Source organism: Hevea brasiliensis, chromosome 6 (assembly GCF_030052815.1).
Source record: "Hevea brasiliensis isolate MT/VB/25A 57/8 chromosome 6, ASM3005281v1, whole genome shotgun sequence".
In the NCBI taxonomy this organism is placed as follows: domain Eukaryota; kingdom Viridiplantae; phylum Streptophyta; class Magnoliopsida; order Malpighiales; family Euphorbiaceae; genus Hevea; species Hevea brasiliensis.
Window position 1 is genome coordinate 8617514 of NC_079498.1, and position 72089 is coordinate 8689602.

General features: G+C 34.7%; 3 non-coding genes and 2 pseudogenes across 3 annotated transcripts; 1 reads left to right on the forward strand and 4 right to left on the reverse strand.

Annotated features, from left to right (window-relative positions):
- Positions 1-12128: 12128 nt before the first annotated feature.
- On the forward strand, positions 12129-12235 carry LOC131181096 (small nucleolar RNA R71). Its single transcript, XR_009149723.1, has one exon. It is a non-coding gene; the product is annotated as a small nucleolar RNA R71 (small nucleolar RNA).
- Positions 12236-16076: 3841 nt separating this feature from the next.
- On the reverse strand, positions 16077-30680 carry LOC131180571 (probable disease resistance protein RF9; annotated as a pseudogene).
- A 320-nt stretch (positions 30681-31000) lies between these two features.
- LOC131180572 (probable disease resistance RPP8-like protein 2) lies at positions 31001-33744 on the reverse strand (annotated as a pseudogene).
- Positions 33745-39614: 5870 nt separating this feature from the next.
- LOC131181264 (small nucleolar RNA R71) lies at positions 39615-39722 on the reverse strand. The gene has a single exon (XR_009149890.1). It is a non-coding gene; the product is annotated as a small nucleolar RNA R71 (small nucleolar RNA).
- A 21687-nt stretch (positions 39723-61409) lies between these two features.
- On the reverse strand, positions 61410-61516 carry LOC131181050 (small nucleolar RNA R71). The gene has a single exon (XR_009149677.1). It is a non-coding gene; the product is annotated as a small nucleolar RNA R71 (small nucleolar RNA).
- Between the last annotated feature and the right edge of the window lie 10573 nt (positions 61517-72089).

Below are 72089 nucleotides of genomic sequence, written 5' to 3' on the forward strand. Positions count from 1 at the left end.
ATGAGATCCACCAACAGATTTTTGTGCTTGCTTAGCCAAAGTAATGCCAAATCTGAGGAAAGTAGAACAATCATCTCATATACTTGCAAAGCAATAGCAGTAAAAAGTATCACACAAGCTATGATTTTGTCAATTCTCGAATAAGAAGGCTTATCAATTATAAAAAAGGCTATGAGAGCAAAAATGGTAGAAGATAAACTGATAGTAAGCATGTATCACAATTGCCTTGGTATAAAGCAAATCGTACATGAATCCAAGCTCAATCTCTATCACTTTGAAAGCTTTCTCCCAAGTCATGTGCTCATCATGGAAAAAGGACCTGCTACTCTTTAGGTCCTGGTAGCTGAGGAGGAGATCGGCAAATAACCTCTTGAAAGTGTTACAGCAATATGCAGCATCATGCAAGATTGCAGCATCAGGGACAATGAGGTTTTTTACAGCTTTACAAGATTAACCCAGCACAATGGAAGCATTGATGTGGCCCAACTGAAAGTGCACGGGTCGTACAAGTAATATAGAAAAGATATCGTTCCCACAAGGAGTTGTGTTAATGATTGAATTTTTGATATAAAAAATCTGACTAATTTGATCTAATTTTGAAATTAAAGTAATAAATTGATAGATATTGAAGTGTGAATTCTATATGTGTAAAACTAATAATCTATTCAACAATGTAATGATTTAACTAAATTTGCATCAAATTAAAATAAGCAAATTGAAATATGGCAAGATTTAAAATGGCAAGTAATTAAATTCAATTAGAAATTAACAATGATAAAAAAAGCGATTCCGGAGTTCGGGAGTTCATATTCAAGTTATTTTGGGATTTTTAAATTGGTCATCCAATCTCGTGGAACTTACGGGTTTTAAGGAGATTAATTCTTAAATCCTTTGAATAACCTTTCGAGTGGTACAAAGAGTGCCTTAATCAATCTAATCCTACTTTCGTGGAGTTAAAGTTAATCAAGATCCATTAAGTTCCTTAATTAATCTGTAAATCCTCTTAATCCTTAGTCTATTTCTAGATCTAAGTTAATTAAGTCCAATTTCTTGATTATCTATCATAAGGCTTTCTCCTTTTGGTGCCTCAACCATGGATTAAGAACAACACTTAATGGGATCCTACACTAAGCATGTCATTGAGCACACAAGAAATGAATAAAACTCATTAAGACCACAAAATATGGATTGCCCAATCAAAATCCACAAAATATCTCAAATATTACATCCCAACTCCAGAATCTAATGAAAACTACTCACTATCCATAATATTTACAAGAATTTCTGAGTTAATATGGAAATAAATATTTAATCTAAGCTAAGAACTAAGAAACCCAATACAAGAAAGGTAGGAAATATGCAAGAAAGGAAAGAAAACTCCAAATCTGTCTGAAAATGGAGGGGGTGACGTTTTAGCTCCCTTTTTGACTCTTCAGCTGCTGCTCCTTCTTTTTTTGTTTTTCCTCTCCTCTTTCTAAAATGGGATAAGGGCCTATTTATATCTTTTTCTCTGACAAGCAGCCCTAAAATGGTGTGTTTGATGTGTGTTTTTATGAGGGAATCTTCTGCCAGCTCATTATGAAGACTTTATGGGACTGCATAAGTGGACTGCATAAGTTATGCAGTCCTTTATGCGATTCGGTGGTTCTGGCTCTCATGGCTGCATGAGTAGGGTGTAAGACTGCATAAGTTATGTAGTTTTTCGTGAGGTCGCATAAGCAAGGCACGAATCTGCATAAGTTATGCGGCAACTTATGCAGATTTTGGCAGGTTTGGGAAATTGTTTCTTCTCCCTGTGCAGAATTACACAACTTATGCGGTAAGTTATGCGCAATTTAGCCAATGCATACTTCAACTTTGAAACTTGTTTTTGACATCTTTGGCTGTAGAAATCACTCCTCAATGGCAAAATTTCTTTTTAGTCCCTCAAAACACCATTTTACCTACAAAACAAAGTAAAATTACAAATTAATCCAAAAATTGGCAATAATGAGAAACTATCTAAATAACTAATGAAATTAGCTAAAAGTGACTAATAATCAAATAAAATGGCCATGAAATTAAACCTAAATGACTATGCAAAATGCATGTATCAAATACCCCCAAACTCAAGTTTTTGCTTGTCCTCAAGCAAACTTTAAAATATAATGCAATTTTTAGGGGTGCCTTGTCCAAATAGCTATGAAAATCACTTATTAAAGTAACTTAACATACCTTTAGCCATACCAACAATCCATATACCCATCCTTCAAAAATGCAAAGAATTTAATGCTTATCCAAACTTTCACCGCTTAGCCATCAAGTCAAATATCATCCAAAATTCCCAAACCAACCAATCAAAAGAGAGAGTCATGCTCAAAAGGAATTCTAGAACAATCAATAGTCAAAGTGTCTCTATATAGAATGATGGAATTGAATGGATAATTTTCCAATCCCATAGGCAAATTCCCTACTCCTATCTTCACTAATGTAGCAAGTACTATCAAGAGATCAAAGGTCTTTTAGGGATGTAATGGGGCTATGGGGTTCAAAATGAGGCTAAGAAGAAAAAGGGGAAAAGGATTCAAAGCATGAGAATATTTTCAATCTTGAAAACATAAGGTACACTTCTTATTTTATTATTTTTTTTCTTCTTTTTTTTATTTTTATTATATATATATATATATATATATATATATATATATATATATATGGAGGAGAGAAATACACAATGAGAATTATCAAGTTCTAGCATATTTTATAAAATACATAAAAATGGAGGGACACTTTGATACTTTAAACTTGTATCTTGTATTTTCTCTTGATGATTGTCCCTAAAAATGCCACCCCCAAACTCATTTCCTTTAATTACTTTGGGTGGATTTCTTTCAATTTGAATGACAATAGTGAAAAGCACATATACTAGCACTTTTACAAGATGACAAGCATTTATTCTCCCTTTCATTTTTATTTTTTTCTTTTTCCTTTTTTTTGTGTTTTTTTTATAGTGTACCCAATATTATAAATAATTATTCTCTTGAAAAGGTTGGAGTGTTTGGTTCGTTAGCTAGGTAGCAATAAGGGTTTCAAGAAAAATTAGGAATATAAAGGCTCAAAGGGGTTTGCAAGGGTTAATTTTAAGGAAAAAGGCCAAAGGTTTAAAATGAGAAGGTTTAAATCAAAGAATGCCTAATCATCTCTCTTTTCAAGTATAAGCTGGTATTTCATCTTGAAAGGTTTAGAAAATTTATTCTAGGATTGGTGAGACATCATTTGACTACCTTATATCCAATAACTCGCTCTAAACACTCCAATCTCTAAAGGATTAGTTGGGTGGCTTTTTGGCTAAGAAGATATAGGCAAGGGATAAATACTTCAAAACTTTCCACCTCTTAGGAAACTTTCAATCCACAAACCCAACTAAAGGTAAGTCAAATCACTCTCATAGGCAACTTTTCAATACTCAAGGGATTTCGCAAAAGATTTTATTTCATGATGCATGATTCCTAAAAAAGAGCAATGCATTAACTAAATGGAGGAAATCTATTTGTGTGCAATGTGTACAATTTCTAAGTGATGTATAATGTGTGTAAATGTGTTATGTATATGTATGTATGGATGTATATGTAAAATATTTATAATATATATGTAAATGGAATGGGATGAGATGTTCCTATACTCAAAATGTGAAAAATGTAGTAAAAATCAAAATACACACCCCCAAACTCAAAATTGGACATTGTCCTCAATGTCTAAAGCAGTGCAGCATCAAAACTCAAAGCAAAGGGGACTAACCAGGAATAGTTAAATTTAAGAGCAAAAAGAAAGAGTTACCTGGTATAGAGCAGATGTGAATTCAAGAGATGATGGTGATGCATAAGAAAGCTGCACAAGTTAGGCAGAATAAATGCTGTACAGAACAGGTGCATAAGGAGAGTGCATAAGCTGTGCAGTATGGCATGAGTTGCATCAGGGATTGCATAGGCTATGCAGAACATTTGCATAAGGAGTTTCACAGCTTGTGCATTATATTGAAAAGCTGCTGCATAATGATATAACAAGGAAAAAATGTGCAAACACCAGTAGAGGTATGTAAATATATACAGTGTATTGACAAGTATGCACAAAAGGGTAGTAAAGGCAATGAGAATCAATGAAAAACTAATGGAATAGTCATCCAATAGAACTTCAAGAAAACAGAATTCAAGACAAACTAAAATTGTTTCAGCACATCCAAAAAGAAAAACACCTAGAAGTTTGAACAAAAGCAAAATAAAAACTAATCTAATTCTATGGTTTTGCCCTTGTCCAAAGGTGCTGCTAAAGGACTGGATGGAGCTGGCTGCTGTCAAAGGGGTGGTTTTGGAGGAGGTGATGGAGGTGGAGGTGGCATTCCCAGAAAAGCCATGAGTTGCTTCATCATCTCTTTTAACTCTTTCTGTTTATCTCTGGTTTCCATAACAAAATCAAAGAGTTGATCATGATGATCCTTGAGGGTATCAAGACCAGTTTCAAGCTTCCTATCCACAAAATATACATCATCACTAAGCCTCTTAAGATAGGTGAATAAGGCTTTAGTGTTGAAGGGAGGAGGTGCTGTGGATGAAGAGGGTCCAGCTGCAGATGATGTTGGCTGTGCAGATTCTGCTGGGTATCTGTGCGGTGAGTAAGTGGTGCGAGTTGAGAATCTTTGTTGGACTGGTGGAACAGATTGTGCCTCTGGTTGTGCAGTGGGTCCTGTATCTGCTACTGGTTGTGCAGTGTCAGATGGTGGCAAACTGAATCCAGTTTTGGATAAGTGAGTAGCATCAAAATATAGAGTGTCTAAAAGTGCTGGTAGAGGATGCTCTTTCGAATCAAAACCAAAATGCTTAGCTATAATAGTTATGAGCCCACCCATGACTATATCTCCTACAGATTTGGTAGCAATATGTAACACATGCTCACAGAAGAAGTAACCAGGAGATATTATGACTTTGTGAAAAGCACACCATAGCATGAACAAGTCAGATTTTCCAACAGCACCAGAACTAGTCCCTCGGCCTAAGATAGTGCTAGTAATAAGCCTATGGATAAATCTAAGTGCAGGGTCTATTATTTGGGAGATCTTGGATCTGCCAGCATAAAAACTCTGAGTTTGGTTTGTAATACTCCTCCAAAACTGAACAGCATTCCAAACACCTTTATTTGCTACCTCTATGCCTGTATATGGTACCCTAAACAATCCATCAATTGCAAACCCAAAAATACTATGAAATTGATCTAATGATAGCTTTCTATTTTGCCCCAAACACCTAAATTTCATAGTGGGCTTGTAATCTATCTCATGCAATTTCAGGATAGCAGAAAATGAGGAAATAAATTCCAAAACTAGAGCTGGATAAACTAGTTCTTGTTTATGCACAAATTCCATCCAACCTAGACCATCAAGGTAGGCAACAACATTATCAAATAAACCAACTGATTGGAGGGCATCTACAGAAATGTACCTAGTGGGTTGCACTTTTCTGTCCTTTAGCCTCTTAAAGGTTGCCTTATGGGTTGCATCAGGAAAGGGCCAAGGCAGTTTGGATACCTGTGTTGCTGCTGAAGGTTGCTTTTTACTAGAGGAGGGTGATTTGGCTTGTGGGGTAGAGGTAGAAACGCCAACCCCCTGTCGTGTGGAAGCTGAAGTTTTGGGGTTATTGAGTGGAGGCTCTAAAAGTGGAGTAGTAGGTGGGTCTTTGCGTTTTGCGAGAGGTGGTGCAGAGGCCATGGGTCGGGTTGATTTCGACCGGATTCTCCTCTTATAAGTGGAAGTAGGAGGAGGTGGAGGGGTTTGTTGTGGAGGAGAATCGGGATTGGGGGCTTGCATTGCTAAGGGCGTGACTTGGAGAGGAGAGCCTTGAGGGGAAGGGGGAGGTGGTTCCATGGTGGTTCCATGGTGGGAATGGAGGAGGGAAGAAAAGAAATGAAAGAGATAAAGGGAGGTTAGGGCGTCGGTCGGTGAAAATAGGTGTGGGGAGAAGAATGAACAGGGGGGAGGTTATGAACAGGAACGACGGGAAGTGGGAGGTGGGAAAGTGGGGTGCCGAAAATTTTTGATTTGCACAGGACATGTGATTTTCTGCATAAGGGGAGGATGGGTGTGCATAAGTTATGCACTCTCTTATGCAGGTTTCGGCAGAAAATGGGAGTGTGAAAAACTGGTCATGCAAAAGTGCATGACTTATGCACTCCCTTATGCAAGTTTCGGCAGAAAATAAGGGGTCTGAAAAATTGGTCGTGCAAAAGTGCATAACTTATGCACTCCCTTATGCAAGTTTCGACAGAAAATGGAAATTGGCAAAAATGTGGCGGTGCAGAATTGTATAAGCTATGCACACCCTTATGCAGATTTTGGTAAGAAATGAAATGGCAAAAATTTGGTTATGCAGGATTGCATAAGTTATGCAAAGGCTTATGCAGGATTCAGCAGAGATGGAAAATGGCAAAAATTGTGGTCTGAAAGCTGCATAAGTTATGCAGTTACTTATGCACATTTCAATAAGATTAAGAATACAATTGAAAATGTTTTGCAAGTTTGAAAAACACACTAGAATGAAGAAATGTAATCCTATGAAGCATAAATCATGAGAAATTATCACCAAAAACACATCAATATATATACAAAATCCATCACAATTGCGCCATACAAGCTTGTAGAGGTAAGTTCTGCATAAGAGACATTTGTGAATTATGCCATTTCAATTCAAACTCTGCAAATTAACATTTAGCACATTAAAGCTCAATAAAAATTTGCACAAAGTTGCATTTATCCACAAAAGAAAATGGACTCTCCAAGTTATGCCAAGAAAGTGCAGCATGTGCACATTGAATCACACAACCCAAATAAGCTCAAAACTACTAAAATGACCCACTTACCATCATATTAACAAGATAAGCACAAATACTTAAAAGTTACACACCCAACCTCAACAAAGAAGCAAATGCCATGTGCTGCAGACCCCTTTTTGCTGAAAATTTCATTTCTCTGCATAAGCTAAGAAGGAGTCCTGCACAGGTTATGCAATGAAAATAAATCAATCTTGGGAGAGTTAATGGATGAAATATCAGATTAAGAGTTACTCCCCAGCAGTGCAACAACCTTCATCCATTGAAAGGCATTTACAAAGGACAAGATTCAACAATGTCAAAAATTGAATTTGGGAAGATTTAAGATGAAAACAAAAGTAATGCAAATAAAAGTAAATCAATAAAAGCAAAATAAAAGAACTTGGGATGCCTCCCAAGAGTGCTGATTTATAGTCCTTAGCTGGACTCTTCATGCATTTCACTAAAAAGAGGTGAGGGATCAGAGAGCTTGTAACAGCTTGCTCCTTTTATTGAGTCTCCAGTTATGTAATGTTTCAATCTATGCCCATTGACCTTAAAATTCCCAGATTTTTCACACCAAATTTCAATTGCTCCATAAGGGAAAACCTTAGAAACTCTATATGGACCAGTCCACCTTGATTTTAGTTTTTCAGGGAACAATTTAAATCTTGAGTTGAATAACAAAACTGAATCACCTTCTTTAAATTCCTTTTTCCTAAGATGCTTATCATGCCAAACTTTAGTTCTTTCTTTATAAATAAGGGCACTTTCATAGGCATCCATCCTCAATTTTTCAAGCTCATTAAGTTGCAATAGCCTCTTCTCACCAGCTTGCTTGAGATCAAAATTCAAGGTCTGAATGGCCCAATATGCTTTATGTTCTAGCTCTATAGGTAAATGACAAGACTTACCATACACCAACCTAAAGGGAGTAGTTCCTACCAGTCCTATATGCCCATAAAGCATCATCTAGTTTGACAGACCAGTCTTTCCGAGAATTGCTCACTGTTTTCTCCAAGATATGTTTGAGTTCTCTGTTAGAAATTTCAACTTGTCCTGAAGTTTGAGGATGGTATGGGGTAGCTATCTTGTGCACTGCACCATACTTCCTCATTAAGCTCTCAAATTGCTTATTACAAAAATGTGAACCCCCATCACTAATTGCAACCCTTGGAGCTCTAAATCTACTCAAAACAAATTTCTTCAAGAATTTCACTACCACCTTAGCATCATTAGTTGGAGTTGCAATAGCTTCTACCCACTTTGACACATAGTCAACTCCAACTAGAATGTATTTATTACCATATGAAGGAGGAAATGGGCCCATAAAATCTATTCCCCAGACATCGAATAATTCCACTTCAAGAATATCATTTAGGGGCATTTGATCTCTTTTTGATAGATTTCCACTCATTTGACATTTATCGCATTCTAACACAAATTTCCTCACATCCTTAAAAAGGTTTGGCCAAAAGAAACCAGCCTGTAGAATTTTACTAGCTGTTTTAGATATTCCAAAATGTCCTCCATAATCAGAAGCATGGCAATGATGCATAACACTCTGTGTCTCCTCATCAGGAATACATCTTCTTATTAAACCATCACAACATCTCCTAAAGAGTAAAGGATCATCCCATCTATAAAATTTTGCCTCACGCAAAAACTTCTTCTTTTGTTGCCATGTCATTCCTAGAGGTAAAACTCCACAAGATAGATAATTCACTAAGTCTGCATACCAAGGTAGTTTACCAACAAGAGAGAAAAGTTGTTCATCCAAGAAAAACTCATCAATAGGGACTTCATCCATTTCTTCATCATCCAATTTCAACCTACTAAGATTATCCGCAACTACATTTTCAGCTCCCTTCTTATCTTTAATCTCCAAATCAAACTCTTGTAGCATCAGAATCCACCTAATGAGCCTAGGTTTAGCCTCCTTTTTACGGAGTAAATACCTGATAGCAGCATGATCTGAAAATATAACCACCTTTGAGTCAATAATGTAAGGTCTGAACTTTTCCAATGCAAAGACAATTGCTAAGAATTCCTTTTCAGTTGTTGCATAATTTGTTTGAGCCTCATCCAGTGTTCTACTAACATAATAAATAGCATAAGCCCTTTTGTCTTTTCTTTGACCAAGAACAGCTCCAATTGCATAGTTGCTAGCATCACACATAATTTCAAAAGGTAGGCTCCAATCGGGCGGTTGCATGATTGGTGCAGTGATAAGAGCTTGCTTCAACCTATAAAAGGCATCCAAACACTCTTGGTCAAATACAAATGGTATGTCATGACTTAACAAATTAGACAAAGGTTTGGCTATTTTAGAAAAATTCTTGATAAAGCGTCTGTAGAACCCGGCATGCCCTAGAAAACTTCGAATTCCTTTAACATTGGTAGGAGGAGCCATCTTCTCTATCACTTTAACCTTGGCTTTATCAACCGCTATTCCTCTGTTAGACACTAAATGTCCAAGCACTATCTCTTCCTGAACCATGAAATGACACTTTTCCCAGTTTAACACAAGGTCAGTATCTGCACATCGCTGCAAAACTTTAGAAAGGTTAGCCAAGCATATGTCAAATGAAGATCCATAAACAGAAAAGTCATCCATAAAGACCTCCATTATATCTTCAATGAAATCTGAGAAGATTGCCATCATGCACCTTTGAAAAGTGGCTGGTGCATTACACAACCCAAATGGCATCCTCCTATAAGCAAAGGTTCCATATGGACAAGTAAAAGTGGTTTTCTCTTGATCGTTTGGATGGATAGGGATTTGAAAAAATCCTGAATATCCATCTAAATAGCAAAAATAAGAATGCCTAGCCAGTCTTTCTAACATTTGATCAATGAAGGGAAGTGGAAAATGATCTTTTCTAGTGGCAATATTTAATTTTCTATAATCTATGCACATTCGCCAACTAGTCACCGTTCTGGTGGGAATTAATTTGTTATTTTCATTTTAGGCCACTGTCATTCCACCCTTTTTTAGGACAACATGTACTGGACTCACCCAAGTACTGTCTGAGATAGGATATATGATCCCTGCATCAAGCAACTTCAAAATTTCCTTTTTAACAACTTCTTTCATATTTGGATTCAACCTCCTCTGATGTTCAATAGATGGCTTACAATTTTCTTCCAAAATAATTCTATGTATGCAAAAGTGTGGACTTATTCCCTTAAAGTCATCTATGGTATATCTTAAAACTTTCTTAAATTGCCTCAACACTCTTAACAACTTATCAACCTCTAAAGTACTCAAGTTTGCATTTACAATTACTGGATAAGTGTTATTGGTGCCAAGAAATTCATACCTGAGCTGAGAAGGAAGTTGCTTAAGTTTTACCTTAGGTGCATCTTCTTCCTTGAATGATGGTTGCTTAGATTCGACTATTTCCTTCTGTGTGAGTTGAAAAACTGGAGCAGAAATGAATGGTGGACTACCCTCTAAATGTTGAGCATATGCAGCCACATGAGGGTTGTCATAGTCTATGCTTCCTCTATGAACTAAGCAATTTTCAAGTGGATCTTCCGGATATCTCTTTCTGAAGTGTTCTTCAACTAGCACATCAATGATATCAATTCTCAAACAAGTATCAGCTTTAGAATGATGCTTCTTCATAGTGTTATTAATATTGAAAACCAATTGATCTTCACCAACTCTAAGAGTCAATTTTTCTCCTTTAACATCAATCAATGCTCCTGCTGTAGTTAGAAAGGGTCTTCCCAAGATAATTGGGATATTAGAATCCTCTTCCATGTCCAAGATGACAAAGTCAACAGGTATATAGAACTTCCCAACCTTCAGAGGCACATTCTCCAAAATCCCTTCAGGATACTTAATTGATCTGTCAGCTAACTGAAGAGAAATGTGGGTTGGCTTAAGATCTCCCATATTGAGCTTCTCATAAATGGAGAGGGGCATAAGGCTAACACTAGCCCCTAAATCACATAAAGCTTTTATAGAACATGATTCCCCAATGTGGCATGGAATTGAAAAACTCCCTGGATCTTTGAGCTTTGGGGGAAGTTTTCTTTAGAGGATAGCACTGCATTCTTCTGTCAAAGCTACAGTTTCATGGTCTTCAAGTTTCCTCTTGTTTGAGAGAATTTCTTTTAAGAATTTTGCATAAGAGGGCATTTGTGAAAGAGCATCAATAAAAGGCACATTTATGTATAGCTTCTTCAAGACCTCTAAGAACTTTCCAAATTGCTTATCAAGCTTGGCTTTTTGAAATCTTTGTGGAAAGGGGAGCTGTGGTTTGTAAGGCTCTGGAGGTATATACTTCTCTTCCTTCTCTTCAATTTTCTCTTTACATTTTTCTGCACTTTCTTTCTCACTTTCTTGTTTTTCACTCTCATCAATTTCTTTCTCATTTTCTCTCTTCTCACTATTTTCACTTTTCTCATTTTTTTCACTCTTCTCATTATTTATAACTTTCCCACTTCTTAAAGTAATAGCTTGACACTGCTCTCTTGGGTTTTCCGGTTGACTTGGAAGTTTTCCAAAAGACTTAGTACCTGAGGAAGATGCTTTTTGTGCAATCTGATTTTCCAACATTCTGTCATGTGTTTGCATCTGTTCTACCCTTGCTTTCATCTCTCTCATCTCCTCATCATGCTTAGTTTGGTTAGTAAGAATCTGTTGTAATAAAGCTTCTGTGGTGGAACTTTGTTCTTGCTGTTTTGGTGGAGGATTCATATTTCTCTGCTGAAAATTAGGCAATGGTTGCCTATTTTGCTGATATGGAATTCCTTGTTGCTGTTGTGGCTGAAGATTCTGATTTGGGACTTGACTTTGCTGATTTCCCCATGAAAAGTTGGGATGATTCCTCCAAGTTGGATTATAAGTTTGAGAGTAAGGATTCCCCATTTGTTTGTTTCCATAATTACCAACATATGCAGCTTGCTCTCCATAGTCTACTCCACAGCTGGTAGTTCCTTCTGCATAAGCAACTTGTTGTGAACTTCCAGATGATGATGATGAACTAACCAACATACTTAAATCTTCCATCTTCTTAGCCAAAACATTTGTAAGTGCATCAAACTTTGCATTAATCATGTTGAATGGATCAAGGTCATACATTCCAGCAGCTTGCCTCTTTTGAGTTGGAGCTGGTCCTCTTGGACTACTCCAAAGATGAGTATTCTTTGCAATTTTCTCCAATAGCTCATAAGCTTCATCTTCATGCTTCATAATAAATTCTCCTCCTGTTTGAGCATCAATAATCCCTCTAATTGCAGGAGTAACATTGGTGTAAAAATTCTGGTTTATCATCCATTTTGGAATGGCATGATGTGGGCATTGTCTCTCTAATTCCTTCCATCTCATCCATGATTCATAGAGAGTTTCATCTTCTCTTGGTCTGAAAGCTGTCATTTGATTCCTCAATTCTTGAGTTTTTCCAGGTGGAAAATATTATACAAGAAATGCATCAGTGAGTTGCTCCCAATTTGTAACGGAGTTGTGAGGTAAAGAGTCAAGCCAATCCAATGCTCTATCCTTCAAAAAGAATGGGAATAGCTTCAATCTTGCTGCATCATCAGATACTCTAGGTTGTTTTTGCATATCATAAATCATAGCAAACTTCTTTAGATGTGTGTGTGGATTTTCAGAAGGATGTCCCCCAAATTGGGAATTTTGAATTATTTGAAGAACTCCAAAATCCATCTTGTAACTATTTGCATCAATTCTTGGTCTTGCTATGCTCTCTCTCAAGTCATCAAAATGAGGAAAAGCATGATCCATCATACTTCCCCTAGGCACATAAGCATTTACAACCTCTTCACCTTGGGCTGCATTTTCATTTTTTCGATCATTTCCAGCATTACCACCACCAATTCTAATTCTTTCATCAGCCATGTCTGCTTCAATTTCAGTTTCTCTCAAGTCTTCTTTCCTTTTTCTGGCTTCTTTCTTGTTGGCTCTACAAAATTTCTCAATTTCAGGATTAAACAATGAGGATGTGTCACTTGTGCTTCTAGCTCTTCTCAAAAAAATTTTAAGGGCACCTAAAAAAGAACAAACAAACACAAAATGAAAAGATAACAAAGATAAAACTATAAACAACTAAAATAATCAAGAATTCAATCTTAAATAAACAACTCCCCGGCAACGGCGCCAAAAACTTGATGTGGCCCAACTGCAAGTGCATGGGTCGTACAAGTAATATAGAAAAGATATCGTTCCCATGAGGAGTTGTGTTAATGATTGAATTTTTGATATAAAAATTCTGACTAATTTGAACTATTTTTGAAATTAAAGTAATAAATTGATAGATATTGAAGTGTGAATTCTATGTGTGTAAAACTAATAATCTATTCAACAATGTAATGATTTAACTAAATTTGCATCAAATTAAAATAAGCAAATTGAAATATGGCAAGATTTAAAATGGCAAGTAATTAAATTCAATTAGAAATTAACAATGATAAAAAAACGCAATTCCGGAGTTCGGGAGTTCATATTCAAGCTATTTTGGGATTTTTAAATTGGTTATCCAATCTTGTGGAACTTACGGGTTTTAAGGAGATTAATTCTTAAATCCTTTGAATACCCTTTCGAGTGGGACAAAGAGTGCCTTAATCAATCTAATCCTACTTTCGTGGAGTTAAAGTTAATCAAGACCCATTAAGTTCCTTAATTAATCTGTAAATCCTCTTAATCCTTAGTCTATTTCTAGATCTAAGTTAATTAAGTCCAATTTCTTGATTATCTATCACAAGGCTTTCTCCTTTCGGTGCCTCAACCATGGATTAAGAACAACACTTAATGGGATCCTACACTAAGCATGTCATTGAGCATACAAGAAATGAATAAAACTCATTAAAACCACAAAATATGGATTACCCAATCAAAATCCACAAAATATCTCAAATATTACATCCCAACTCCAGAATCTAATGAAAACTACTCACTATCCATAATATTTACAAGAATTTCTGAGTTAATATGGAAATAAATCTTTAATCTAAGCTAAGAACTAAGAAACCCAATACAAGAAAGGTAGGAAATATGCAAGAAAGGAAAGAAAACTCCAAATCTGTCTGGAAATGGAGGGGGTGACGTTTTAGCTCCCTTTTTGACTCTTCAGCTGCTGCTCCTTTTTTTTTTTGTTTTTCCTCTCCTCCTCTTTCTAAAATGGGATAAGGGCCTATTTATATCTTTTTCTCTGACAAGCAGCCCTAAAATGGTGTGTTTAAGGTGTGTTTTTATGAGGGAATCTTCTGTTAGCTCATTATGAAGACTTTATGGGACTGCATAAGTGGACTGCATAAGTTATGCAGTCCCTTATGCAGTTTTCAGCTGGTTCCTGGGCTCTCTGTGCGAAGCTGCATGAGCAGGGTGCAAGACTGCATAAGTTATGCAGTTTTCCGTGAGGTCGCATAAGCAAGGCACGAATCTGCATAAGTTATGCGGCAACTTATGCAGATTTCGGCAGGTTTGGGAAATTGTTTCTTCTCCCTGTACAGAACTGCACAACTTATGCGGCAAGTTATGCGCAATTTGGCCAATGCATACTTTAACTTTGAAACTTGTTTTTGACATCTTTGGCTGTAGAAATCACTCCTCAATGGCAAAATTTCTTTTTAGTCCCTCAAAAACACCATTTTACCTACAAAACAAAGTAAAATTACAAATTAATCCAAAAATTAGCAATAATGAGAAACTATCTAAATAACTAATGAAATTAGCTAAAAGTGACTAATAATCAAATAAAATGGCCATGAAATTAAACCTAAATGACTATGCAAAATGCATATATCAAGCTTCATCAATCACTGGCTCCAGTGATACGTTGTACCCCTCATATTTTTTTGAAGTGTAATCATCCATGAATTTAGCATAGCTATGTCCTGGATTAGGCCGAGGAAGCATGGATTTCCTGAACTGGTCACTACTTGCACATTGTGGAGCCCAAGTCCTCTCCCCACACTTGATGATAGTAACTATGAACATTGGAAGTGCTAGAAAGTTAAATGGACTTCCCATCCATGACCTAAGTAAGACATAAACAATCTATGCAAATGAAGGTTGTGAACATGTAGATGGTAAGTTGGTTTTCAAATTAGCAATAGTTTAAGGCACAATGCCAGAAAATAAAAAGTCACCATCATTAGTCCCACTTCCCTAAACCAAAATCAATAGGACAATTGGATATAAAAGGCCAAAAGTTTACCGTAATTTGCAATTATAGCCAAATGTTCGTATTTTGGATAAAAAAATTCCAACCAGATTAGTTGCAATTATAGCTAAAAACCCAACATTTATTTAGAATTGTCTACTAAACTTACAAGTATAACTATAATTTTAAAATGATCAATTAGTTTAATTAACAAAAGAACAAATTTCTTTAGGGCATTTAGTTACTATAATTGTAATTTAAGGCGTTTGCTATAATTGTAAGTTTATCGCTTACCATTTTTGGAAGTTTATCATAATTGTAAGTTTAGTAGACAACTCTAAATCAATTTTGAGTTTTAGCTATAATTACAGCTGATCATAAATATTGTGATTTATGGTCCAAAATTAAAACATTGGGCTATAATTGCAAAATAGCATGTACATATCAATATCAATACCGTCCAATCCATTTGAAAAAAAAAAATCTTGATTCTTCTGTACCATTCCATCAACTCCATACATCCATATCCATGTGAAGATTATTTATCATAAAGTTTCAATATCTATGATAAGAATTTTTATTTAGTAGAACTGATAACTATATAATGATTTCATTTTAATCATTAAATATAATGGAATTCACGTGGAATTCAATATAATCATTTGTTATGATGAAACTACTTTACACACATCAATTTCATTTTCATTGTACATATCCATAAGAAAACAGCGAAATTACTACAATATTATTATTTACCACCACATCAATGAATAGTGGTAATGAAATGGTTTCAAGGACTGTAAGGAGTAGTGATACTTAATTTAAGAACAGTAAAGCCAGCCTCAATCCTTATGTCAAAACCACCTTTCTCCATCCCATATGTCAATTATTTAACAAATCTTGGAATAAGTCACTTCACAATTTGGACAAATGGAATAAATCACATTGTTATTTAGCAAGCAAATAATTTGAGTTACTAATCAAGAAGTTGATGCTTGCACATGAAGCTTCATAAACAGAGTAATTAATAAACAATGATTTAGACAATCTTATAAGCTATAGAAATAGAGGATTACATACTCGTAATATTTACAGTTTTGCTCTGCATTATCAATCTACTATGAGGACATGACGCACATGACCAATTTTATTCCAATCCTCACCCTGATTGTTCTTGATCCTTGATGATAACATTGGCAATTTTTTTACTTTTAATTTAAGGAGCGTTTTAACAAGCCGTAGCCCATTTGGAAGCATCATTAAATTTCTACCACTGTCAATCTCCAAGTTTTTCAGACTAGGCGATGCTCCTTCCTCTAGGGAATTTACCGTACTAGGGTAGTGAAGGTATAAATTTTATCAAGACAGGGTATAGATTACAGAATTTACTAAAACAGGGTGAGACATAGAGGGAAGCCATTCAAAATAGCGTCCGAAGATGGGACACCATTCAAAATAGCATCCGGAGATGGGATGCCATTCAAACCAACGTCTTGAGGTGGGACACTATTCATACAAGCGTCCGAAGTGCAGCAGCTCCGAATCTCTGCAGGTGGTCACGTCAGCAGCTCAAGTCACTCCACACAGTGAATCTTGCAGAGAGGGACGCTGTTGGGACGCCATTATAAATGGCGTACAGGTGTTGGGACGCCATTATCAATGGCCTGCAGACCTTAAGTCACTCCACACAGCGAATCCTTACAGAAAGGGACGGGACATGGGACGCTAATATTATTGGCGTCCAAAGTTCTATATACACACCCTCAGTTTATCCCACACACGAAGCCGAACTCATATCTCTCTTCTTCTTCAGTGTTGATCATCACTCTCTTCTTCTCATTTTCTCTTTTGGTGGTGTAAAATTAGTGGAGTTGAGAGACAGTTTCTGCTTGATAGACCAGCAACAACAAGAGGAGCTGCAGTTGTGGAAGGAAAAAAGATTTAGGTGGTTCTTAGTTTGAACAGCACAAGTGAAGTTTGGAAAAATTGTTTGTGCCTATTTTTTGTTCTTAAAAATTTAAGGTATGTATTTTGTTAGTTAGATCACCTATTTACTTGTAACATATTAAAATATTTGAGTGTTAAATATTTTTATTATTAGAGAAAGTTGATAAAATTATTTTTGTAAGTATGCATGCATGCATGTGTTATGATATGAAGTAGGTTTTTGTGATATTATTAATGTTTAGGGATATTGTTTTATATGATTTTTAGTGTTATATGTTATTTAATTATTTGAATACTTGAGTAGGTTATGGCTAACCTGAAAATAATATATGGATTACTTTTAGAAATTTAATTTGACATTGTAATTGTAAAGAGTGTAAGAGAGAAATAAAGTTAATAGGTACATAACAAAATTAGAAAATAATATTATTAACATAATGAATATTATTGACAAAATATTTTAAAATGTGTATTATTAACATCAAATGTTTAAAAAATAAAAAATTAGAAAAATCATAGATTTTGTCCGAAGATTAAGTGCATAGTTTATTAAATTTTATTTTTTCATATTAAAATATAATATTTTGATATGTTTAATAAAAAGTTTGCATAAAGCTAAAATTTACAAAAACCTAAATTATTATTTTAAGATCATAAAAAATTACATAGAAAAATGAGTTAATAATATATTACATTATTTAAATGTAGGAAAATGTAATATAACTTATACAATTAAGAAAATATATAAGAATAAAATAAAAATTTTGAAATATAAATAATATACGAAAATAAAAGTATAGTAATTATAGGTAATTTTTATTTTTTAAAAAAAACTAATTGAATATCGTGATTTAAAAAAATTACATAAATTATAAGAAAATATAATATAAATTATACAATTAGGAAAATATTCAATAGATGATAAAAAAATTGAAATATAAAAATTATATAGTAATTATACATAATTTTAATTTTATTAAATAAATTAGTTACATATCGTGATTAAAAAAATTTACATAAACCAAAAATAATAGTTTAACTTTCTCAAAAAATTCATAGAAAATTCAAACCAACGTCCTGCCTAAAAATTAAAAATATAGTAATTATATGTCCTGTAATTTTTAATTTAAAAAAAATATAATAGTTTAATATAATGATTAAAAAAAACACAATGTTTATTTTTTTAAATATTTAATTAGAATTGCTCAACCCAACCATCCCTGTGGAAGCAGTTGTAACAATTATTATTGGTTGTAAAAATTCCAATGAAAATCCTTCCTCATTGATGGGTGTCGAATCCACCAGAAATTAAATTTAACTAAAATTACCAACTATGAAATTTTTTCTGTAGCAAATGGTAAGTCCAGGTCGAACCCTAGAGACTGAATTATTAATTTTCGTGTAGTTGTGTGTTGGAAAACGGAAGAAACAAAGATTGGGGGTTTTATAACACAAAATTAGAAGAAATCAAAAATTCAAAAACTAAATATGAAAATCTCAATTTAAACAAACTTCAGCCCAAGGTAATTCTCATTCCAATGCATTGAATTGATCATAGACAAAGAAATACAATGATCTCTTATTGAATACTTAACATAGATTTACCAAACAAGCGAGGTAAACCCCTGACTTCCCTATACTCATCAATTCGAGCCCTGCACTCTCATTGAATCTAATTGTTAACTGAATTGGTATTAAGCAATCCTCATCAAATTAATAACTGCTTTAAGAAAAGGAAGTAGTTAAGCTAAACAACAATTTATGAAGCATAAATCATTTAATCCGCCCTATTGTTTCCTTAGGTTATTATCGAAAACTGGGATCATAATCAATAAAACCTAATTGCTACTTATGTTCAATCTTACACAAGAATTACGGATTATGAAGATGAACTAGCAATTGATCTCATCAAACAATCAACTAATAGGCCTTTTTAGCAAATCATTCAATAGATCAAAGACAAATAAATTAGAAGACAATAGATATTCAAAAGGACATAAATTAAATTAAGAACCTGGTCTCACAAATCAAGCAAAAGAACTTGAATCCCTTGAACTGAATGAAAGACTTAGCCACTCATGGCTTACAAAAAAATAAAAGAAAAACTAAAGAAGAATTCTAAAAGATGAATGGAGAGGTTGCTGAATCGATTTGGAGGCGTCTCTGAATCTGAATCCCTGAATTCTGAATGCTCAATGCCCCTTTCAGATGGCTACTAACTCTTCTATTTATATTAAATGGTCTAGGGTTAGGTTCTCTGTGAAAAACTGCAACTGGAGCGAAATTAGGAATCTGGTTATCGACGGATACACGGCCCAAGGGCCCAGGGCTGTGTAACTTACTGGAGCTGAATGGGCTTGTGTTGCATGGGCACAGAAAGTTACACGGGTCTCCAAGATTTACACGGATCAAGTTACACGGCTCGTGTACTTTGTCTCTTCCTCGGTTCTTTGGATTTCTTCTGGCAGAATGTTACACGGGTATCCAAGATTTACACGGGCCAAGTTACACAGCCCGTGTACTTCGTGTCAACCACGCTTCTCAATCCTTTGACCTTTCCAAGCTTCCTTCCACACTATATTACTCCGGAACTTCGCCAAAACCCTGAAAAGTATAGCAATAGTCAAATTTCTCCATTTAACACAATTATTTCAACAACTCTCTAAACATATGGCTAATAGATAACTATACTTTAATTAACTGAATTAAACATAAAAACACATTAAAAGCATAAAATGTGATGGGAGTAAAATTAATAAATTATGCACTTATCAGTCATCCTTATAGATGGCAACGAGCTAGGTTTTGGCGGGTTGTGTATAAGACCAAATCATAATAGGATGGGATTTGGGACGAGTTCGACTTAGTTAAATTAATATTATTAATGAGTTGCATTAGTGTTTGGATTTTACTGGGTTGTTATCTGATACCTGAACCCATTCATATAAAGATTTAATTTAATTTAATATAAAATAAATGTTTTTTTATAATAATGTATGTAAATTTTAATTTATAGCTTTTGTCATGCTTTATTAAAATAATACCTTTTTTTTAATCAGAAAATGTCTATTCCATCTTTTGCTACTTTATATTGGGATGGAGAAATTATTATAGATAATGAAGGCTATGAGTATTGTGGGGGTTCATCAACTGTCATTAGTATTGGTAAACGCATTGATTTTGGTATTTTAGGTATGAAAATAGTGCGTGGAATTGGTCTTAAAGCTGGATGTGATTTTATATCAGATATCTTATTTAGACAACCCATTGTGGAAGATGGTTCAGTGAAATGGGACTGCATGGGTTTGTCTAACGATAATGATGTAAATATTATGTTTAATTTCATTGATGAAATTGGAGGTACATCATCGATTGAATTATATATTGAAATTTTTCAACCTGATGCAACCGCAAATGTTGCTAGTACTGATGTAGGTGCTTCTGCACATGCAAGTAATGACACGGTTTTATGCTATCAACCATCTCAAATTCACGGCAGTACGGTTGAGGATAAGGTTTTGGGGGTTATCAATAAATGTGAAGATATTTGTCTGCGTCAATGGGTATATGATTCAAAATCTTCTTCCAGTGATTATTGCCCCAATGATGATGGGAACGAAGAGGATTCTGATGAACAATGGATTTATAGTGATGACACCAATGTAAATGAGGAATTTCAGCATGGTAATGAGTTGGTAGTAGATTTGTCTTTGTACTATAACACTCATATTGCGAACCCAATAACGCCTGTTGTCCCTCCTCCACCTTACTTTGAAATAGGTTTTTCATTGCTAGCAATTGATCCATGGTCAAAACCACAATGTTGTTCAATGTGGGATCTGTCGAATGAGTTTGAAGTTCGAATGATATTCCCTACTAGAGAAGCTGTCCAAAAAGCTACCAAATAATATCATTTACTTAGGCACCATGAGTTTTGTTATGAAGAGACAAAGAGCAGAACATATGCTATTAGGTGCAAAGATAGAAAGAGCAATTGTAAGTGGAGAATGCGTGCGTCTCGTTGGCAAGGATCTGATATATGGAAAGTTACTAGATATAACGGACCCCATACATGTGTTAATCCATCAATCTCACAAGACCATAAGCAATTGGATAGCAGATTTATATCTGATTTCATCCTTGCAATTGTACGAGAACAACCAAATGTGAAGATATCTGCGTTACAAGCAGAAATCAAAGATAAAATTGGATATATGCCGAGTTATCGGAAGACATGGAAGGCTAGACACAATGCAATTGTGAAGATCTTTAGTGGTTAGGAGGAATCTTTTACAAGATTGCGGCAATTCATGCTTGCTTTGTGCAAACAGAACCCTGATTCTGTGTTTTTAATTGAATATGACCCTCTATTTGTTAATAATAAATTACAACTCGATTATCGAGTTTTCGACAAAATGTTTTGGGCATTGAAACAAATAATTGAAGGTTTCAAGCACTGTCGCCTTGTTATTTTCATAGACTCAATGTTTTTATATGGAAAGTACAAAAGGTGTTTATTTTGTGCTACAGCATTGGACGATAATAACCATATTTTTCCCATTGCTTGGGCAACAGTTGATTGTGAAAACACAAGGAATTGGGATTGGTTCATGTCTTGTTTACGGGTGTTTGTGACTGATCGTTCAGATATTTGTGTTATATCAGACAGGCATATTGGCATTAAAAAGGCAATGCAGCAAGATTGGTGGCGGCCTCTTGATGGACATCATCGATATTGTTTAAGACACATATTGAGCAATTATAACACGAAGTTCAAAAATACTGACATGAAAGAAGCTCTTTGAAAGGCAGGTTAGTTTTTAGAAGATTAGTATTTATATGGTAATGTTAATTGAAGTTCCAATGTCACAAAGTAATTATATGTTACATTTATTTTGTAACAGCTCACCAAATTCAGAAAATAAATTTTTATGAGGCTATGAACACAATCAAGACTGAGCATCCAGACACGTTTGAATGGGCTAAAAAGATGCCTTTAGAAAAATGGACACGTTCTCATGATGGAGGGAAAAGGTATGGAAGCATGACAACCAATACCATTGAGTTAGTTAATGGAATACTAAAGGAGATCCATGCATTACCAATTACTGCAATGGTAGAGAAAATATTTTTCCAGTGTGTCGAATATTTTGATACGCGCCGCACGACATTTCGTGAACAACTGCTACAGGGCTTCAACTTAACCCCAGCATATCGTCAAATTTTGGGTGAAAATTTAAATGAAGCAAACTCACTTAATGTTAGGTTGTTTAACCGTGATTGTGGTGAATTTGAAGTTTGGAAGGGTACATCTGGGTAAGAAGCACATTGTCAGATTACATGAAAGGACATTCATGTGTGGGAAGTTTCAAGAGATACGTATTCCATGTTCCCATGTCATAGCAGCATGCCAATCAAAGTCAATTAATTATGAGCAATATGTTTCAAATTATTTTACGTTGGAGCAAACACTTAAGTGCTATGAGTGGCAGTTTCATGCACTTGGACATCATGATGATTGGCCAATAGACAATGATCCAATTCTTGTGCTGAACCCGACACGGAAAAGGTTTAAAGGAAGACCAAAATCCTTAAGAATGAAGAATGAAATGGATTGGAGTGTGAATAGAAAAGTTTGGGAGATGTCTAATATCCATTGTTCGCTCCGTCGTGAACAAGGACTCATAAAAAAAAAAATTGTCCAGTGCGAAAAAACACCATTAGTTAATTATGTTACTCTTTTAAAATAGTAATGTATTGAACAAACCATCCAATTGTATTTTTCTTATTCTTAAAGTAATTTTATGTTAAAGTTTTCATTTTATGCATGTAAATGTAACAGGGATTAATGCTTTCATTGTACTGATTGTAAGATATTTGTAATGAATTGTTTCAAATTTATTTATATGCCTGTTCATTTTTGTTTATGTGTTAGATAAAATAATGGCTCGGATAATGCGGACTCCAAAAAGGATTGTCAGTCAACAGCAACGGGCAAGGGTACATGCTTTAATTAGGAATTTGATTAACCTCCCTATGGAAGTAAAAGTATCAAGAATGGGGGATTACCTGCTATGCATTTTTAAGCATATGATAAGGGTGAATGGGCTCATTCAAGAAATTATATGGGAGGGAGAGCTATTAATAGATAAACAGAGATATTTGGCTTTACGGTCAGCTTTTAGTTGTGTCCACGATAAGGGTATACTTGACCATGTATGGCGAAAATTAGAAGCTAATCGTACCCCATCATATTTACTGCTACTTGAAGGATTTGTCAAAGAGTATGCTAATTGGGTCGCTACGAGGACAATGTGTTGGTCAACTGGTATAAAAATGCGTGACAGTAACAAACAGACTCTGGTGAAGCCCATGTTACCTAAAATCAAACATGTTAGATCAAGATGTTTATGACGAGCTAGTAAGATCATGTTCGGTAAATCAAATAGTTAGGCTGACCTAGTTTGTTCTAATATTGTATTTTAATGTTTATATATTTTCTTGATTTCGTAAATAATTTTTTATTGATATCTTTGTATTGAAAATGTAATGCAAACATTTTAATTAATGTAATGAATGAGATCTGTTTATTTAGATTATTTAATACTTTTATTATATGTTTTTTATACCATTTATATAATAATCAATGTACCAGGAAAATATATGCATTGTTGTAACTATGAAAAAAACAACTTGAAAATCTATATTTACCGCAATGAATAGGTATGGCTACACAACAAGAAAGAAGAGATTACATTGTCCTAGGTCCAATTGATCCAGAGCTTCTTTGGCTCCAGCCCCAACACCGTTCTGAAGGGATTTGGAATGGCACGATTGAGCATGAAGTGCTTACGTGCAGGAGGCAGGGGAACATATTACATTCTGACATTGATGATTGAATTGTTCCTCATCTTGCTGATTCGGGATTTATCGGTATTGCTAGATTAGGATTTTTTTCACTTGACTGGCATCTCATTATTACCTTTGTAGAGCGATGGCGACCGGAAACACATACATTTATGTTGCCAATTGGTGAGTGCAAAATCAGTCTTCAGGATGTCGGCATTATTTTTGGTTTACCAGTATATGATTCAGCTGTTACTGGAATGTCACGGGTGGATTGGCCAGAAGTATGTGAAATATTGTTGGGTGCTAAACCACCCTCAGAAATGATTTGAGGACATACACTAAAGATATCATGGCTAAATGATGAGTTTGGAGCTATTCCACATCATGTTAATGACTTAACATTGTTGTGGCATGCAAGAGCATTCATATTATGACTCATTGGATCGATGTTTCCTGACAAGACAAACTCACGTGTGAACTTGATGTTCTTACCCCTTTTATAAGACTTGAGGGAAGCTGCGACATACAATTGGGGTGGAGCTTGCTTAGCCTTCCTTTATTATGAGCTTTGTCGTGTGGCTGTTACTGAAACAAAGGAGATTTCAGGACCACTATTTATTTTGCAGATATGGGCCTGGGAGATATTTAAAGTAATCTCTCCATCAATAAGAGATGCATCAGCACCTCATGATGCACCCCTAGGTGCAAGGTATGTCACTAAAATATTATATATATATATATATATATATATATATATATATATATATATATATATATATATATATTCATTAAGAAAATATTAAATTGATTTTTATTGTATTACACTTTAAATTTTCTTATCAACTAACAGGTGGAGTAGAGCTCAACAGATCACTGAAGTAACAACCCATGTACTTTCGCAAATCCGGTACAACCTTAACCGGATGCGACTTGAACATGTAAACCAAAATTTAATAAATCTTACTTAAAATAATATGTTATATTTTTCTACATTTATAATTACTTGATGTTTTGCTAACATTCACTTGTAGGTTACATGGGAACCATATACTGAAGAATTATTGGATGAGCTGCCCCGATATATGTATCCAAGGCCGTCCCATTTGGAAGGCAGTTGTGCCATTAATTTGCTTCCATATTATTAAATGGCACCAACCTGACAGGGTGATGTGGCAATTTGGTTTGGCCCAACCTATTCCATGACCACCCATGCAAACAGATGAGTTGCATGACATTACTCATCGAGTTAGTGAGAGTAACTGGGCGCACCACCATGCGGCATACATTATTCGTTGGAATAGGCAAGAACATTACATTATTCAAGGGCAAGAAATGGCACAACCACTCCACCATCATTCTGAATATATGGAGTGGTATCATCAAGTTGCGAGACGTTGGATCTCAATAAGTGGAGCTGCTATTGGTTGTGTGGTAATCCTTTACAACACATATTTTTTCATTGTTAATTACATAGTAATAATAATTTTATATTTTTTTAACCAAAAAGGATCTGATATATGCATTGACATTTTATTTTTACAGGAGGACGCAATTGAGGATTGTTTGCTAAAATTACAGAACCCATCAACACAAAATGTGGCAGAAGTTAAACGTACATTAAGGAAAATGATGATTGCTTTAGAGGAAGAAAGTTGACTTTGTCAAATGCCACCTCCTTAGTCCGCACCTCAAGCAGCAACCTTTAATGATGAATTACAAGAGGACCAACCTCAGCCCTCACATAGAGCAGGACGACGTCGATCATGTCCTGTTCGACGTCGTCAACACCCAGTGGGTCGAGGCTCTCCTCCCAATGATGTTTTGCCCCAACCTGTCGCATTTCACCCTTACTGCATGGCATCAGTGCCTGATCCTTCTGATCCTATTCCCTCAGCTCTTGCACCATCTGATCCGGGACCATTCACAATATTCCAACCTTATTCAGAATCTATCCCCCCTCATTACACTGGTTGGATGCCTTTTGACAATACTGAGAGTCAACAGCCGCAAACACCATTCAGTGGCTTATTTGCTCCTTTTGGCAGACCATCTACCATTAGGCCATCACACTATAGTTATGGTCAATTTGGTGGATATAGTTCGAATCAATACTTTGTACCATATCAGTCTGGTGCCTTAGGCCATATTCCATCTAGTGCGGGTCTATTTGGACACTATGAACAAAGTATTGTGCATTATACTGCAGGGGGGGAATCATCGAGACGACAACAAGGGCAACCTAGCCAACCTTAAGATGCACAAGGTGATATAGAAGAACATCAAGGAGGGGGACAACATCGAGTTCTTCGACCGAGATGCCATATACGAAGACCAAGTTGTGGCACATGATTGAGTTAAATATATGCTTTTATTTGTATATTAATTATGAATACTTGTCATAATTTATATTTTGCTTTAGGTCAATTGTTGCGATATACTAGTCTAAATTTTCAATATATTTTGTATAATTCAATTGAAAATAAAAAGTAATTATAATAAGAGTAAAAATTAATATCACCTAGAAATTAATTTAAGACACGGATAATAAATTTTGTTTACTATTTTTTTTATCTCATATGACTTAAATTTTAATATTTTAAAGAAAAATAAATTTATTTCTTCTTTTTTAATTTCTTTTATTTTTTTACAAAATAAACATGTTTTAAAAAATAAAACAGAAAAATTTCCCGGTTCAAATATTATATCTACTATTATTTTTTTATCTATAAACAAAATCACACTTTACACATTAATTTTGTTAATAATATTAAATAAATTTAAGTTGTTGCATAGTACACTTGTTTGGTTAACATTTCCTAATCATGAATTTAGTATTAAAAGAAATAAATTACAATATTTAAATTATATATTGTTATAAATGGTTACATATAATATTTAATAATTTTATTTCTTTAATACTTCAATTTAATATTTGCAATCAATAAAATAAATTATGCACATTTATTATAAAATGCAAATTATTTTAATTAACGGTATTTTTTTTTTCACTATTTTTTCTATCTCATATAACTTGAATTTTAATAATTTTAAACAATAAAATTTATTTACTATTAAAAATTTTTAATAAATTTTATATTATCAATATAATGTAAATATTAAAAAAGGGCAATGTAAATATTAAAGTATTAAAATTAATATATTTCTTAATTAATGTAAATAAAATAGCATTGGGGCGCTCGTGCGAGCCAGCGCAGATGCAGGCAGAGCCCCATCTTGAGCGTCCGGAGCATGGATGCCATTTTGAACAGCGTCCAGAGCATGGATGAACTCCGGACGCTATTCAAAATAGCGTCCGGACTGCGGACGCCATTTTGAATAGCGTCCAGGCTATGGACGACATTTTGAATAGCGTCCGGATGGTTACACGGGAATTTGAATAGCGTTTTTATTGCGCTCACCCTGATTTCGTAATTTTTTTTAGGTCGACCCTCTTTTCATAATTTTTGCTTCATTGTGCCTTTGTACAGTAAAAAAACCCCCTTCCTCCACATTCCATTCCTCCAGTGGCTCCAGCTTCTTGAATTTAAGGACTTCAAGCTTGGGAAATTCTCCATAACTGCAAAGCATTTTCTTTCCTGCAAATGATCCGGACATCAGTATCAAAATTTGAAGGTTGGGAAGCTTGTCCAGTATTTGCGTAGGGTCCTCGGCTAGTCCAGAAGCTGACAGTGTGACTTCAATGAAGTTCTGAGGGAACTTAGAAACCAGATGCTGATTCTTTAGCTTTCCAGTCAAATATATGCTAGTGAGATTCACATGGCTCGATAAAGACTCCAAGCGCAGATCCCAGGGCTGATTTAATTCATCAAATGATTTCATCAAGTGCAGATTCTTCTGTCACCTGTACCATGTTGTGGTTCACCAACTCTCTCAAGCACTCCTGTGCAACATATTCAGGAGTTTTTTCATCACCCTTTGACGTCTCAAACCCTCCACAACCCACAAGCCGATCAATCTTCTTGCAGGTATCTTATAATCGGCTGGAAATAATCCAAAATAAAAAAGACATCGCCTTAAATACAGAGGCAAATGTTTGTTGATATCTTCCAAGACTTCAGACCATGGTTCTTCATTTTGATTTAGTTGGTCAAGCATCCTCGACAATTCATCTGGGGTTGAGTCTATCTGTGACAGTAGTTCTGCCAGTTTCAATCACCTTTGGCAGCCCTCCACATTTTCTTAATATAATTTCTCAGATTGGCTTCGAACTTTGACGCAATGCTTATCTTCAACTTATGTTTGAACAAAGCCCAGCTCTCATCATCGCTTCGCAGATGTAGTCTGTAAATAAGGTTAGTGTCTGTAACTGATGGAGCCCAGTCTATGGAGCGAGCAGAGAACAATATATTCGAGTTCCGTTTGATATTTCATAGAATGCACTTCCCATTTCTCTCCAGAATTGTGTTGGATAAGAGGTATCGACCACAATGAGATACTTCTTGTCCACAAACAAAGCATTAACAATCTGCCTCAACTTAAATTCACTGCTTTCCTCGGTCTCATTCGATTGATATAATACCGAAATGTCATCAACACCCAAAATCTTTTGGATGATATCTACCTCGCGTTCTCCAGACACCCAAGTACGGTAAGAAAATCGTTCTGCAATAGCTTGGCTGTCATAGATTAGCTTTGCAAGGCTTGTCTTGCCAATGCCTCCAACACCCACAATTGAAATGGTGATGCAGCGAGGGCCATCTTTCAGCAGCTGTGTGATAACTGCATCTACATCCTTATCGAAGCTAACCACATAAAGTTGATCAGCATCACGAGGAAGTGGTTTTTCCTGTTGATATAGACTTTCTTCACTGTTACTCCCTGACACTAGACTTGAAATGGCTCCATGTCTTTTACTAGAAATATCATGGACCTGATCATTAACCCGGGCCATCTGCCGGAAAAGCTTAGGCTGGGAAATGAAATTCTGGGGAGCCCACTAGCCCAGACCAAGTTTTGGAAAGGTCCTCTCCTCCCCGTCTCCATCCGTTACATGAAGAGCCCAATAACATTCTCAGCTAAGCGACAAACATCGCAAAGTTCCTCCATCCACGCCATTCCTACTTCACTTGATTCTTTTGATTGTTCAACATCTTTTAGAAAATGCTGCAAATCGACAGGAGCATCTCTCTTTCTTCTCTGGGCTGATATGATAATTGACTCATCAATCACATCATCAAGATCGTAAACAGTTTCTATCAAGAGCTTCCTTTGAATCACATTGTCAGAATCATCGGCATTTCTTCTCAATTCAGTTTCGATGCATTGAATTTGATCTTCAACACCAAGCAATGAATCTGACTCTTGGACAAGAAGATTGGAAAATTTTCCCAAAGCAGACAAGACGATTTGTCTCGCCCTTTGCGTTTGCTTCTTTGCTCCTTCAATTAGTCTCACAATTTGGTTCTTTCATTGCGTCAAAGTTTTTTTACTAACACTTTTATTTTTTTCTTTTAATGTTTAACTAATTTAGAGACCGATTTGGTTGTCGGTTGCTATTTACAACCGATTTGATTATCGGTTGCTATTTGCAACAAGGTTTATTGCAATCAACTGAATCAATTGCTAAATCGATTAGCAATTAATTTTAATGGATTAGCAATCAATTCGATCGATTGCTAATCCTTTTTTTTTATAGTGTGTAAAAATTACTGAATAAATGAACCACATTAAAATGAATAAGTTTAATAAAAAATTTTAAAACTTAAAAAAATGGTTTAATAAGTTTATCCAACTATAATTAAATGAATAAGTTTAATAAAACTTTATTATATAAGTGGGACTATACAATTTATTATGATTAATTAAGTTATATATGAATAAATCACATAAAATGTTAGGTGTGTAAGAATTATTAAAATAATTTTTTTAACTAATTTTTTTTTGAAAACATATTTTATTTAATTTATTAAAAACATATATTACATATAGCATCAAATTAAATAAATAAAAATAATTATATAAATTATAAATAATACAATTATAAATTAAAAGTATAATTAAAATATATAATTATATAATTTAATTACTATATTTTATTAATTTTATTACTAAATGAGTTTTATATAATACTTATTAAACCTTTTGTTTGTGATGTGACTAATTAATCTTGATGAGTTTGAAATCGATTTCATGAGTTTAATGAACCATTTAAATAGGAGTTGAGATCAAGAGCTTAATACGAGTTGAGTTTGCAAGCTCAATAAATGAGTTAATTGCAAGTTGAGTTCAAGCTTAATAAAGTTTAAACAAGTCAAACTCGAGCTAAATATTTAAGCTCAAATTCAGTAAATTTAAAAAAAAAAAAATTAACAAACTAAGTTTAAACTTTTAAAAATTCAGCTTGTTCATTTACACCCCTAGGAACTGAACTTGGATTGTGTAAACCTTTTAGCTTATCATTTTCCCACTGATGTGAGACAAGGGTCTCAAATGTCACCCTCTTAAATTTGTCAGGTCGCAATCTATATTGATGTTTGCTGCTTTGTTAGGTTACCACCTATGGACAACCTTTTCCTCACAAGTCAACTACATCTGTACAATTTTCAAACTCAAGGTTGCTCTTACCCTGATGATAACATTAGCAATTGCTAAGTCATAACCAAGCTCTTAAGTATTATGGTTCGCTATTGTCTCAGGCAGCTCTACCTCTTCTATAGCCATGATTAGCCTTTTCTTCACAGGATAATCAACTTTGCATAATTTTCAAACTGATGTGGCTATGATACCAATTATAACACTCTAAACTCAATTACTCAAATAACTTTTAAGCCTTGAATCACCTCACCTAAAATGATTAACTCAAATTACTTTTGTTAGTTGAATTTAAGCTATATATAAGAGTTTTAATTAACCTTTTACCACCAAATAGGGGACAAAGGTCTCACATTTTTCTTCCATGATCATAAACACATATAGCGAAAAGATGAATTATACAATAAGAGACAACATCAAATTATCTAACTTTTGTCCTAAGATTGAAGCATAAATTTGTTTAGAAATTTTGGGTGCAAGCCAGCCTAGTCGATTAAGGCCTTAGTTTGATCCTTCTTGACCACTCCAACCCCATGTCATCCATATCCATATCATTATTTCAATAAAGTTCTAATGTCTGAAAGTAACAAAAACATCATGAAGTTAAATTTAACGTATATGGTAATAACAACAATATAGCGAAGTAACAAGACCTTATAGTGTAACGGACCACCACTATACAGAACAGCATAACGGAAAAAAAGAAAAACAGAATCATTAACCTTCCTTGCGTCAGAATCAGCTTTCTCCGTTCAGTTGCACGAACCACTTCCAACCGTTAGGCCTGGATAACAAATCCTTGAATAAATCATTTAGCAATTAGGACAAATGGGACACAGATTTAGCAATCAAATAATTTTAGTTTCTAATCAAGAAGTTGATAATTGTAGCTTCATAAACAGAGTAATAAACAGTGATTTAGACGATTTTAGAAGCTATAGAAACAGAGGATTACATACTCATTATAGTTGGGGTTTTGCTCAGCATTATCAATCTTCTATGAGGACATGACGCACATGAGCGATTTTACTCCAATCCTCACCCTGATTGTCCTTTATCCTTGATGATAACATTGGCAATTTTGTTACTTTTAATTCACGGAGCGTCCTAACATGCCGCAGCCCATCAGGAAGCATCATTAAATTTCTACATCCGTCGATCTCCAAGCTTTTCAGACAAGGCAGTGCTCCTTTCTCCACATTCCATTCCTCCAGTGGCTCCAGCTTCTTGAATTTAAGGACTTCAAGCTTAGGAAATCCCCCATAACTGCAAATCATTTTCTTTCCTGTTAAATGATTTGGACATCAGTACCAAAATTTGAAGGTTGGGAAGCTTGTCTAGTATTTGCGTGGGATCCTCTGCTAGTCCAGAAGCTGACAAGGTGAGTTTAATGAGGTTCTGAGGGAAATCAGAAACCAGATGCTGGTTCTTTAGCTTTCCCGTCAAATATATGCTGATGACATCCACATGGCTCGATAAAGACTCCAAGTGCAGATCCCAGGGCCGATTTAATTCATCAAATGATTTCAACATCAGGGATCGAAGGTTTTTTTTTTTTTATTTTGAACCCAATTCGCCACAACATCCAGTTGCTTGGACATTGCCATCTTTTGGGATGGTCTTGATATCTTGCAAATCATTCCCAATTTTATAATTGTCAACAAAGTATCCAGGCCATTTTTTACAAGACTGTCCTCATTTACGAATATGCCCCAAAGTGTTTGAAGATCCATTGGAGAACTGCCTCCTTGCCAGACGAATATGCTGCGAAAACTCTCATCAAGAAATAAATGCCTTAGTTTCTGCATATTCCAGATTATATTGGGAAGAGCAATGATGTGAGCTCGCTTCAAATCTAAGGTTTGAAGGTTTATCAACTTGTCAATGAACTCAGGAAGTATCTCTAAGTGGATCTCAAACCTAGGTACCTTAACCGAGTAAGTTGACCTACTGCCTTGGGCAGTTTTGGCTTATATACATTTTCAAGATCCAACACCCATAGGAAATGGAAGCAATTGCTAGAGGTACATCGATCAAGATATTTCCCTATATCTTCTCAGCTATGCTCCCTTCTCGAGTATCAAAGGATAAAAAAGAGACAACATCACTATAGCAAGAGCAAGGAGAAGCAGTATCGTTACCATGGATGTGATCAAAGATAGCATCGTTTGGGTCGACATGGTCAGCAAGATGGCGTATCACACTAGTAATGTTAGCGTGACCTTGGAGAAAATTAGCTTCCTTGGCTTTTGCAAACCAGTGTACACGTACAGCCTCAGGTAGGCGACATGTCTTAATCTTCCCATTGAGCTTCTTCGCGGTCACCTGTACCATGTTATGATTCACCAACTCTCTCAAGCATTCCTCTGCAACATATTCAGGAGTGTTCTCATCACCTTGTTGACGTCCCAAACCCTCCGCAACCCACAAGCCAATCAATCTTCTTGTAGGTATCTTATAATCGGCTGGAAATAATCCAACATAAAAAAGGCATCGCCTTCAATACAGAGGCAAATATTTGTTGATATCTTCCAAGACTTCAGACCATGGTTCTTCATTTTGATTTAGTTGGTCAAGCATCCTTGACAATTCCTCTGGGGTTGGGTCTCTTTGTGACACCAGTTCTCCCAGTTTCACAATCACCTTTGGCAGCCCTCCGCATTTTCTTAATATAATTTCTTTCAAATTTGCTCCCAACTTTAACGCGATGCTTATATCAACTCATGTATGAACAAAGCCCAGCTTTCACCATCGCTTCGAATGTGTAGTCTGTAAATAAGGTTTGTATCGATAACTGGTGGAGCCCAATCTAGGCGGCATACAGAGAACAATAATCGAGTTCCGTTTGATATTTCAGAGAGTGCATTTCCCATTACTCTCCAAAATTGGCTTGGATAAGAGTTATTGACCAAAATGAGATACTTCTAATCCACAAAGAATGCATTAACCAGCGGCCTCAACCTAAATGCATAGCTTTCCTTCGTTTCATTACCATGATCATAATATAATCCCGAGCTGTCATCAAATCCCAAAATCCTTTTCATGATTTCTTCCTCGCTTTCTTCAGACACCCAAATACGATAAGCAAAATGATCTGCAATAGCTTGGCTGTCATAGATTAGCTTTGCAAGGCATGTTTTGCCAAGGCCTCCAACGCCCACAATTGAAATGGTGATGCAATGAGGGTCATCTTTCAGCAGCTGTGCCATAACTGCATCAACATCCACATCGAAGCTAACCATATCAAGTTGATCAGCATCACGAGGAGGTGGTTCTTCCTGTTGATATAATTTTTCGTAATTACTCCATTTGAAATATCATGGATCTTATCATTTATCCGGGCCATCAGCTGGAGAAGCTTATGCTGGGAAATGAAATTTTGGGGAGCCCAAACAAAGTTTTGTAAATGTCCTGTCCTCTCGTTCTTCATCTGTTACAAGAAGAGCCCAACAAAATTCTCAACTGAGTGACAAACATAGATCCTAGGTACAGGGGAAATTCTGCTGGATTTTCGGCATAAGTTTAGGATGTATGACTCTCTAAATTCTTATTTTGTTTGAATATTGATAAATTCATGAATATAATTATTTAGGTAATCCGAGTAAAACCTCCTCCTCTTCTCAGCTGCCTCAGTGATCTTTAGTTAATCTGTGCATAGATATTGATTTTATTTATAATTTCAATATTAATAATTTATATACAAGGCATGCTCATGCACTCATATATATGTATGTATATGTTAGTTATATGCTAGGCACGCACTTTTGTTGCATATTTTATTGAACTTGTATGTGGGTGTCTCCTTAAGGTGATTTGGAGTTGTGCGCATGTGTTGGTGTGTGTGTGTATGGTATGGATGTGGACTTAGGTAGGATGAGTAGTCGCAGTTGGAGCTTGACTTGCTGGGACCCTATCCTTATATATTGATATGTCGAGGTGAGTACGGCTTTGAGTTGATCTCGCTGGCCCTCGCACTTGGATTATTAAGAGAAAGTCTGGCTTAAGTTGACTTTATTGGCAGGTATTAAAATTAAGAGAACTGTATAGGGGATTAGCTCCTATATATATATATATATATATATTGATTGATGTGACATATGGGTGTGTGAGTGCTTCAAATTATCTTTTATGTAGATATTGTTTGAATTGTTTGAAACTATGCGAAGATGTTGCATTTCATACATAGGAATGCATTAGGTTTAGATAGTTATAGAAATTGTATTTAAAATCAATATCTTACTCTATAAGTAGAGTGCTTGCCCCTGTTCAACTATTTTTCCTCAGGTGACAGGTAGACTTTTTGAGAATAACCTGTTTTCTTTTCTCGCTTGTTTGATAAAAAAAGTTTAGAGTGCTTTTATTATCTTTGTTTCAATTCTAGAACTCTGCATGTATCAATAGTTTATTATTCTTATGTAGGGTTGTAATAACTTAATTTTCTGGAATTGTAAACTTAGTCATGTGAGATTGCTTTGATGTTTGGGATTTTATTACTGTGGATGAAGGTAGCTAAGCTCCCAAATATTTATTTATTTGTTTTAAGGATTACGAGGGTGAGTTGAGCTCCCCAGATTTTTAATATTTTGAGTTATGATACATACATTTTGCATAATCATTTAGGTTTAATTTCATAGCCATTTTATTTGATTATTAGTCACTTTTAACTAATTTCATTAGTTATTTAGATAGTTTTTCATTATTGCCAATTTTTGGATTAATTTGTAATTTTACTTTGTTTTGTAGGTAAAATGGTGTCTTTTAGGGACTAAAAAGAAATTTTACTTTTGAGGAGTGATTTCCACAGCCAAAGATGTCAAAAACAAGTTTCAAAGTTGAAGTATGCATTGGCCAAATTGCGCATAACTTGCCGCATAAGTTGTGCAGTTCTGCATAAGGAGAAGAAACAATGTCCCAAACACCTACCGAAATCTGCATAAGTTGCCGCATAACTTATGCAGATTCGTGCCTCCCTTATGCAACCTCACGGAATCCTGCATAACTTATGCAGTCTTGCACCTCGCTCATGCAGTTTCGCATAGAGAGCCAGAAACCAGCCGAAAACTGCATAAGGGACTGCATAACTTATGCAGTCCCACAAAGACTTCATAATGAGCTGGCAGAAGATTCCCTCAGAAAATCACACTGTGGGGGTGGGGGCATGAGGCGAAATATTATCTATTGGAATTATATAAAATGCACCAGGTAATGCCCAGGAAAGATGGTGGAGTCACAATGGTCTCACTTAAATACCACCTCCTTAGACAGCATTTCCTAGACATGCACTTCATACAATCCTAATAGAATCAAACCACTGGTAAGTACCGTCTTCCCATAACACTACCACGGTACTAAGGATTTATGCCACGAAGGCATAGATAGACAGGAGTATTCAGTGTTTCTTCCGAGGGTCATGGATGGCAACTTACTCCTTGCAGAGTTTCCACAACCGTCATTACCATAGCCCAATGTCTAGGTTCGGGATAGTGGGTACGTAGGGGGAAGGTGTTAGGCACCCCTTACGCCTGGTCTAACCTCGTTGATTCGAGTGCCAGTCCTCTACTAATGTTTCTAGAAGTCTTGTTTATTATTCATTTATTAAACTTTATCCTAAAAAATGCAATTCTAATCCTACACACGCAAGTAATTCACAAAAGGGTTGTTGTTTACACACAATTTTCATGCACAAGTAATTCCTATCTATGGGGTTGCTAATTATTTAAATGATATTTACCAGATGACTAAAATTAATTTATTATTGAGAATTTAATTTACAAACAAATTCAATTTCAAATAACCCTATGTTTCTATTTAACCTAATTAATTAATTTTCACCAAGTTACCCTAAGGATAATTGAACTAAGTTAATTATGTACATGTGTAATTTACTCTAATATCACATAATGCCCAAACAATCACAACCTAATAAAGATTTCTAACATGCAAATTTATTTTACAATTACCAAATATTAAATTAAATTTATTTACATGCCAATGTTAGTTTAATTTACAAACGAGATTAATTTTAATTTACAAAGTATTTATTTAAATTAATTACATACAAAAGTCGGTTAAATTAAAAACAAAGTTAATTTTAATTTACCAAATAAAAGTTCAATTATTACTGCAATTTCATGCCAATGGTTATTCGATAAGTTTAGAGTTACTTACCTATTGGTAAATGCAGTTGCCATTAGGGCAAGCTACACTTAAAAAAGGGTATTCTCTTCTAGTATGGCAATGATATCCCTGGCTTACTCCCGTTTAGCTCCATATAAGCTCCGTGCAAATGCCCTCTTTGGTACTTACCTTAGGGCTACTTACCAATTTTGTTTGTAATAAAAAATAAAGAAAATAAAGAAAAATAATAAAAATCTGAGAGATGAAACTAAACATGTGCAGAGTTGTGTATCCTCTCAAATTAAACATGATTACATGATCTATATGAACATATAAAATAAATTGAAGACAAAGAGCATAGAATTAAAATATTGTGTGGCATAGATCTTGAAAAGAAAATAATAAAAACTGACCTTCCAGAAATCTTGTATGAAAATCTTCTTGAAGAAAAGAAAAAAAATAAGGAAGAACTCAAAGAGTCTTAAATATCTCTAAATTTCTTATAGCTCTGGATTTTCTCTTCCTCTTTCCTCCCATCATCCCCTTGTTCCCTTCTCTAGTAGGGTATTGGGAGAGAGGTGTGATAGGGTTTGGAGTCTTAGGATGATAAAGTTTAGATGACTTAAACAACTACAATTGCAGAATTCGAATAAGACTGGGATATGGGTGAGGTGTTTCAACCAATAGGAAGACAGGAAAAAATGGAAGGCACCAATAGGGAATGAGGAAGAGGTGTGGTAGGATTTGGAGTCTTAGGGTGATAAAGTTTAGATGACTTAAACAACTACGATTGCAGAATTCGAATAAGACTGGGATATGGGTGAGGTGTTTCAACCAATAGGAAGACAGGAAAAAACGGAAGGCACCAATAGGGAATGAGGAAGAGGTGTGGTAGGATTTGGAGTCTTAGGGTGATAAAGCTTAGATGACTTAAACAACTACGATTGCAGAATTCGAATAAGACTGGGATATGGGTGAGGTGTTTCAACCAATAGGAAGATAGAAAAAAATGGAAGGCAACAATAGGGAGTGAGGAAGAGAGTGGGGCCAAGGAAGAGAGATATTTTGTTATTTTAATTTTTAGAAAATAATTAAATGGGTCCCATTTAAAATTCCTAACTAGGCTTTCTTAGGCCCATAGAGCCCAATTGAACTTAATTAGATCAATTTAAGAACTACCCATATTAAATTTAAACAAAATAAAATTTTATTTAAATTTAATTAAATTAATTTCCCCAAAACTTTATTATTATTTTTATTTTTTCAAGATCATGCCACGGAATTAATAATTTAGCTCCATGCCTCCAATTACATCTTACAGTCATATAATTTTTCATCATCGGGTTTCCCACGGCCTCAATGCACATGCTCATCACAAAATAAGGGTCTACACACACCTCAAATACACCATTTTAGGGCTCCTTGTCAGAAAAAGTTATAAATAGACCCTTATCCCATTTTAGAAAGAGGGAGGAGAAAAGGGAAAGAAAAAGGGCAGCAGCTGAAGAGTCAAAAACGTCACCCACACCATTTCCAACCAGATTTGGAGTTTTCTTTCCTTTTTTGCATATTTCTTACCTTTCTTGTATTGGGTTTCTTTAGTTTTAGTTTATTTTCATGATCTATTTCCTCTTTTACTTAGAATTTCTTGTGTTAAACATGGATTGTGAGTAGTTTTCTTTGATTCTGGAGTAAGGGATGTAATATTTAGTTATTTTTTGTGGATTTGAACTGGGTTAGTCCCAATTTAGTGAATTTTATGAGGTTTAATCCATTTCTTGTGTGCTTATTCACATGCTTAATAAAGGGCCCCATTAAGTTATGTTCTTAATCCTTGGTTGAAGCACCGAAAGTAGAAAACCAAGTGATAGTTAATCAAGAAATTGGACTTAATTAACTTAGATCTAGAAATAAACTAAGGGTAAGAGGGTTTTAATAGATTGATTAAAGAACCTAACGGGTCTTGGTTAATTTTAACTCCACGAAAGTAGGATTAAGTTAATTAAGGCACTCTTTGTCTCACTCAAAAGAGTTTTCAAAGGATTTTAGAATTAATCTCCTTTAAACCCATAAATTTCACGGATTGGGCTAGCTAGGGAAAATCCCAAAATGACTTAAATATGAACCCTTAACTCCAGAATCATCTTTCATCAATTATTGCTTGGAATTTTACTTTTGAGTGTTTAGCTTAATCTCATTTTATTAATTTTCATTATTATCAATTTCTTTATTTTATGAAATATTAAATTAGTCATTGTTTGAATTTAGTTTTGCATTTTCATACCTTATGCTTCAAATTCCTAAATTTCTTTTATTAATTTGATTAAAATACAAATTTTAACATGTTTTATTTTACATCAAAAATTCAATCATTAACACAACTCCTCGTGGGAATGATATCTTTTTCTATACTACTTGAACGACCCGTGCACTTGCGGTTGGGACACATCAAGTTTTTGGCGCCGTTGCCGGGGAGTTGTTTGTTTAAGATTGAATTCTTGATTATTTTAGTTGTTTATAGTTTTATCTTTGTTATCTTTTCATTTTGTGTTTGTTTGTTCTTTTTAGGTACTCTTAATCTTTTATGAGAAGAGCTAGAAGCACAAGTGACACATCCTTATTGTTTGATCCTGAAATTGAGAAATTTTGTAGAGCCAACAAGAAAGAAACCAGAAAAAGGAAAGAAGCCTTGAGAGAAACTGAAATTGAAGCAGACATGGCTGATGAAAGAATTAGAATTGGTGGTGGTAATGCTGGAAATGATCAAAACAATGAAAATGCAGCCCAAGGTGAAGAGGTTGTAAATGCTAATGTGCCTAGGGGAAGTATGATGGATCATGCTTTTCCTCATTTTGATGACTTGAGAGAAAGTATAGCAAGACCAAGAATTGATGCAAATAGCTACAAGATGGATTTTGGGGTTCTTCAAATGATTCAAAATTCCCAATTTGGGGGACATCCTTCTGAAAATCCACACACACATCTAAAGAAGTTTGTTATGATTTGTGATATACAAAAACAACTTGGAGTATCTGATGATGCAGCAAGATTGAAGCTATTCCCATTCTCTTTGAAGGATAGAGCATTGGATTGGCTTGATTCTTTACCTCACAACTCAATTACAAATTGGGAGTAGCTCACTGATGCATTTCTTGCCCAATACTTTCCACCTGGAAAAACTCAAGAGTTGAGAAATCAAATGATTGCTTTTAGACCAAGAGAAGATGAGACTCTTTATGAGTCATGGATGAGATGGAAGGAGTTGGAGAGATAATGTCTACATCATGCCATTCCTAAATGGATGATAAACCAGAATTTTTACACAAATATCACTCCTGCTATCAAAGGAATCATTGATGCTCAAACTAGAGGGGAATTCATCATTAAGCATGAAGATGAAGCTTATGAGTTGTTAGAGAAAATAGCAAAGAACAGTCATCTATGGAGTAGTCCAAAAGGGTTAACTCCAACTCAAAAAAGGCAAGTTGCTGGAATGTATGAGCTTGATCCATTCAACATGATCAATGCCAAATTTGATGCACTCATTAATGTCCTTGCTAAGAAAATGGAGGATTTAAGTATGCTAATCAGTTAATCATCATGCTCTGGAAGTTCTCAACAAGTTACTTATGCAGAAGGAACAATGAGCTGTGGAGTAGATTATCCTTCATATGCTTAGAGGAATCATCCCAATTTTTCATGGGAGAATCAGCAAAATCAAGCTTCAACTCAGAACTTTTCACCACAACAACAAGGGCATCAATACCAACAACCTAGGCAACCACCACCTAGTTTTCAGCAAAAGAATGCAATTCCTGCACCTCTACCAAAATAGCAAGAACAAAGTTCTACCATAGAAGCTTTATTACAACAAATTCTTGCTAACCAAACTAAGCATGATGAAGAGATGAGAGAGATGAAAGCAAGGTTGGAACAAATGCAAACACACAATAGGATGCTGGAAAATCAGATTGCACAACAAGCAAGTTCTTCAGGTACCACATCAATGGGAAGACTTCCTAGTCAGATAGAAAATCCAAGGGAGCAATGTCATGCCATCACACTGAGAAGTGGTAAAATAGTGCATACTGAGAAGAGTGAAAAAGTTAAGAAGAGAGAAAATGAGAAAGATGTCGAGGGAGATGAAAAACAAGAAAGTACAGAAAAAGGTAAGGAGGAGGTTGAAGAGAAAGAAGAGAAATACATACCTCCAGAGCCTTACAAGCCACAGCTTCCCTTTCTACAGAGATTTCAAAAAGCCAAGCTTGATAAGCAATTTGGGAAGTTCTTAGAGGTTTTGAAGAAGCTATATATAAATGTGCCTTTTATTGATGCTCTTTCCCAAATGCCTTCTTATGCTAAGTTTCTAAAAGAAATTCTCTCAAATAAGAGGAGACTTGAAGATTATGAGGCTGTAGCCTTACTGAGGAATGCAGTGCCATCCTTCAAAGGAAACTTCCTCCAAAGCTCAAGGATCTAGGGAGTTTTTCAATTCCATGCCACATTGGGGAATCATGTTCTGTAAAAGCTTTATGTGATTTAGGGCCTAGTGTAAGCCTTATGCCCCTCTCCATCTATGAGAAGCTTAACATGGGAGATCTTAAGCCAACCCACATTTCTCTTCAGTTGGCAGACAGATCAATTAAGTATCCAAAAGGGATCTTGGAAAATATAACACTGAAAGTTGGAAAATTTTACATCCCAGTTGACTTTGTCGTTTTGGACATGGAAGAGGATTCTCATATGCCAATCATTTTGGGGAGGCTTTTCCTGGCTACAGCTGGTGCTTTGATTGACGTGAAAGGTGAAAAGCTTACTCTTAGAGTTGGAGAGGATCAGTTAGTCTTCAATATTGGCAATGACAAGAAGAAGCAACATGAAGATGTAGACTCTTGTTTGAGAATTGATATAGTTGATGAGTTAGCAAAAGAGCACTTTAGAAAGAGCTATCCAAAGGCTTCTCTTGAAAGTTGTCTTATCCATGAAGGGACTATCAATGATGAAAATCCAAAAGAGGCTGTATTTGCACAATATTTGAAGAATAATCCACCTTGTCATATGGCACCAATCTTTCAACTTGAGCAAGTGGAGAAAAGTGAGGTCAAGCAACCATCTCTCAAAGAAAAAGATGCACCAAAGGTCGTCAAGAAAGAAATGGTTGGATTTTTAGACAAAGCAACAAGGATCTTCTCATGTGATGGAAAGAAAATGAAGTATAGATTCATTGAAGCACCTATTGGCAATAGAGGCAATAAATTCCAATTCCAGCCACCATGAAGCATGAAAAGGGTCAAGCTAAGAACCATAAATTAGCGCTCTTGGGAGGCACCCCAAGTTCTTTTATTTTGCTTTTGTTGATTTACTTTTATTTGCATTACTTTTATTTTTATCTTAAATCTCCCCAAATTCAATTTTTGACATTGTTGAATCTTGTCCTTTGTAGATGTATTTCAATGGATGAAGGTTGTTGCACTGCTGGGGAGTAACTCTTAATATGATATTTCACCCATTAACTCTCCCAAGATTGGTTTATTTTCATTGCATAACCTGTGCAGGTCTGCTTTTTGGTTTATGCAGAGAAATGAAATTTTCAGCAAAGAGGGGTCTGCAGCACATGGCATTTGTTTCTTTGTTGAGGTTGGGTGTGTAACTTTTAAGTATTTGTGCTTATCATGTTAATATGATGGTAAGTGGGTCATTTTTGTAGTTTTGAGCTTATGTGGGTTGTGTGATTCAATGTGCACATGCTGTATTTTCTTGGCATAACTTGGAGAGTCCATTTTCTTTTGTGGATAAATGCAACTTTATGCAAATTTTTATTGAGTTTTAATGTGCTAAATGTTAATTTGCAAAGTTTGAGTTGAAATGGCATAATTCACAAATGCCTCTTATGCAGAACTTACTTCTACAAGCTTGTATGATGCAATTGTGATGGATTTTGTATATATTGATGTGTTTTTGGTGATAATTTCTCATGGTTTATGCTTTATAGAATTATATTTCTTCATTCTACTGTATTTTTCAAACTTGCAAATCATTTTCAATTGTAATCTCAATCTTGTTAAAATGTGCATAAGCAACTGCATAACTTATGCAGCTTTCAGACCACAATTTTTGCCAATTTTCATTTCTGCTGAAATCTGCATAAGGATGTGCATAACTTATGTAATTCTGTACTGCTACATTTTTGCCATTTTTCATCTCTGCCGAAACTTGCATAAGTGTGTGCATAACTTATGCACTCTTGCATAACTTCAAATCCTGCATTTTCATTTCTGCCAAAATCTGCATAAGGGAGTGCATAAGTTATGCACTTTTGCATAACCACATTTTCTGGGATTCTATTTTCTGTCGAAACTTGCATAAGGTAGTGCATAAGTCATGCACTTTTGCATGACCAATTTTTCACACTTCCATTTTCTGCCGAAATCTGCATAAGGGAGTGCATAAGTTATGCACTTTTGCATAACCAATTTTTCAGACCCCTTATTTCTATCAAAACCTGCACAACTTAGTGCATAACTTATGCAGTTTCGCATCACTTAACTTCCCGTTATTTCATTTTTGCCAAAACTTGCATAAGGACCTGCATAACTTGTGCACCATCACCTCCATCCCAGCCACCACCTCAACAGCAGCACCCCCATCCAGTTCAACAGCAGACCCTTTAGACAAGGGCAAAGCCATAAAAATAGATTGATTCTTGATCTATTCTTGTTTAGCTTCTAGTAGTTTCCCTTTATATACAGTGTTTACATTTTTATAGTTGCTAGAACAAATTTAACTTGCTTTGATTTAATTTGCTGAACAAATTGAATGGATGGTAACTTTGGCTTTTCACTGTTGCTTTACGATTGTGGGCTCCAATTTTGCATACTAGTGTACATTCCTTCTTCACCCACAACTCTTTTCATTTTTTCTATTATATAATTCTGCTGCAGTTTTTAGTCCACTGCACAACTTGTGCAGTTATTTATGCAACTCATTTCAAGGTTTTGTATGCTGCATAACTTGTGCAGCCTGCTTATACACTATATATATTTACATACCTCTGCTGGTGTTTGCACATTTTTCCTTGATATATCATTATGCTGCAGCTTTTCAATATACTGCACAGGCTGTGAAACTCCTTCTGCAAATGTTCTGCATAGCTTGTGCAGTCCCTTATGCAACTCATGCCATACTGCACAGCTTATGCACTCTCCTTATGCACCTATTCTGTACAGCATTTATTCTGCATAACTTGTGCAGCTTTCTTATGCATCACCATCATCTCTTGAATTCACATTTTAGCTGCTAAATCACTGTCCTATGCCAGGTAACCTTTCACATTTGCTTTTCATTTCACTAATACCTGGTTATTCATTTTTAACTTGAATTTCACTATGCACTACCATAGACATTGAGGACAATGTCCAATTTTGAGTTTGGGGGTATGCATTAATGTTTTAATTTTGATTTTTGTAAAAAGTTTTCACATTTTAATATAGGAAATAGTACAAAAAAAAAACATTTCATTCCATTTCATTAGCATACACATACATTGTAATTAGATTGCATATATTATATTGTACATATATACATACATTACACATTATCTAGGAATCATATCATATAGATATTACAAATAGATTTGTTTTATTTAGTTAATACATTGCTCATTTTTAGGAATCATGCATCATGAAGTAAAATCTTTTGCCAAATCCCTTGAGTATTGAAAAGTTGCCTAAGAGAGTAATTTGACTTACCTTTAGTTGGGTTTGTGGACTGAAAGTTTCCTAAGAGGTGCAAAGTTTTGAAGTGTTTATCCCTTGCCTATATCTTTTTAGCCAAAAAGCCACCCAACTAGTCCTTTAGAGATTGGAATGTTTAAAGGGAGTTATTGGATATAAGGTAGTCAAATGATGTCTCACCAATCCTAGAACAAATTTTCTAAACCTTTCAAGGTGAAATACCAGCTTATACTTGAAAAGAGAGATGATTAGGCATTCTTTGATTTAAACCTTTTCATTTTAAACTTTTGGCCTTTTTCCTAATTAAAATTAACCCTTGCAAACCCCTTTGAGCCTTTTTATTCCTAATTTTTCTTGAAACCCTTATTGCTACCTAGCCAATGAACCAAACACTCCAACCCTTTTCATGAGGATAATTGAATATTAGGTACACTTTATACTCTGATATCAAAATAATAATAATAATAATAAAAAAAAAAAGAAAAAAGAAAAAAAAAAATATATATATATATATATATATTAATGAAAGGGAGAAGAAATGCTTGTCATCTTGTAAAAGTGCTAGTATATGTGCTTTGCACTATTGTCATTCAAATTGAAAGAAATCCACCCAAAGTAATTAAAGGAAATGAGTTTGGGGGTGGCATTTTTAGGGACAATCATCAAGAGAAAATGCAAGATACAAGTTTAAAGTATCAAAGTGTCCCTCTATTTTTTTATGTATTTTGTAAAATATGCTAGCACTTGACAATTCTTATTGTGTATTTCTCTCCTCCATATATATATATATATATATATATATATATATACAAAAAAAAAGAAGAAAAAAATAATAAAATAAGAAGTGTACCTTATGTTTTCAAGATTGAAAATATTCTCATGCTTTGAATCCTTTTTACCTTTTTCTTCTTAGCCTCATTTTGAATCCCATGGCCCCATTACATCCCAAAAAGACCTTTGATCTCTTGATAGTACTTGCTACATTAGTGGAGATAGGAGTAGAGAATTTGCCTATGGAATTGGAAATTTATTCATTCACTCATTAAATTCCATCATTCTATATAGAGACACTTTGGCTATTGATTGTTCTAGAATTCTTTTTGAGCATGACTCTCTCTTTTGATTGGTTGGTTTGGGAATTTTGAATGATAATTGACTTGATGGCTAAGCGGTGAAAGCTTGGATAAGCATTAGATTCTTTGCATTTTGAAGGATGGGTATATGGATTGTTGGTATGGCTAAAGGTATGTTAAGTTACTTTAATAGGTGATTTTCATAGCTCTTTGGATAAGGCACCCCTAAAAATTGCATTATATTTTAAAGTTTGCTTGAGGACAAGCAAAAGCTTGAGTTTGGGGGTATTTGATACATACATTTTGCATAATCATTTAGGTTTAATTTCATAGCCATTTTATTTGATTATTAGTCACTTTTAGCTAATTTCATTAGTTATTTAGATAGTTTTTCATTATTGCCAATTTTTGGATTAATTTGTAATTTTACTTTGTTTTGTAGGTAAAATGGTGTTTTTGAGGGATTAAAAAGAAATTTTACTTTTGAGGAGTGATTTCCACAGCCAAATATGTCAAAAACAAGTTTCAAAGTTAAAGTATGCATTGGCCAAATTGCGCATAACTTGCCGCATAAGTTGTGCAGTTCTGCATAAGGAGAAGAAACAATGTCCCAAACACCTACCGAAATCTGCATAAGTTGCCGCATAACTTATGCAGATTCATGCCTCCCTTATGCAACCTCACGGAATCCTGCATAACTTATGCAGTCTTGCACCTCGCTCATGCGATTCGACAGAGAGCCGTAAACCAAAAAATCGCATAAGGGATCAGATAACTTATGCAGTCCACTTATGCAGTCCCACAAAGACTTCATAATGAGCTGGCAAAAGATTCCCTCAGAAAATCACACCTCAAACACACCATTTTAGGGCTCCTTGTCAGAAAAAGTTATAAATAGACCCTTATCCCATTTTAGAAAGAGGGAGGAGAAAAGGGAAAGAAAAAGGGGCAGCAGCTGAAGAGTCAAAAACGTCACCCACACCATTTCCAACCAGATTTGGAGTTTTCTTTCCTTTCTTGCATATTTCTTACCTTTCTTGTATTGGGTTTCTTTAGTTTTAGTTTATTTTCATGATCTATTTCCTCTTTTACTTAGAATTTCTTGTGTTAAACATGGATTGTGAGTAGTTTTCTTTGATTCTGGAGTAAGGGATGTAATATTTAGTTATTTTTTGTAGATTTGAACTGGGCTAGTCCCAATTTAATGAATTTTATGAGGTTTAATCCATTTCTTATGTGCTTATTCACATGCTTAATGAAGGGCCCCATTAAGTTATGTTCTTAATCCTTGGTTGAAGCACCGAAAAGAGAAAACCAAGTGATAGTTAATCAAGAAATTGGACTTAATTAACTTAGATCTAGAAATAGACTAAGGGTTAAGAGGGTTTTAATAGATTGATTAAAGAACCTAATGGGTCTTGGTTAATTTTAACTCCACGAAAGTAGGATTAAGTTAATTAAGGCACTCTTTGTCTCACTCGAAAGAGTTTTCAAAGGATTTTAGAATTAATCTCCTTTAAACCCATAAATTTCACGGATTGGGCTAGCTAGGGAAAATCCCAAAATGACTTAAACATGAACCCTTAACTCTAGAATCGTCTTTCATCAATTATTGCTTGGAATTTTACTTTTGAGTGTTTAGTTTAATCTCATTTTATTAATTTTCATTATTATCAATTTCTTTATTTTACGAATTATTAAATTAGTCATTGTTTGAATTTAGTTTTGCATTTTCATACCTTATGCTTCAAATTCCTAAATTTCTTTTATTAATTTGATTAAAATACAAATTTTAACATATTTTATTTTACATCAAAAATTCAATCATTAACACAACTCCTCATGGGAACGATATCTTTTTCTATACTACTTGAACGACCCGTGCACTTGCGGTTGGGACACATCAAGTTACAGGTTGGGTGAGTTAATGCTCCCCGTTGAATAGTTCAATTTATGGGCAAACTCTGTTTATTTATTTTCTTAAAATTGGACTACTTTTATGGGCTATATGTTTGGGCTAGGAATAATTAGGCTTACTATGGGCTTCGGGGGTATTATGTTGACCCAAGTCCTAGTGCCAGTCCAGCCCAAAAGTCGGGTCATGATAAAGTTAGTATCAGATCTTAGATTCTAGATTCATGGAAAAGTCTACATTTAGGATTTTAAAAAGAGTCTTTTTAGGAGGTCACATGTGAAACATATGGTCCATATTCATCCTTGATTTGTTATCCTTGCATCTAATTTCTGCCTTGTGTGCTTGTGTGTGTTTATGATTGTACAGTTGTGAATATTATATTATTTTATTTTGTGGACTAATATAGTTAGGTTTTAATAAGTATGCATAGAGGAAGGAAAACTGCCTCGGCATAAGCTTTGAAAGTGTCGAATGAGATATCTGCACAAAATGAGGTACTAGCTCCTAGAAGGCGTGGTAGGAGACCTAAGGCTGCTCAGGTGCAAGAGTAGCCATGTTGACCCCATGAGCTCAAAGGAGCATAGATTTTGATGATAACAAAACTCAACTAGAATCAAACTAACCTAATTTTAAGTGTTGTGCTTCTCAAAGAACAAAGAAAAAGACTCAAAGAATTCATGATGGATTTGTGCTTTTAAAGAAAGGATGACATTTTAAGATAACACAGGATGAATCAAAGGAGATAAAGGAAGAAAAGGTTACCTTCTAAAGCTACATTGAAGATTAAATTTAAAGGTACATGTAGTATAGAAGTTAGTTTTAACTTTTAGGATTGCTTGTGGAAAGAATTGAGGAGTAGAACCCAATGATACTTATTTTTAATCTCTCAATTTTTTTTATCCTAAGTTTTCAAAATATCATCAATGGTCTAAAAGCATTTAATTATGATTTAGTGTAAAGTCTTAAAGTTTTCAAAGTTATGCAGAAAAGCTTTCCTGATATGCTAACTGGTTTGCTACTAAGTCTGGTATGCTGACTGGTTTGCTAACTGACTCAACTTTGCACAACATTGCAGAAAATGATAAAATAACGGCTATTTTCTTGAAATTTGAAATTGTAATGTTCAAATGAGTTCTCAAACGGTCAGAAATGATCTAAAGCTATAAATACACTTACTCTTGGCCATTTTGCACTTAATGAAAGTCTCTCTACTATTCCTAACCTTTTAAGATCATTAAAGATTTCATTCAAAGTGCTCTAAATTGGTTTTATTGCTCATCATTGGCTTACCTACTCTTCTCTTCTTTATAGATTCTGTTGTATTGAGTGAGATTGAGTTTTAAACACTTTCTTAGCATTTATGAGTGGTCATTCAAGCACCTATTGAAGCTTGATTGTGAAAAAATATTTGGGATAACACTTTGTAGAAGTGTGAAGCTACTTGTAAAAGCTTTGGTGAGAAGATTTATAAAGGGCTTTTGTCTCTTGCCTTTAAAAGAGAAGAATAGTGGAGTGAAGACTCAAAGTGGGATCTTTGAGAGAGTGGATGTAGTCTAGTTGAGCCGAACCATTATAAAAATTCAGTGTTCAATTCTCTCAACTCTTACTCTTTAAATTTATGCATTTTTATTTCTGGATTGAAGTATTTTTTGCTGAGTTGAAAATTGATGCTGTTTTTTGTTAACACTGCTACAAACTAAGAAATTCTGTTTACTGTTGAATCTGCTGATATCTGATATAATTTGACTACTGCTATATCTGCTGTTAACTGATATATTCTATTTACTTCTCTGTTTGTTGTGCTGTGATTTTATTCAGATTACTGAAATTCTTGCTGAATGCCAATATATTATGTTAGATCAGTATACTAAATGCTTATGAGCCAACTTTGTATCAACTTATCAATTGAGCAGTATTGCACATATTTCACAGTAGAAAATTAGGTTGAACCAAGCTGTAATTTTTTAAAGGTTTTGAGCAAGAACCATAAAATTGTTTTAAAGTCCAATTCACCCCCCACTTGGACATATTCTGGGATATCAATTTGGTATCAGAGCTTATCCCTCTTGCTTGAGGATTAAACACCTTAGAGTGATCCATACACATGGCTGGTTCATCTAGTAACTCGGCTGGTATACCTGCTCCCTTAGCTGAAGGTTATTCAATCACTAGACTTTCACTTTTTATTGACACAAATTACTCTTTTTGGAAAACTAGAATGAGAAACTTTATACAATCTGTTGATATTGATGCTTGGAGAATAATCAAAGATGGTCTTTATGCTCCTTATAAAACTAGTAAAGGAAGTGTGCAAATTCCTAAAGCTGAAGTTGAATTTGATGATAATGATTGGAAGAAAATTTCAACAAATGCTAAAGCCATTAAGATTCTTCATTGTGCTCTTGATATTAATGAGTATAATCGTATTTCAGGTTGTCAAACTGCAAAAGAAATATGGGATAAACTTGAAGTCACATATGAAGGAACTGATGTAGTAAAAGAATCAAAGGCAAACCTCCTCATCCATGATTATGAGTTATTTTAGATGAAACCTGGTGAAACTATTGCTGAAATGAGTACAAGATTCACAAATCTTGTTAATCATCTTAAAGCTCTCGGAAAGAAATTTGAGGAACAAGAACTTGTAAAGAAAATTTTGAGATCTCTTCCAAAGTCATGGGAAGCAAAGACCACTGTTATTCAAGACACCAAGGATTTCAGAAAGTGCACCTATGATGAGCTAATTGGTTCTCTCATTGCACATGAGATGATCTACAAGAAAGATGAAAATGAAGGTGATCAAAAGAAAAAGAAAGGTATAGCCTTCATATCCAAAAAGGTAGATGAGAAAAAGAAAAGTGTTGCTTTCAAAGCTAGTTCAAGTGATGATTCAAGTGCTTCAAGTGATGATGATGAAGATATGGCTATGATAGTCAAGAGATTCAAAAGAGCATTTAGAAAAGGTGGAAGCAAATACAAGAAGTTCACAAAGAAATATGCTCCAAAGACTCCAAATCATTCAAGTGAAATAGTTTGTTATGAGTGTAGCAAACTAGGCCACATTAAGCCAAAGTGTCCTACATTGAAGAAGAAAAACAAGTTTAGAAAGGATAAAAGTAAAAAGGCAATGGCGGCAACATGGAGTGATAGTGACTCTTCATCAAATGGTGACACAAGTGACAAAGATGTTGCAAATACTTGTATGGTGGCAATTGAAGAAAAAGGTGAAAGCTCGCACATTAAAGATAGTGAAATGAGGTAAATCTTGAACCTTCTAATGTTGATGAGTTAGAACTTGCATTTGCAAAGACATATGATAAATATAGATCTTTTAAAAAGAAATTCAAAATTTTGATACATGAAAATTGTGCTTTAAGATCAGAAAATATTTCTTTGAGTATGGTTTCAAAGGAAAATGAATTTTACAAATCTCAAATGAAGTTATTTAAGGAAGTTAATGATGAGCTTCAAAGATCAAAAGAAGTTTGTGAACAACTTCTTGAGAAAAACAGAATTCTTGAAGCAAAAGTTGAATCTTTGATAAGAGATTTAACTAAATTTATGAATGGAAAAGAAACACTTGATGTACTTCTTGGGAATCAAAGATCCACAAATGAAAATTTTGGAATTGGTTATGATGGATTTATGAAATATGGAAAATACAAACATTATTTTGTTAAAGCTTCATCTTCTTCTCAACCAAATATTACATGCTTTTATTGTAATTATAAAGGTCATATTATTAATGCTTATCCTATTAGGAAAGGAACCTTTAAGGCAAAGAAAGTATGGTTGCCTAAAGGAACCCTACCTCATATTACTAATATACAAGGACCCAAAGTTGCTTGAGTACCTAAGGATAGTTAACTAATTTCAGGTCTGCCTAAGGAGTATGCTAGAAATAGAACACTGGTACATAGATAGTGGCTGCTCTAGGCACATGATAGGAAATAAAGGCAAATTCTCCTCTCTTACTTTGAAAGAAGAAGGTTATGTCAAATTTGGTGATAAAAGTAAAGCTAAAATTATTGGATGTGAAACTATTGGTAAAAATCCTTGCATTGAGAATGTTGCATTAGTACAAGGATTAAAATATAATCTTTTAAGTGTTAGTCAACTGTGTGATAATGGTTTTAAAGTCATTTTTACTTTTACACATTGTGAGATTCATGGAAATAATGTTATGTTTGCTAGTGCTAGAATAGATAATATTTACCTACTTGATTTAAAAAGTCTTGAAGAAAATTGTGAAACATGTTCTATGACTTCGGATGATAGTGTATGGTTGTGGCATAGAAAATTAGGACATGCTAGCATGAGTACACTTGCTAAACTTTCTAGAAGAAATCTTGTTAGAGGCCTTCCAAAGTTAAGTTTTGAAAAAGAATTTCAATGTAAAGCATGTGCACATGGTAAGCATACAAAATCATCTTTTAAATTAAAAAATGTTGTAACTATGTCTAGACCATTGGACTTATTACATCTTGATCTTTTTGGTCCAATCACACCTAGAAGTCTAGGAGGCAAGGCATATACATTTGTAATTGTTGATGATTTTTCAAGATTCATATGGATTTTCTTTCTTGCTCATAAAGATGAAACCTTTGATGTATTTGAAGCTTTTTGCAAAAGAATTCAAAATGAAAAAGGCTATTGCATTACATTTTTGAGGAGCAATCATGGAAGGGAATTTGAAAATAGTTTGTTTGAAAATTTCTGTTCTGAAAATGATATTTATCATACATTTTCAACTCCTAGAACTCCACAACAAAATGGAGTTGTTGAAAGGAAAAATAGATCTTTGTAAGAAATGACAAGAACAATGCTGAATGAAAATAGTTTACCAAAATATTTCTGGGCAGAAGCTGTAAATACAGCATGCTACATTCTGAACAGAGTTTCCATTAGAGCTATTTTAAAGAAAACTCCTTATGAGCTTTGGAAAGGAAGAAAACCTAATATTGCATATTTTCATGTCTTTGGTTGCAAATGTTACATTTTGAATAACAAAGATAGCAATCTCAAGAAATTTGATGCTAAATCTTGTGAGGGAATATTTCTAGGTTATTCAACAAATAGCAAAGCATGTAGGATTTTCAATAGAAAAACCTTGACCATGGAAGAATCAATGCATATACTTTTTGATGATGCTAACACTTCCTTGCAAAGGAAAGATTCTCGTGATGATGAAAATGAGCAGATTCTAAATTCAAAGAATTCAAATAAAGATGAGCTTGATCCAAAACAACTAGTAGAGGATGATCAAAATGACAAAGAAGAAGAACTTCCCTGTTCCACAAATGTTGAAATTCAAGAAGACTCCCAACCAAATGTGGAAGAATTACAAATTGAGGAACCTCAACATCAAGACATTCCACAAGAATGGAGGTACCATAGAAATCATTCCAAAGATGACATTCTTGATAATCCTTCACAAAGGATGATGACAAGAGCTCAACTTAGAAGATATTTTGGTAATGTTGCTTTTGTCTCTCAATTTGAACCCAAAACATATGATGATGCTCAAAATGATGAGAATTGGCTTCTTGCTATGCAAGAGAAATTAAATCAATTTGAAAGAAATAAAGTGTGGACACTTTTTCCTAAACCTAAAAAGCATTCTATTATTGGAACTAAATGGGTATTTAGGAATAAGATGGATGAAAAAGGACATGTAATTATAAATAAAGCTAGAATAGTAGCTCAAGGATACAACCAAGAGGAAGGTATTGATTTTGATGAAACCTTTACTCCGGTTGCTAGAATTGAAGCTATTAGAATGTTATGTGCATTTGCATGTTTTAAGAATTTCATGCTTTATCAAGTGGATGTTAAAAGTGCATTCTTAAATGGATATATTGATGAAGAAGTTTATGTGGCTCAACCTCCTAGTTTTGAAGACCCTTATTTTCCAAATCATGTTTACAAGCTTACTAAAGCTCTCTATGGTTTAAAGCAAGGTCCTAGAGCATGGTATGAGAGACTTAGTAAATTTTTGCTTCAAAATGATTTTAAAAGGGGAAAAGTGGATGCTACTGTTTTCATTAAGAAACTAGGAAAATGCATGCTTATTATGCAAATCTATGTAGATTATATCATTTTTGGTGCTACTAACCATTCCCTTTATAAGAAATTTTCTAATATGATGAAACATGAATTTGAAATGAGTATGATGGGTGAACTTACTTTCTTCCTTGGATTGCAAATCAAACAAATGAAAAATGGAATTTTTATAAATCAGTCCAAGTACATAAGAGATATGCTAAAGAAATTCAAAATGGAAGATATGAAAAGCATTGGAACTCCCATGAACTCAACAGTCAAATTAGAGAAAGATGAAAAAGGAGATAGATAATAAACTCTATAGAAGTATGATTGGTTCTTTACTCTACTTGACAGCATCTAGACTAGACATTCATTTTAGTGTATGTTTATGTGCAATTTCAATCATATCCAAAAGAATCTCATCTTGTAGCAGTCAAAAGAATTTTTAAGTACCTCATTGGCACACACAACAGTGGCTTGTGGTATCCAAAATGTGAATCATTTGATCTTATTGGTTATAATGATTCAGATTTTGCTAGTAGTAGATTGGACAGAAAAAGTACTTCTGGAACTTGTCAATTTCTAGGTCATGCATTAGTTTGCTGGCACAGTAAAAAGCAAACTTCTATTGCACTTTCTATAGCAGAAGCTGAATATATTGCATCTGGAAGTTGTGTTGCGCAAATTTTGTGGATGAAACAACAGCTTGAAGGTTTTGAAATTAAATTTGATCACATTCTAATAAGATGTGACAACACTAGTGCTATAAACTTGTCAAAAAATCCTGTCCAACACTCTAGAAGCAAGTATATTGAAATTAGACATCATTTTATTAGGGATCATGTTCAAAATGGTGATATTCAAATTGAATTTGTCCCTTCTGAAAAACAGCTTGTTGACATTTTTACAAAGCCACTTAATGAGGAAACTTTTTGCAAAATAAGAAGAGAACTTGGTATGACTGATGCTCTTGCTTAACTTTTGATGCATACTCATGTTCTTATATGAAAATGAAGTGATATATGTTGGTTTGTGGTGTTAAAAATGTGTTTTGATATTTCTGGTGCAATTTGAAAATTTTTTAGTCTGATCTGACATGAATAGTATTCTGCAGAATTTAATCACAATAGCATACTAATCTGTTTGCTAATTTTCTTATTTGCTAAGTGCTTTACCAATGCTCATAATTTTTCACTGGCAAACTGGTACTTAGGTCTGATTGTATTGAAATTCTAAAATTATTTTTGCCTGAGCGTTAATCTAGTAGTATTAAAAGTCGCATTACTTAAATACCCCTTTATTCAAAGCAATGTCTCATTATGTGTTTAGAGGGCAAAATAGATATTTCATATATTAATTTCTAGCGCGGGACTCAAAAATTTGCAGAACTATCAGTCTTCTCTGCTTCTCCACTGATACATGAATCACTTTGCAAAATTTCCATTTATGTCTTTTCAAGTTTAAATTTCAAAATTTTTCCTTTTTCGACGCATCCCAAAATCTGATTGAACGCATCACTTCTCCATTGATTAACCCGTTTCACTCACAACCCTCTCAACCACCATCTCCTTTCATTTTCTTTAAAAATTGCCGAAACCCATTTGCTTTGTCACAAAGCTTTCTTCTCACATTCTTCAAAATAAAAAATCCCTAAAATTTTTCTTGCTCATTCCCCGATATTTCACTCTCTCTGCCGAAGGAAATCACTCAAGATTAGTTCTTTTTGGGTTAAGTTTTTCGATACATTCTCTCCTTCTTTTGCCTTCACTGATTATCGTTTACTCTACAAGTATCAGGTAATTTTTTTTTGTGACATTGTTGTGGTATTTATCTTTTTATATGCATCTTCAATTTTTCTTGAAATTAGTTGATGGGTTTTCTTATTTTGAGCATTTCCACAATAATAAAATGCATTGTTTGTTAAAATTGTAAATTTGTTATTGATATTCTCAAGAACCCTTATATTTCTTATTGTCAATCCTAAATTTTTTTAAATACATGACATTGTGTCAAAAATGTGTTGATATACTTCTAATAGTTATACATTGGTTGCTCACATTGTTTATTTTGTGAACCTAGTATCATCTATCCCTACTGCCAACTTTTTCTGATTTGGTCATGGCACGGTCAAAAGGAAAAGGAAGGAAAAGGTTACCACGCCCTCATCATCTTCAGATTCTACCAATGCCAGTGTCCCTGCATCACCTCCTCCACAGAGAGAAACTCCTCTAGTCTTTGGAAAATCAAAAGAAAAGTCTAAGAAGAGGACCAGTGAGCCTGTCCAGGAAAAAGGTTCTAAGAAGAAAAAGACTTCAAAAGCTCCAATTATGCTTATGGAAAGGGCCATTCATGAACCAAGGTACATTTACTGGTCTACTTTTAATGAAGTCTATGTTCCTTTACAGTCTTTGTTTGAATATCAAAAATGGGACAAATTATGCTCTAATACTGAGGGAATATATGTGGATTTAGTTCAAGAATTCTACAAAAATTTAAGAATTGATGATGCTGAAAGTGATGAATCTTTTAAGGTTAAAATGAAAGGAAAAGTTTATGAGGTGACAGTAGAAAAGTTAGCCAGAGCCCTAGGCATCCCAAACAGTGGGAATAGAATCTGTTCTCACAAAGAAGTATTTGCTGTTGGAGGGTTCAATAAAAGAGATTTTAAGGCAGAGATATTTAAAGGAGAAGTGAAAGATAAGACTAGCATCACCCATGCTCACCAACACATCAAAATCATTCATAGCTCCATCGTTTATGTGCTGAATCCTAGAACTGATAGTCCAAACTATTTAAGCACACTTGATCTCTGCATAATTTGGCATATTGTGAATGAAATTGAGTTTAATCTTGCTTACTTTATGCTGAAACAAATTATGAAATGGAAACCACCTTACAAACTACCCTATGCCCATCTTCTTAAAGGCCTATTTAGAGACTTTGGGATATCCCTGAAAACTGAGAAACTTAGAACAAATATGATCCCAATTACAAGTCTGCAGAAAGATGATGATGGCAGAAAACTAAGGTTTGAACAAGGTGTTAGTTCTAAGGGTAGTGCAAGTGGTGCTTTTGATGTTGAAGAAATTCTGGAAGAAGTGAATAATTTAAGGCAATTTATTGAGATTGAATTTGGAGAAATACAGAAATTTAGATCTTTTCAAGATGTTCTTATGAATGTACTTGATTCTAAGATTGATGGAACTTTGATGATGATGTATAAAATTGTGGATGAGCTATCTAAAATCAAAGTTCATTTGGGTCTTTCAAGCACTGAAACTGGAGAAACCAGTAAGGCTGCTGCTACTGGTTCTGTTCCCCAAATAGAAGAAGAAGAAGAAGAAGAAGAAGAAGAAGAAGAAGAAGAAGAAGAAGAAGAAGAAGAAGAAGAAGAAGAAGAAGAAGAAGAAGAAGAAGAAGAAGAAGAAGAAGAAGAAGAAGAAAGAGAAGAAAAAGAGGAAGAAGAAAAGGAAACAGAACAAGAAGAAGAGGAAGAAGAAGAAACTAAAAAAGAGGAAGAAGAATCTGATGATGGTAATGGAAGAGGAGGCAGTAAAGAAGGAAATGGAGATGACATGAGTGACTCTGCTTCTGAGCCGGAACCATAGACTCTTGCTCCTGCTGCCTACTAAAGAAAAGGCAAAAACAGCTAAAGAGGAACAAAAAGGTAAGCAGAAAGAAGAAACTGGTAGACCATCTGGCAAAAAGGCTAAAACTGGCAAAAAGCCTACTGCAGAATCTGGTACTGTTGCTGCATCTGAGTTAGTTACTGGCTCTATTGTACCTTTAACACCTGGAACTGCAATGGCTGTTGAAGTTCTACAAACCCTAAGTGATAAACCTGTTAAGCCTAAAAGGGTGAAGATGGCTGCTCCGAGACAAATCAGAAGAAGCTCTAGGCTGAAAGAATAGATCACCTTACTGGATGCTTACTGATTTTATTTTGTCTAACAGTCTATTTCTTAGTTTGCTACTCTGTTTGCTATTTTTAGTTTTAGTTTTCTAGACATTAATTAGTGTGCTATATTATCTACTATTTTGTTCACTGCATTTAAACTGAATTTTGGTTTATACACAAGTGCATGTTTTCTCCCATGTTCTTTTGATGCTGACAAAAAGGGGGAGAAATGAATGAGTGATCTTGTTGATATAGCTTATGAAAATATCTTGTGCATATTTAGTTAGTATTTTAGTCACACTTGCCTAAAACTCTTTATGACAGAAAATGCTTATGAATATTTCATTGAAATTATTAAGGGGGAGTTATTTGTTAATATGTGTTGATATAGGTACATACATAGGGGGAGTTATTCCCACATATACATTCATACACATACTCACACTTGTCAATTCTTACATGGTGATTCAATTGAGTTTTGTCATCATCAAAAAGGGGGAGATTGTTGACCCCATGAGCTCAAAGGAGCATAGATTTTGATGATAACAAAACTCAACTAAAATCAAACTAACATTGTTTTAAGTGTTGTGGTTCTCAAAGAACAAAGAAAAAGACTCAAGGAATTCATGATGGATTTGTGCTTTTAAAGAAAGGATGACATTTTAAGATAACATAGGATGAATCAAAAGAGATAAAGGAAGAAAAGGTTACCTTCCAAAGCTGCATTGAAGATCAAATTTGAAGGTACATGTAGTATAGAAGTTAGTTTTAACTTTTAGGATTGCTTGTGAAAAGAATTGAGGAGTAGAAGCCAATGATACTTATTTTTAATCCCTCAATTTTTTTTTATCCTAAGTTTTCAAAATATCATCAATGGCCTAAAAGCATTTGATTATGATTTGGTGTAAAGTCTTAAAGTTTTCAAAGTTATGCAGAAAAGCTTTCCTAATATGTTAACTGGTTTGCTATCAAGTCTGGTATGCTAACTGGTTTGCCAGCTGACTCAACTTTGTACAACATCGCAGAAAATGATAAAATAACGGCTATTTTCTTGAAATTTGAAATTGTAACATTCAAATGATTTCTCAAACAGTCAGAAATGATCCAAAGCTATAAATACACTTACTCTTGGCCATTTTGCACTTAATGAAAGTCTCTCTACTGTTCCTAACCTTTTAATATCATTAAAGCTTTCATTCAAAGTGCTCTAAATTGGTTTTATTGCTCATCATTGGCTTACCTACTCATATCTTCTTTATAGATTCTGTTGTATTGAGTGAGATTGAGTTTTAAACGCTTTCTTAGCATTTATGAGAGGTCATTCGAGCACCTATTAAAGCTTAATTGTGAAAAAGTGTTTGGGATAACACTTGGTAGAAGTGTGAAGCTACTTGTAAAAGCTTTGGTGAGAAGATTTGTAAAGGGCTTTTGTCTCTTGCCTTTAAAAGAGAAGAATAGTGGAGTAAAGACTCAAAGTGGGATCTTTAAAAAAGTGGATGTAGGTTATTTGAGCTGAACCAATATAAAAATTCAGTGTTCAATTCTCTCAACTCTTACTCTTTAAATTTATGCATTTTTATTTTTGGATTGAAGTATTTTTTGTTGAGTTGAAAATTGATATTGTTTTCTGTCAACACTACTACAAACTAAGAAATTCTGTTTACTATTGAATCTGCTGATATCTGATATAATTTGACTCTCGCTATATCTCTTGTCAATCGATATATTCTGCTCATCGCTGCTTTCTTTGTCTTTGTGATTTTATTCAGATTACTAAAATTCTTACTGAATGCTAATATATCCAGTTAGATCAGTATACTGAAGCTTATGAGCCAACTTTGTATTAACTTATCAATTGAGCAGTATTACACATATTTCACAGTAGAAAATTAGGTTGAACCAAGCTGTAATTTTGTTACACTCATTTCATATAGGCATTTTAGGGTAGTTTTGCATCCATTTTACCCTTATATTTTAGTATATTTTATGTTTTTAGCTTTACTTTAGCTTATTTGTTAACTTTAGATACTTTATATTTGATTTTGTAATTTTGTTGTTTTTGATAGGATTTTATGGCAAATCGAAGATCAATGAGTGCATTGGGAAGTGATTTGAAGAAATTTGGAATTCTTTAAGCATAGAGGAAAGTTGAAGAAATCAAGCTTTGAAAGAGTAAGTTAGCCGAAATTTGCTTGAGACTTTGCTTATGATGTTGCTTAGGGTATGTCATATAAGCTTAGCCTTAAGCATGTTCAAGCTGCAAGTCAAGCATGTCTTAAATCCTACATATTCAATGTTTTACTCTACAACCTGCCGAGAATTGCTTAAGATCCTGCTTAGGGTAAAGCGGCAGTGCTTAAGGTACAACACAAGTAAAGCTGGAAGTCAAGCATGAGCAAAAAAGTCCATTTTACTCCAAGTTTGCCGAGATTTGCTGAAGGTCTGCTTAACCTTAAGCAGACAGTGCAACCAGAGGCTGAAATTTGCTAAGAAGCTACTTAGGGTTAAGCCGTACCCTAAGCAGACTGCCAAAACGTGAATAATGCTACTGACTTGGATAATTTTATACCTCATTTTCTATCCACTCCTTGGCTCCTATTTACTTTTAGGGCAATATTTTTGGACCATATAAATTCATCATTTCCTAGTTTTTGCCATAAGAGGAAACGGGAGAAAACAAAAAGGAGAGAATATAAATAGAAAGAGGAGGAGAACGCCATTTTTTCTGGAGAGGAGCTACTACAACCATCTTTTGGAGCTCCAAAAACTAGAGTTTTGGGTTCTTCTACCTAGGTTTTTCTATTTTAGTCCTCTTATCATGTTTTTCTTTACTTTTCTATCAATCTTTCTTGTAAATACCATTATAAGTGAGTAAACTCTTTAGATTTCAGAGTTAGGAAATATGTTTTAGATTAATTTGTGGATTTGGACTAGGTATTTCCTTATTTTACATAAATATGAGTTTTGATTCCTTCCTTATGTGCTTGATTTACTTACCTAATGTTTGTACCCATTGGGTATTGTGTTAATATTTGATTGAAGGACCAAAAGGTGAAAGTCATTGATAGATAATCAAGGATTGGAACTTAAAATCACCTAGATTTATAAATAAACTAGGATTTTAAGAGAAATTAATGATTGGTTACAAAACTTAATGGGCTTTAAAGTAATCAAATAACATACGAAAGTAGGTTTGGTTATTTTAGAACACACTTTGGTTTACTTGAAAAAGATATCAAAGGAATTTAGAATCAATTTCCTTCAAACTCTATTTTTCCCTTAAAATTGGAATACCCAAGACAAATCCCAATAAATTTATGCATAAACCCCAACTTTGAAATCACTTTTAGCATAATTAAACTTTGATTTAAATTACCCATTATTAGTTTAGTTTAATTGAAAACTAGATTTAGAATTTATTTGCTTGCTCTTTATCCATTCCAATTAGATTAATCAATTTACTTTGCTCATTTACATTTACCAATTATTCGTCAATCATTAGCCCAAATAATCGTTTCATTCATAGTTTGGTGCTCAAACGGCAAATCCTCGTGGGAACGATACTTGATTCATCACTCTATTACTTGAAATGACCCGTATACTTGCGGATATGCTCAACAAGTTTTTTGGCGCCATTACCGGGGATTTGATTTTTGTTTGATATTGAACGATTGTTTGTTTGGTTAATTTGGGCATTTTATTTTATTTTTAATTTCTTTTACCATTTTACTTTGAGAATTTGTTTATTTTGTTTTTCAAGTACTTTATTTTATAAGAAGGACAAAAAGTGAAGAAATCAATTTATTCTTTGATCCAGAAATAGAAAAGACAGCAAGAGCTTTAAGAGCAGAATCTAAGAGGAGAAAAGCTAAAATTAAAGCTCAACAACAACAAGAAAGAGCACAAGAGCAAGAGCAATTACAAGAAGAAATGGCCAACAACAATAACAACCGCTCTGTGAAGGATCACGCCTATCCTAACATTGGGGATTTCATGCCAAGTATCATAAGACCAAGAGTAGAAGCTAATAATTTTGAATTAAAGCCTGCACTGTGTCAGAAGGTACAACAATCACAATTTGGGGGAAGTCCAAGTGAAAGTCCACATGTGCATCTAGCACACTTTCTTGAGATCAGTGATATGTTGAAGATAAATGGAGTTTCTGATGATGCAATTCGACTCAGATTATTTTCTTTTTCTTTGAAGGACCGAGCAAGAGAGTGGTTACATTCTTCGCCACCGGGTTCTATCACAACATGGGATGAACTTTCTCAAGCATTTTTAGCTCAATATTTTCCACCAAGCAAGACAACTAAGCTAAGAAATGAGCTGACTTCTTTTAAACCTAGAGATGATGAGAGCTTGTATGAAGCATGGGACAGATACAAGGATTTGCAAAAGAGATGTCCACATCATGGGATTCCTAAGTGGATGCTAGTTCAACACTTTTACAATGGAGTTTCAACAGCTATTAGAAGCACAATTGATGCATCTTCTGGAGGTGATCTTATGGAGAAATCTGAAGATGAAGCTTTTTCTACTCTAGATAAAATTGCTTATAACAACTACCAATGGAGTTGTGAGAGGAATGAGATCAAGAAACCAGCTGGTATGTTTGAGCTTGATGCCATGAATATGATTAATGCTAAGTTTGATGCTTTGACAAGGAAAATGGACAAGCTAAGCATAAAAGTAGATTCTTCAGCTGGAGGTTCTAATAATTCAGTAGAAGTTGGAGCTGCAAATGTCAATTGTGCAGCTGATTTTTCTGCACTTAGTCAAGATTTTTCAAGTGAGCAAGTGGATTATGTGGGAAACTATAATCAAAGACCAGGTGGTAACCCATTTTTTGCAACTTATGATCCAGCATGGAGAAAACAACCAAATTTCTCTTGGGGAGGTAGACAAGGATAGCACTAAAATTTTCAGCAACCTTCTGGGTATCAACAACATCAGAATTTTCAATAGAATAGAGGTCCTCCTCCTGGGATTCCTAAACCTCAAAATGCACCTGCTCCACCTCTACCACAACAAGCACAACCAGACAAAACAGCTAAATTAGAAGCTATGATTGAGACTCTACTTGTGAGCCATCAAAGTCAACAAGATATGATTTCTCAATTAGCATCTAAAGTAGATCAAATGGCAACACACAACAAAATGTTAGAAAATCAAATAGCTCAATAAGCTAGCTCTTCAAATAACAAAGCATTTGGGAAGCTCCCTAGCCAACCAGAAATTCAAGGGAGCATTACAAGGCTATTACATTGAGAAGTGGAAAAATATTGGAGAGTGGAGATAAAAAGATTGAAGAGAAAAACAGAGAAAGAGATGAAAAAATTAAAGTTGAAGTTAGAATTGAAGCTGAGAAAGAGAGTTCAGGGGAAGAAAAAGGAAGTAAAGAGAGAGAGAGTAAAGAGGAAGAACCTAAATATGTAGCACCTAAAGCCTACACGCCACTTTTACCATTCCCACAAAGGTTCCAAAAAGTGAAGTTGGATAAACAATTTGGGAAGTTTTTGGAGGTATTGAAGTCTTTGCATGTGACTATTCCTTTCACTGATGCCTTAGCACAAATGCCTTCATATGCTAAATTTTTGAAGGAGATTTTGTCTAACAAGAAGAAATTGGAGGAATTTGAGACTGTAGCTCTCACAGAAGAAAGCAGTGCTATTTTGCAAAATAAACTTCCACCCAAACTGAAAGATCCTGTTAGTTTTTTCATACCATGTCACATTGGGGATATCAGTATAGATAAGGCTTTATGTGATCTTGGAGCCAGTGTTAGTCTAATGCCATTGCCTATCTATGAGAAAATGAAGATTGGAGAAATGAAGCCTACCACCATTTCACTACAGTTAGTAGATAGGTCTATTAAATTCTCAATTGGGGTGATTGAGAATGTTCCTCTGAAAGTTGGAAAATTTTTCATACCAGTAGATTTTGTAGTATTGGAGATGGAGGAGGATGTACACATTCCTATTATTCTTGGTAGACCTTTCCTTGCTACTGCTGGAGCTGTGATTGATATAAAAAATGGAAGGCTTACATTAGAAGTTGGGGAAGAAAAAGTTGAATTTAATTTGTTTCAAGCAATGAAAAAGAAAGATGATTCAAATTCATGCTTGAGAATTGATGTGATAGATGAAGTGGTCAGAGAAGTGCTCAAAAAGCAACATCCTGAAGATCCCTTAGAAGCTTGTTTGGTTTATAAAATCAAAAAGGGGGATAAGATTGAAGAAGCTGCAGAATATGCTACAATCTTGGAAGGAAATCCACCTTTGCCTATGGCTAGTACTGAGAAGATTGGGGATTTGAAGCAAGATACAACTTCATCATCAATGCTTGAAAAAAGTGAAGCACTGAAGGTAGAGTTGAAACCTCTTCCAACAACCCTCAAGTATGCTTTTCTTGGTCAAAATTCTACATATCCTGTGATTGTTAGTGCTAAACTGAATGATTATGAAGTTGAAAAATTATTAAGAATTCTTAGAAAGCATAGAAGGATAATTGGTTATACCATTGATGATATTAAAGGAATACATCTTTCTGTGTACATGCATAGAATTTTGTTGGAAAATAATCATAAAGCCTCTAGAGAGTCACAGAGGAGATTGAATCCAAATATGAAAGAGGTTGTGAAAAAGAAAATCTTGAAATTGCTTGATGCAGGTATCATTTACCCTGTTTGTAATAGCAATTGGGTAAGTCCAGTTCATGTTGTACCCAAAAAGGGGGGTATCAAAGTAGTGAAAAATGAAAATGATGAACTAATACCTATAAGGACTGTAACTGGATGGAGAATGTGTATAGACTATAGGAAGCTGAATAATGCGACTAGAAAGGACCATTTTCCATTACCATTTATAGATCAGATACTTGAGAGATTAGCTCGTCATTCTTCTTTCTGCTATTTGGATGGCTATTCAGGGTTCTTTCAGATCCCTATTCACCCTGATGATAAAGACAAAACCACTTTCACATGTCCCTACGGTACCTTTGCATATCGAAGGATGCCATTTGGACTAAGTGATGCCCCAGCTACATTTTAAAGATGTATGATGCCCATATTTTCTGACATGATTGAGGATATTATGGAAGTGTTCATGGATGATTTTTCTGTGTATGGTAAATCTTTCGATGAATGCTTATCTAACTTGTCTAAAGTTTTGTAGAGATGTGAAGAGTTTAATTTAGTTTTGAATTGGGCAAAGTGCCATTTTATGGTACAAGAAGGAATTGTTTTGGGACATCTTGTGTTAAACAGGGGTATTGAGGTGGATATAGCAAAGGTAGAAATTATTGAGAAAATGCCACCCCCGACATCTATGAAGGGAGTGAGGAGTTTCCTGGGGCATGCTGGATTTTACAGGAGATTCATCAAAGATTTCTCTAAGATTTCTAAACCTCTTACCAATTTATTAAGTAAAGATGTGGAATTTCATTTTTATACTGATTGTATGAATGCTTTTTGCAGGATAAAGAGGCTTTGATATTGACACACCCTACTCCCCTGTAAGATGCAACATGATCCCGTAGCACACCTAATGAATTACCGTACTTCGCCTACCGATAACCCATTAGATATACTACAAGGGATTTTAAAACAATTTTCGTGAAATTTAAATCATCGATTAATATCTGGTGTTATAAAATTTTTTTCAAATTTTCGGCAAAGTGCCGGCTGTATTTTGAGAAAACAGTTCTTCAATCCTGCAAAAGAAAATGCTCCCAATATGTTTTCTCAAATACAATTCCAATAAACTTTATTTCAATTCACAATTCAATTCTCAATAAACAATAAGTTCATTTACAAACTAATCTCATCATGAAGAAATATTTCATTGATTTAGAAGACTCAAAATTTATATTACAAAACTATTCAAGTAAATGAAATCTCAAATTTACATTCATGATAATTTACATTTAATTACATATCAAAATATTTTACAAGAGTTTTTATACAACTGCTCAAATAATTTACATACATATTATTACATGCTTACATCAAAACCTATGTACATGGGTATACCTATGATATACCTGGAGCTGATCTGAAAGTGTCCTCAAAGAAACTTACTCACTGCTCTATGCTCTTCTTACCTGCGACAGCATACAAAGCTATCGCTGAGTGGTGAACTCAGTGGTGCACAACTATAATTTAAAACATAGTACAATATACATTGACAAAATTTACAGTAAATAATTTGAAAATCTGAATACTCATCAATTCCAAAACTCAAAATATTCATTGTCAATAATGTAAATCATTTGTATAAATGACTTTGATCACAAAATTCAATTTATCAAATCATGACTATCCATTTAAGTAATTCCAACAAAATCAATTATACATAAACCATAATTGAAATCACAATTCCTTACCATTCAAAAGCCATTCTGTATCTCAAAAATCAATCTTTATCTCACTAACTATGCAAGACTAATCCGAAAGAGCCATATTCGATGTGATTCTAACTCCCTATGGTTGGGGAGGTCGAATCAGATTCTAACTCCCTTTGGTCGGGGAGGTCGAATCATCGTGCACAGTACCATCACAATAATGAATCTTCCGCAAGGGCCATAACGATAAAATAAACCTAGATCTAACCTCAAATCAGAGGAAAATCTAAGCCTGTGCACGTACCATGGTAATCAAAACACAACTAACTCCATTGTCTTCTCAACAAATGAGAGAGACGGGTAATAACCTAGTCAAGCATCTATAGTGAGATATAAAACAATATCATAATCCTTTTAGTGAGCATAAATCACAATATAATTCGATTCAAAGTCAATTCCAATATCCAATAATTTTTATGCTCATCATAATTCAAATAATAAATTTGCATTTTCCATGAAAATTACCATCACAATTCAAAACATGTTCTATCACAATTTTCCAAAACATAATTTATTCAATCCATAATAATGCTTAATACTTGTGGAAATACCATTTCACAAAGCTAAATTCATACATACTATAACAATTTTCAATAATCATTGAATTAAATCCAATGCTTGTTAAACATAATACATAAGAAAAATATGTCATTTAATCATATGAAATATTCAAAACAAAATCAGTTAAAAACTAGCTGTGCACAAACCTCTTATGACCGTCTCCTGGTTTGGACTCAGTGTTTCCTTCCCTTTCCCTGAGTCTTTGGTAACTGAGAAACACAATTTGAAGTGTTTCAGTACTAAATTAAATTGTCTCTAACGATAATGTTCGATAAGTAATTCACTGAAAGCTATTATTTGCTTAATCACCTAATATACCGACCCTCGATGCGTTTTAGGTAAATTAGGTTTTAACGTTATTAATATGTCACATTCGATGGCATTTTAGGGTTGGTACGTTTTACCAAACTCATTTCCTTGTTTAGTGCATTTTAATGCAACTTGCTAGATTCCGGGATACTAGTTTGACCTAGCCGGACGACCTAGTTGCTTCGGTTTTCGGTCAAAACTACAAACTTGTAGATCTATGTCTTATTGCACGCGGGGCAAAATTTCAGGTCATTCCGAGTTAAGTAGACCAAGTTATGGTCATTATACTAGTGCTGGTCAAATGGCATCAAATTAGGTCAATTTTAGGTCAATTTGGTCAACTTTGGTTCGGCCAGTTTTTGGACCCGAAATTGTGCAAGCTGTTTGACTTGCTTATGGCCATTTCTGGGCTTTGGTGTCTTCATAAGACTTGTAGGTATGGGTCTTAACTATTCATGGTTAAAATTTCAGGTCAATTGGACCTTTTTTGAGTGAGTTATGGCCTAAACACTAACTGCTGCCCAATTGGTAAATTTTTAGGCCCTATTGCACTTAATCCGGATTTGGTTATTTTTCATGCTACCTTGCAAGCAGAATTTTGGTATGCTTTCTTAATGAAAGTTGGCACATTTTGTGCCTAGTTTCACCTCCAATTGGTCTCATACCAATTGGAGTTACACATTTAAAGTTATAGGCCTAAAACTCAAACTGCCTTATTGAAATTCTTGCATACACATCAAGCATCACTTTTAACACTCACCAAACTTAACCTTCAAACCAATTCTGGTTGTACCACAACCTAAACATAATTTATAACATATTATAGGTCATTTTGGCAGCTTGCAATTACATTCAATGTGCACCAACAAGTGCAGAATTTGTCCAACTCAAATTACAACAATTCAATCATCAATTCATGCTCATTCACATGCCCAACTTCACACCATCATACATGCACTCAAACTGCCATAACATCCAACATAATTCACCATTAATATACCATAAACCAAGCATGAATTCCAGCATTCCTCAAGAGTTAGCAAACTGTCACAATGGTACACTTACATTCCATTACTTTCCAAGCTTTAAATTTCACTTTACATTTACATATACTAAGTATACATCACCCAAACAATTTCATACACAATATACATTTAATCAATCATTTAATTCACCATTTACAAGCACAAATAAACTACCTTCAAGGTGTTTCCATGGCTGCCCAAAAGTACACACTCCCATTCAACATCAAACCTCAAAAATTTCTCCATAAATCAAACACCCATAACATCCTTACAAACTTTAACAAAGCAATAATCAAAAACTCAAACTTACCTATTGTTGGGACTTGCTAATCTTCACTAGAACTTCTTAATATTGGTATCTACTTCTTCCTTGTAAAGTGGGGATCAAGATTAATGAAGGAACTTTGGTGTTTGGAGGTGAAAATGGAGGAGATTTGGAAGCTTGAATCAATGCGGCAATGGAGGATTTTCAAGCTTCAAATTTCAGCCATGGTGTTTGAATGAAGAAGATGAAGGTGTTAGTGGGTTTACACCTGCCCACTTAAGGTTTATTTTAACCCCATAGTGCTCCACTCACCAAAAATCAATTATATTATATGTTTAAATGTGTTAATTACCCAATTTGAACCCCATTTTTGCTATTTATATTAGGTACCCCTAATTTAATTTTTCATTATATTTTCCAAGTGTAATATTATTTATTTTTAATGGACATTTAGGTCAAAAGACAATTCGGGATGTCAAATGACCACAATGCCCCTGTTCGGGTTGCATTCCCGATTTTTTGGTAACACCGGGTTTTGTCCGTTTTTCGATTTCTCACTTTTCTTTGTACTAATTATTTAATTTTTCTTTGATATTTCTAATGATATTTATACTTCAATAGGGGTCTAATTAAGTCCTAAAAATATTTTCCAGGGTTCCCCGCAGTCCAGGGCTAGTCAACGGTCCACGCCGTGACTTTCCGGTGCGGTCACCCATCGCTAGGGTTCCCGGCTCGCTTAACTTGGTTACATTTCTTTGCTATTATTTTTTCCTTTGTTTTTCTTGTATTTTCTCTTCTTGTATTTCATTATTTTATGTATCCTCACTCATATCGAAGTGTAGTTCTAGGCATCCTAGCTGTCCGGACAACACTGGTCACCGGAACAGTAGAACGCACTACCGAACTTAGGGGTGTTACAGATATATGCTCCTATTATGCAGCCACCCGATTGGTCATTACCTTTTGAGTTGATATGCGATGCTAGCGATTATGCCATTGGGGCTGTTTTAGGACAAAGGAGAAATAAGAAGGTTTATGTAATATATTATGCAAGTAGGACCTTAGATGATGCTCAAATAAATTACTCTACTACAGAGAAAGAGTTTTTAGCAGTGGTATTCACAGTAGATAAATTCAGGTCCTATCTTGTGGGGTTTGTCACACCCTACGCCTCCGTAAGATGTAACATGATCCCATAGTATACCAAATGAATTACCAAACTTCATCTACTGATAACCCATTAAATACACTACAAGGGATTTTAAACCTTTTCTTTTTTCTTTTTACAATGGTGAGCACTTTTGACAGGTGTTAAAAATTTTTTAATCGAAGTTAAATCACATATTAGGTCTGAAATAGCCACAAATTTTATAAAAATTTTGGCAGAGTGCCATCTGTATTTGGAGCAAAATAGTTCTTCAAAAACCTATAGAAAACACTTTCAATATATTTGTTTCAGTTCCAAACTCCAATATGGCTCAACACAAATCAATTTCCTCAAACATAAGTTAAACTCAATTCAACATCACTTTCAGTAGTTTCAAAAATAGAATGCAAAATGACTAAGAATTTAAAAGCTGAGATAAGAAAATTATAGTACAACATTTTTACAGGCCAAAATAATTTATAACTTTAGTTTACAACTGCTCAAGACCAAGTACAATATATACATACAATGCACATACATTACAATAATATTTACAAGGAAGTGGTATACTCAATATACCCGGCAAAATCCCAAAAGCATAGCACAAGCAGTCTACTCTATTGCTTTATCTATCTGTCTACATGCAACAGCAATGAAAAAGCTATCGCTGAGTAAAATTTACTCAGTGGTGCACAATAACAATTTAAAATGCGGTATATAAAACTTTTATTGACAATTTACAATCCAAACAATTCACAATTTTTCAAAGCTCACATAACACAAATTTGATCAAACAATTAAATAACACAATGTTGCCAATTAATAACACAACTTAGGTCATGACACAAACTTTTCCATGGTGTCGCATGGTGTTTTGCGGTCGCCTGGACGAACTTTCACCGAAGTGGGAAAGAGTGAGGAGTCGCCACTTTAATTTTGAGGGAAATTAAAGAAAACCATTTATGAAAATAAATTTAAATGAAACCACTTTGAAAATAGAGATTCTAGGTTCGGGGTCCATATACGAGCGGGGCAGGTGTTAGGCACCCCGCCTCGTCCCTAAAATGAGGGTAAACAGATTTAATTTTATGCTCATTCATGAATTAAAAGGGTAATTAAGGGGTTAGGATACTAATGATGTTAATCCTTTTGTGCAAAATAAAGGAATGTTTAATATTTCACTCATTTTGGGTTGCCCAAGAACACAAGTTTGTGAAATGGCCCTTTGGTGAGTAAATGTTTGAGTGAATTTATCTTGTGTGTTAGGGTCATGTCATTTAGTTTGAATTTCATTAAGAGAGCTCGGGCAGGGAATTTCTCCCGATCTCTAGATATATTTATTAAGGGTTGGGAGATTCCAGATAAGAACTCTCCTCCAGTCCCCCTGTTTTAATTTAAGCGAGAATCAAGTAAGAACTCTCCCCCGATCTCTTTTGGTTTAAGATTTGGTGAGGGAACTTGGATAAGAATTCTCCTCCCATCTCTGCATCTTGTTTGAATAAGGACCGGGTAAGAACTCTCGCTCGACCTCTTTAAAGTATTTGGTTTAAGATTCTAAAGGGGAACTCTCCCCCGATTTTCGCACATTTAATAAAGTTTTTTTTTAGTTGAGAATCGGATAAGAACTCTCCTCCGATCTCTTTAAATATGTAATTTAGAGTTTTAATGAAGGATCTCGGATAAGAACTCTCCTCTGATCTCCTGTTTTTATTCGAATGATAATCGGGTAAGAACTCTCCCCCGACCTCTTAAAGTTTAATTTTAGAGTTTTAATGAAGGATCTTGGATAAGAACTCTCCTCCGATCTCCGCATATTTAATAAAGTTTTTTGTTGAGAATTGGATAAGAACTCTCCTCCGATCTCCTTTTTGTTGGGATGAGGATTGAGTAAGAACTCTCCCCCAACCTCTTAAAAATTTAATTATGATCGTATATCGTAAGAACCTTAGACTAAGGGTTCTGACATCCGACGACACCGGGAACCCGAACAGGGCCTTTCTTATAACTTGGGAAGGGATACCAGACTGAATTTTTACCGATCTCCTTTGAGATCGCCTTACTAGTACTTTTGGCAGGCGATGTTCGATCTCTTTCGTTCACTGGTTTGGGATCCGATCTTACCTCAATCCTCACTATACCAGGTTATCTCCTGACCTTGCTTAGTGGTTCTACTTCATAACTTTTCCTCCGATTTATTATCCAAACTTTTATTATTTTAAAGAAACTCTTGTGTTAAGATACAGCTACCTACCTTTATTAAACTACTTATACGTTACCCATAACCAGAACACCTATATTTGAAGGTAATAAGGCTAAGAACAAACAAACAACATGAACTAATGAATAAAAGGTAAACTCAAGAGAATAACTATCTACGTGGGGCTTTCTAACATAACATGAACTTAACGAGGATTACGAGCATGAAAACAAAGAAAATAAAAACGAGCACTTGATAAAGCAACGGTCCAGACGCATACTTGTAGGGGATTGAATCTGTTGAACCAACTATGGAGTCACAAATATTGTAGGGCTGCGAGCTAATAGTCTGGGGACTAATGCTTGCTTTGAAATAACAAATACCAAGTTAGAATGCAGTCGAACTGAAGTGAAAGTAACTGGGTTGGAATGAGATTGAGCTTGGGAAATAAGGTTGGTATTAAGATGATGAAGACAACCCAGAAACCAAGAGATGGTATCACAGAGTAACGAACAAACTGAAAATGAAGAGTTTCAGCGTCCAACACTCCTTTAATGGAGAGACTTTAGAAAACTGGTTTCTAAAGTTTCTCTATTTTGAAAGCTTAAAATAGCAGAGTAGCAAAACTGAATCAAGTTTTAGAGCCTTTCCACTATAAACACCACCCTTTTCGTCCCTTTCTCTTTGATAGTTTTTTCATGCAGGTATTTATAGGGAACGGGTGCCCCTAATGAAGGGTCAGGATTTCCCCTGAGGGAGATGAAAGGTTTGGATTTTAAAGGACATGATCTGATGCCTGAGAATTGAAGAGAATCAAAATGGATGGCTGAGATCCCATTCAGAATATTTGTCCTTTCTCTCTTCTAATCCAATGGCTCAAAATCTTCTTGTCAAAGGAGATCCGAGGGCCGGGAATAAAAGGCGCTAGTCCTGTCGTCTTCTCTTTGATCCAAAGGCTCCAGGCTTGTCCTTACAAGTAAGATCAATGGTGGAGGTCAAGATGTACAAGACTACCATGACATGTCCTGTCACACCCTACCCCTCTGTAAGGCATAACATGATCCCGTAGTATCCCTAATGAATTTTC